Genomic DNA, 66,567 nt, shown 5'->3' with positions numbered 1-66,567 from the left:
GAACTGTCAGAAATAAGTGTTGGTTGTTTAAAAGTCCCTCAGTTTATGATATTTTGCTATAGCAGCACTGATGGCCCTAGACAACCTCACTGATAACTACAGCTGGATTTCTGTACACAGAATGGACCAAGGAGATGAGCCTTACCCCTTCTGTGATGCTAAGTGAGGACCGTGTTTATCTGATAGTGCCACACATTTCATTCTGTCTGGCATTCATTTATAACCCTCAGCAATAACTCCCTCTCCCAGTAACCTTGATGTAAATTGGCTTCATACTCTAACAGAACTTGGGGATGTTGATATGCTCAACTATAGCATCCCAATGTTTCCATAGTAACTAATGCACAACCAGGGGGAAAAGATGGAAAATAAATGAGAAGAGCATTTTAACAAAATAAGTGAGGGGCGAAGAGCCTTTAGACATGTGATTACCTCTTATTTAGGAATATGAAGATATTCATCTCCTTAATAATGGGGTTATAAAAGTTGTTACAATGAAACATGTCAGTAGCCATTTATATTCCATTTTTCTCTATAATCATCACCATTGAAAGCATTTAAATGCCTTTTTTGCCCAATAATGCTGTAGAAAGTGAGTTAGAAGGACATAGTTGCTGTTCGGTGAGTGTGCAATCAGGATGAGACAGGTTAGGCCAATGTTCATAGTCCAGCCTGCCAGACAGAGCTTTGCCCCTGTGAATATTGGGAGGAGTGTGTACTCAAAGCAGTTTATTCAATCCTGTGGAATTTGTTTGCTTTAATGCAAGGCTTTGCTAGCAACTCAACACTCTCCTGGTTAAAGATTCCCAGTATAGTTGCTGCCCCTCCTCCTTTCTTATTCTACCAGTTGACTTTTCCCATTCTTCCCTAACATCCTTATTCTTCCTTTTCCAAATGCATTCTATGCACCATCTTGACCAACTCCAAAACAATCGGTTCACTTTGCCTTTTGGCCAGTTGTAGTGTTCTCAATGTGTGTATATATGTAGGTAAATACTTTGAATATTTAATCCTGAATATTCATTGGAAGAACTGATGCTGAAGCTGAAACTCTAATACTTTGGCCACTTGATGTGAAGAGCCAACTTATTGGAAAAGACCCTGGTGCTGGGAACGATTGAAGGCAGGAGGAAAAGGGGACTACAGAGGATGAGATGGTTGGATGGTATAATTGACTCAATGGACATGAGTTTGAGCAAGCTCCAGGAGATAGTGAAGGACAGGGAAGCCTGGTGTGCTGCAGTTCATAGGATCACAAAGAGTCGGACATGACTGAGCGACTAAACAACAAGGTAGATACATGTTCCCTATATCTCCAATAAACTGATAATTTCCTAAAATATGAAGCAGTCTGTTTTAGTGTTAAACCAGTTGTTAAGATCTGAATTGTGTCCCTCCAACTCAATTCACATATTTTTAAAAATTAATTGTTTATTTATTTTTGGCTGCGCTGGGTCTTCATTCCTGCACAGACTTTCTCTAGTTGTGGTGAGTGGGAGCTACTGTGGTGAATTGCAGTGTTTGGGCTTCTCATTGCTAAGGCCTCTCTTTTCAGCTCCTAGGCTTTACAGCACAGGCTCAGCAGTTGTAGCATGTGGGTTTAGTAGCCCCATGGCATGTGGAATCTTACCAGACCAGGGGTTGAACACATATGCGCTGCACTGGCAGACAAATTTTAAACCACCGAACCACCAGAGAAGTCCCTCAGTTCACATATTGAAGCCCTAACCTTCACTGTGACTATATTTGGAGACAGGGCCTCTAAGGAGGTAATAAAGGTTAAGTGAGGTCATAAGGGTGGGACTCTAGTCTAATAGGACTAGCATCCTTATAAAAAGAGGAAGAAAGACCAGATCTCTCCCTGCCCCTGAACCTCCCTTTCTTTCTCTTTCTGCATGCCAGAGAGGAAAAGACCACGTAAGCACACAGCAAGAAGACAGCTGTCTGCAAGTCAGGAAGAGAGCTCTCACCAGGAACCTAATCAAGCTGGCACCTTGATCTGGGACTTCTAGCCTCTAGAATCCTAAGAAAATAAATTTCTGTGTTTACACAACCCAGTCTATGTATTTTGTTACGGCAGACCGAGCAGACGAACATACCAGAGTGACATATACAACCAATTAAACTGTGATCATGTAAGAACAGACTTTGTAAGATTGAAGAGATACCTTTTTAAATTTTAGAATAGCAGAGATCACATTTCTAGAGATAAATATAATAACTAATGGGATATTATTCAACCCAGAACAGAAACACGGAGTGTAGAAGGGCAGAGGTAGGCTGAATCGCTCTAGGTAGTTAGATAGCCTGGTTTAGCTGATTCGGCTTGGCCTGATTCTGCTGATTCGGCTTGGCCTGATTCCTTCCCCATTTAGAAGATAAGTTAAGAAGCACACTCCAGTATTCTTTTTTTTTAAAACACATTGATATCACCTTTAGAAAATTAGTCTTCAGGTTACCTTCTATGCAAAAGATTTCAAGGGTTAAAAGCAAGACGTGACAGGAGCAGCCAGTGGGGAAGAGGTTCCTCAGTGGGAATGAAAGTCAATTTCCTGGAGTTTCCAGGGGAAGATACATCAGAAGAGTAAAGACTATTTATCTTGGATGGCCAGAGATCTGGTAGACATTCTTAAGTCCAGAAGGATCTTAGAAGTCAGATAAAAAAAGGAGTATATCTTCATTCTAGAGGCTGTTTGGACAAGAGACGTTTCTATTTTGTTTCGTTTTTAACTTGTGACATTTGGTTTTGCAGTCCCCGGGTAATGTGGAAATTTTCAGGAAATGAAGTTCTCAATAAAGCATTCTCTCATCCCAAGGGATTTGGTCTCTATCATTATTATATCCTAATTAAAACAAGGCAGAGACTATTTATTCCTGGATAGAATGGCCTTCTCTTGTCATCTACAACCAACACAGAGTGCTAAAAGCTCCTGGCCAATCAGTTACATATCATTAAAATGTAATTAAAATTTTGTCACTGCATTTTTTCAGACCTCTAAATATCCTTAAAATTAATGCTTTAGTGAGGTAGATGAACATTATAGTTTACTATAGCCAATTTTCTTCTGCCTATTTCAGGGCAATTTAAAGAAAAATCATATCAACAGGGAACATATCTTTGCAGACATTAGTTTCTTTTTAGTTTTTTTCTCGGTGTGGGATTCAGTCTAACAGGTTGTCTGAATATATACATAATACTTCAGTTCTGAATATAAGAGATGGGATAATTTTATATCCATTTGTGGCTGGGTAGAGGTTTGGCTTGAAATCCAAGTACTGTAATTTTGTACAGTATATTGATGTAAAAATTAATTAAAATTTCTGTATAGGTAATATATGCACATGGAGCAAAATTTCAAAGCAGTAAGAGAGTGTATACTGAAAATTCTCTCCCACCTTTATACAAGTTCTCCGGTTTCTACCCCTGAAGGCGAGCACTGTTACCAGTCTCTTGTGTTTGCTTTTATAGATCTTCCACAGTGCATTGATGGTGGAACAGATCTTTCCCCTTCTCTAGCTGGCACTCAGTACCGGCAGCATGAAAATGCTGTGCTTTGAGGTGGAAAGTGATGCTCTAAGTAGTAGCATGGAACAGTGACTGCCCGTGTTCCTTCTCACATTTCTCCTGGAAACCATATACTCAAAGCAGATCACATTTGTCCAAACCACTTCTAACTGGACATAACACTAACACAGATGCATTTATCAGAAATACACAGCAACAGGAACAGCTAACAGATCATACATTAAATATTTACTTAGTTATGTATGTGAACAAGTAGATGCTTTTGCTAGCTGTCAAGCGGCTTCTGTTTTTATGCAGTGTGGACTCAGTCAGAGATTGTTCACTCTTTTCCAAGGAGATGGAGAAGGTGTCATCAGAGAGGTCCTGTGTAAATGACAGAAGGGAGAAACTTGCCTTAAAGGTGCAGAAAAGGCATTCCAGCACGAGTTGTGGTCTGGGGGAAATCTTGAGATGGGAGTCTGGGATAAAAGAAAGAAGGAAATGTTGAATGGTGATTTATGAAGAGCTGAGAAGATGGATTGAACTGGCTGGATGAGACAGTGCAGTGAGAGTGAGGAAATATGGGATGAATGGCCATTTGCCTTTGTTTGTAGTGAAGTTTTATATAAGGATCTATGGGCAGAGGTCAGTCAGTCCCTCTATACTTACTATGCCCTCCATGTTCCTAGCACTGCCATCATTCAGTCCAGAATTTTTCTCTCACAGAGGCATCAAAGAATAGATTGTAGAATAGTATGGTAATTTCTCCCCAGTACGTTCTTCTATTGGTTATTTCTATTAACATCGTAGAGATTAATTCTATTTCCTCAGCAGCCATAACTTTCCTTAATAATTTGTTATGGCTCAATCACCCACACATTTATGTAAAACAGTTTCTCATTGTCAGCACTCTTGGCACTCTGGGTGGAATAATCCTGTTAGGAGGCACTGTCCCTTGTATCGTAAGAAGTTTGGCAGTGTCCCAGGCCTCGGCCCACTTGATGTCAGTAGCACCCCACCCCCACTTGTGACAACCAAAAATGTCTTGACATTGACAAATGTCCCCTGGGGCAAAATCATCACCAGTGGGGACCCAATAATATAAAGCCTCATGGACTTAACATCATTTTTTGTTGTTCTGTAAAAAACCCCTTTTAAAAATTACCATTTATAAATGTTTATCAAAGTGATACATTCATGTGGACAAAAATGAAGTAGTGCCAAAGGACTTCCTTATAATAAAATGCAACTATCTCCTGCCACACTCTTCCCCACCTGTGGTCCCATCCCCTGAGTGTTACCACTTTAAGTCTTTCTGGTTTGAGTTTTTCTAATGCTCCTGTTGTATCCATCGACCTGTTTATTCATTCACTCAAACCACATATTTATTGAACACTGCAATAGTGCTGGTATAACAACACACCACAGACTGGGAGGCTTAATCAGCAGAACTTTGTTCTCTCACAGTTCTGGAGCCTGGAGGTCCAAGATCAAGGTTGCGGAAAGTTTGGTTTCCTCTGAGGGCCATTTGGGAAAGATACGTTCCAGGCCTCTCTGCTTGGCTTAAAAATGGCCACCCTCTTGCTGCTTCTTCATGAGACTGCTCCTCTGTGCATGTGCACCCCTGGTGACTCTTCCTCTTCTTATAGGGATACCAGTCATCTTGGATTAGGACTCTTCCAACAGCCTTGTTTTAATGTGATCACATCTTTAAAGACCTTATTTCCAAATACTGTTGTTGTTCAGTCACTAAGTCATGTCTGACTCTTTGTAAAGACTCCATGGAACTGCCAGGCTTCCCTGTCCATCACCAACTCCTGGAGTTTGCTCAAACTCATGTCCATCGAGTCGGTGATTCCATCCAACCATCTTATCCTCTGTTTCCCCCTCCTCCTGCCTTCAATCTTTCCCAGCACCAGGGTCTTTTCCAATGAGTCAGCTCTTCACATCAGGTGGCCAAAGTATTGGAGCTTCAGAATTTGTCCTTAAATATGGTTATATTCTGAAATAGTGGAGTTTGGCAGTCCAACATGTAAATTTTGGGAGCATACAATTGAGTCCATACCAAGCACCTTCTGTGTGCCAGTCACTATTCTCAGCACCTGGGATAAAGAACTGAACAAAACACAAAAATCCCTGCTCTTATTGACTTTACATTTTGGTGGTAGAGAGCAACAATAAACAAGATAATTAAGATATACAGCATGTTAAACGATAGTAATTGTGGTGGAGAAAAATAAAGCAGGAAAAGGAGCTAGGGAGCTCTTAGAGGCAGAGTCTGCAATTTCAAATAGTGTAGGCAGGGAAAATCTCTCTGAGAAGGGGACATTTGAGTAAGGACCTGAAGGAAGTAATAGATTAGGCCATGCAAGTATCTGAAGAATACCCACTCTAGTATTCTTGCCTGGGAAATCCCATGGACAAGAGGAGCCTGGCAGGCTACAGTCCATGGGGTCACAAAGAGTCAGACACAACTGAGCGACTGAACAAACAACAAATGCAAATATCTAGGGAAAGAGCAGACAGAGGAGCTGGTACAAAAGGGTCCTGCAGGAGGACATGTCCTGTTTGCTCAAGGAATGGCAAAGAGGGCTGACACAGCACCAGCAAGGGAGTGTAGCAGGAGATGCAGGGCTTGGGGAGTGCTGAGACAGATGGCTGGGTGAGGTCTAGCAAGCCTGTGTAATGACTGGCTTTTGTTCCAAGTGAGATGGTGAGTTAGAAAAACCTTTTCCCTCCCTGTGTTTCTCCTTTATTTGTCACATGACTGCCACACTCACAGCATTTCTGACACCAGTTGTGTGCGTGTGGGTTTCCTTGCAACGAGCCGTTGGCTGGGAGTCCTACCCTTGAACTCAAGACCACACTTTCTGCCTGGAGAGAGCATCAGATCCCACAGGTTAGGGGCTCAGTCCCACAAAACTGCTGCCCTCCCCCGCCAAATTCAGATGGCGAGTCCAGGTTGTCACCTCTCCTTCTGTCTGATGGGCTGTAAATCTGAGGTTCCTATGACCCTCTCCTTGGGTTCAATTAATTTGCTAGAGCAGCTCACAGAACTGTTCTAGCAGTTACAACTCATGTTCCTTATGTTTACCAGTTTATTATATAAGTATGTGATAAAGGATACAGATCACATAGGCGTGATTGATTACTAACTCCATTTTCAGCCCTTCTCCTTTCTCAAGAGAATGGGAGGTGATGCTGAAAATCCCAAGTTTCTAATCACGGTGTGGTCTTTCTGGTGACCAGTCTCCCTCCAGGAGGCCCCCAGAGTTGCCTCATTAGAGCAAAAGACATTCCTATCACCCAGGAAATGACAAGGGTTTCAAGAGCTCTGTGTCAGGAACTGGGATCAAAAGCCAAATATTAAAACAAAAGATGTTCCTAGTGCTTTTACCACTTAGGAATTTACAGGCGTTTTAGGAAGTCTTTGCCAGGAACTGGGAGACAAAGACCAATAAAAAATTTTCTGTTATTTCACAGATGGGAAGCCATTGGACAAGCTGCAGCTGGCAAGGTCTGAGTTAACTTTTAAAAGAACCTCTTTAGCTGCTGTGTTAATAATAGACTAAAAGGGGACAAGGGTGGAAGCAGAGAGATAAGTAAGGGGGGGGGTGTAATCCATTTTCTCTAAATGATATGCCTTTCTTTGATTTACCAGCTCTAGATATCATCTATCTAGTGACATCCTGGTCTAATAAATGGGAATTCAGCTCACTTATGGGCTTCCCTGGTGACTCAGATGGTAAAGAATCCGCCTGTAATGCAGGAGACCTGGGTTCAATCCCTGGGTTGGGGAAATCCCCTGGAGGAGGGCATGGCAACCCACTCCAATATTCTTGCCTGGAGAATCCCCATGGACAGAGGAGCCTGGCGGGCTACAGTCCGTGGGGTTGCAAAGAGTCTGACACAACTGAGTGACTAAGCACACACATAACTCATTTAAACTGCAGCAACCACTTTTCTCTTTTCTCCTAATACATCACTCCTTTTAGTTCCTTTATTTAGTTCCCCTCTCAACTGACAACCATTTTAGTGGGTATCTTTTCTGTTCACATATCTTTTTTGGTTATCTTTGTGCCTTCATATAAGACACATAAATATTTCTTGTTCCATCATCTATAGATAGTATCTCTTGATTCTATACTTTCTAAAATTAGAATATTAGTGCCTCTATGCAACCTTCCACCTCCCCTAAATTTGTCTACTTTCCAGTTTCTGTATGCTATGCTTTAAAGTTATTTGTTAACATTTATCTTACACTTTGTGATTATAATTGTTTCCTGTGATTGTCTCTAGATTGGATTCCAAAGGTTGAAAAGCAATAAAGATAGTGTTTGTATTATTATGATTGGATATTTTTCAGTGTAAAGCTAAGAAATGGGCCTTGATTATATTTTCATGTTACAACTTCCATCAATTATTCTATATCACTCCATGTTCTAGTTGGTCATCATTATTGGAAAATGACATTTTTAAACAGTTTTGTATTTGAATTTTTGATTGCCCCCCATTTTTTTTCTTTTTGGCTGTGAGTTGACTAAACATGTGCTGTCTGTACCATATCTCTATTCTCCAGCTTTCTCATTTTGTCTAGTGCTCAGAATAAATTCTATTCATCTATAAGCCCACTTTCTGTGTTAATTCTATCTGATTTTTCACATTTGATCCATGATTTCTTGTACAGATTTTGTTTTTCTTGGATTTCTTCATTGCTTCTTTTTGGATTATTTCTTGCCTTCTATGCTTTTATTGTATCCTAAATTTCCCTAGCTCTTAACTATATTATCTCTTTTTCCAACTCCCCTTTTCCCTGGGTGCCTCTTTTTCTGTTATCTACGGTGTTTTTCTGGACTCGTTGGTTCCAAATCAGCGTGTGTTCAGTCAATATCCTTTCCTCCAATTTCTGTCTTCTAAACATTTGTAAAATACAGTGTTATCTGAGTCCTTCTCTTTGTTATGAGCTTATGCCTTTTCAATCCCTTTATTATAATTCTAATAGTGTCTTAGGAGAGAGTGGATATAAATGCATGTGGTCTTTCTGCCATATTGAATGAGAGATATATAGCCTTGTAATATAAATCTTTCTTTTAAAGTTCTAAAATTAATAACACTTTTTGTAACTAATTCAGACATGAAAGACCTGTATAAAGTAAAACTTAAAAGTCTGTTCACCACTCTCACTTGCCAGAGATAACCACTGTTCAGTATATATCCTTCCAGACTTTAAAAACTATACATATGATATATAAAGTCATACACATACAAAATGAGTTTTTTATTTTACAAAGTTTGTATTTTAGAAAAGTTTAGATACTTGATTTTTAAACTTAGTACATATTGGGCACACTTGCTTGTCAGCTGATGCTTAATTTTTTAATGTAAAAATCTTTATTGAAATATATACACCTACAGAAAGGTGATAGTCTTCTCTTTCCTGTGTATACAGTTAATGAACTTTTGGCTGCTGCTAACTATTTCATTGACAAGCAGTGTTACAGTGAATGTCTTTGTACATTTATCTTTGAACACATGTGCTAGGATTTCTTAGTAGAAGTAGGATCATTGGGTCAATGGTTATACAATATGAAAATATTAAGAGATACTACCGAACAGCCCTACTGAAAGATTTTTCCAATTTACTCTTCTATCAACAGTATTTGAGAGGGTACACCCTTCTGAGGCAAGCTCTCCTTAAAAGGTTGGAAACTGTGGTGCATGCTTGAGAACTGGACTCTGCCCTGTTTCATGTTTATCTTTAATGACTTCACATGAGCTATTCTGTTCTCCCTTAGAATACTTGAAGTTCTTTAGAGCCTGGGATCATGTCGTTTAGTTCTTGGATATTTCTCACCATGCCTGGTATAGGCTGAGCAAACTGTGGGTGCTTGCCACAGTTTAATGATTGACCATAAACCAGTTTATAGTTTGGGGCTAACACAATCCCTTGAAGTCAGCTCGTGGAATGAGAGGGCTGGGCAGAGCGGGAGGCTAGGGCTGTGCTGGGTTTGTATCATATGCTCTCACTTAGACATCAAGTTTAGACCATAATCTAGGGACCTAAACTGTGAATACCTAGCACAATCCTTGGCTCAGAGGAGGTCCTTAATAAATGGTCTCCATTGATGTGATTATGATTCCTGTTTAGTGAAAGGGGGCTCAGCAGTAAAGAATCAGCCTGCCAATGCAGGAGAAGTGGATTTGATCCCTGGGTTGGGAAGATCCCCTAGAGAAGGGAATGGCTACCCACTCGAGTATTTTTGCCTGGGAAATCTGCCAGGCAGAGGAGCCTGGTGGGCTACAGTCCGCAGGGTCACAAAGAGTGGGACACGAGTGAGCAACTAAACAACAACAAGAAGTCTTAGGATTAGTGTTGAGGGCTCCGGCACAGCATCTAAAATCATTCTGGGTAGAGTCAAAGATCCACAGTCTAGAGATGAAATAAAATTTAAAACTGGCAAGAGCAGACTGGCATCAGAGGCAGGGGCAGAGACTGGGTTGGAGCACTTTAGTTGCACTGTCATAGGATCTTCTTGGCACCCAGGCAGTTTTCCCTGGACTTTTTGTATTGTATTTGTTATACAAATATTACTTATTTGTAAAATGTTTGGTTTTCACATGGTGGCATCCTAAAGGTGCTTCTCAGTCTCTGACAGGAGCCAACAGTCCCAACACAGTGATGTGAACACAGAAGGTGTACAATGACAGAGATGCCAGTGGTCTCTTACTTATTGAAACACATAATATTCAGGCAATATTGAGGATTCCCTGGAGATGATGGTGCTACAAAACAGCCACTCTACTAGACCACGATTATAGCCCAAGCTTTTCCCAAGCATAAGTAAGGTTCCCCGGGGACTGGGAAGCCAAGGGGCCAGTCAGATAAGGATTAATTCCAAGTGACAGATTTAGACGCTCTGTAAACACACAGCACACGGATGACCAGGGTTCGACAAAGTGAAGAATGGGTCTGTTTCTTCTTACAGTTCTACCCCCAGTCATCAGTGCAGATAAAGGAGGGAGGTGGGAAACGGCAGTTACCTACAGATATCATTAGAACATACATCATTGATTGTATTTCTCCTATATGCCAGACATTTAGCACACATCATCTCCCATTCCTTTTATAGCTCTATGAAGTAGGCATTAGCTCTGTTTTACAGCTGAGGAAATTGACTCAGAAATGAGAAATTACTTGACATAATTTACACGAGCTCCTGAGTAGCAGAGTCAGGATTTGAACCTAAGTCCATCTGGCTATAAAGCTTCGGTGCTTTCTGCTATGCATACCATCTTGCCTCTTCTGCATCAGGGAAAGCAGCCCAGCCCCCAGGGAAATAGCTATTGCTTAAGAACACTAAGTTGGTCCCTGTGGACAGGATGCCCGTGGTTCTTTCCTTTGTTCATCAGTTCATTCTACAAATATATGTTTATTTATAGCCAGAAAGTAAGAAGAGAGCAGGCCAGGTGGGTGAGCTAGAAAGGGACACTTGTGTGGGTAGGAGGACAAGGCGGCCTGAAAAGGTTGAGGCTAATGTAAACAGACAAAAAAAAAAAAAATGAGGCCAACAAGAGCTTAAATGCAGGATGGGGACTAAGTTTGGGGATCTGTTTTGGATACAGTACTGAAGGGGTCTCTGGGTGTTTACAGGAGAGATGTCTGGAGCAACACAAAGAGGCAAGTTGCAACTCCACAGCAGCACTCAGAATCTGAGGCCGTTGACACCTCCACACCACGAACACACGCAGGAACTGTCAATATGGAGACAAGTATTTTTAAAAAAGCACACCAGAATGTGTGTGACCACACAATGGAGGCCTACGCCTTTATTCCATGCCGTTTGGAGCACTCACCACGTGACTGCAACTCCCCTTCAAAGGAGCCAACACCCCTTTGGATGCATAAAGTCTAGAGGTTTGTGGAAAAGAGTAAAAGAGAAAACAATGTTCATTTATAGTCACAGTGTAGTTAGGGATGTGTATTAAGACCTTGGGGATAATATGAAACGATGCAATGGCATAGAAGGTATCGGTATGGAGGGTTTGTCCATATCCATTTTCCTTATTTTTCTTTCAGAGGTGAGCACAAATGATAACAGATTGTAGTAAAGCAAGCCTGACCTACACAGTCACTTAATAATCCCGGAGGGAATGTGACCCAGAGCAGGGAGGGGCAGAGCTCAGGAATGTGTTGCTGTGACTCATTCCAGGACTCCCAGGGCTTCACCTACACCTGAGACGTTTGGGTGCTGTGGAGGTTTATTTTTGTCCACTCCCCAATTGGGAGGATGACAGCCGGGGAGACTCCTAAGGGCCTCTGGTATACACAGGCTTGGGAACCCAGAGGCCTGCTGGGCTGTCCTTCTCCTTTCCATACCAAATGAATGCAATACCAGCAGCCTCGAGGATTTAAAGGGGAGAATGGAGGTGATGATACTGATCATACAGTTCATAAAAACTACACCGATGATTATAATCAGCATGAGTGCTGGGGAACAATAAAAGCTTTATAAAGATGTACTTTCTCCTACAAATGAATTATAACACATCTCTCATAAGAGAATTACCTAGTAATTTTTTTATCCTTTAAAATTTTTGATTGAAGGGTACCATGAATGTGTCAAATGTAACTATCATTAGATAGAATTTTGCTTCATATCTTGTGGGACCCAAATCCCATAAAAGGAGAAATAGTTCTTGACCAGGCAGTGGTCCTTCAACTAACACACACAAAAAAACTGCCTTGGGAAGAGCTTTGGCAGTCTCTTTTGTATTCATTGCAAATACCTTCACCCCAGAGAAACTTTGTTCAAGCTTAGGAAAATAGCTGACAATCTGGGCACTTTCCCTGATAGTGTGACAGGTAAGGAAAGACCACCTTACACCCTCTCTCATATTTCCCCTTATATTTGGAAGCCAAGAGCCACAGTAGCGGAAACAGACCCAGTATCTTTTAAAGTCTGTTGTAGAATATTGATTTCGCGGTTCTCAACTGTTTTCCCCACTCCAATCTTATGCTAAAGGATGAGACTCACTCAGATCAGTAGCAGTGGCTCATTGTGGTAATAACTGCCCTGTCAGAGAGGTGGCAGAAAGATAGAATCAATGTGGTTGGTGGGTAGAGTTTCTGCTGCTCCCCTCTGAGCCCCACTCAGCGCCTCATTATCACAAGCTCTTCAAATCTAATAGTCATTTATAAGCTTTTGAAGCAATCTTTACTTCATCACCTACCTGAAAGAATTTATGTCCTGTCAGTAGAGTTTCAGCGTCAATTTTTTGTTTACGATACCGCAAAGTGATTCTATCCTCTTGGGGACAGTTATCTCTTTCAAGTTCCTTTTTATATGTTTGTTTTGTCCCTAAAGCCACAGATGCAGGCCAGGGTGACTGGGACAAAGGTGGGATCCCTACCTCGTGAATATGACTTGGGAGGCAGAACTTATTTTTACGCGGGTACAGAGTAAAATCCCAAGTCGCGATTGATTTCATGTAAGTACGGCTGGAGAGGCCCAAGGAGGATCCAGTTTGGGGTGAGCACCGGGATCTGTGAGCCAGGGTTCCTTCAGCGTCTCATGGTACGTGTGTGCGGGGGGAGGCAGGTCCCCCGTTCCTCCTAGTCCCATTGACACTACGCTTCATCCCGGTCCCTGCGGAACTATATTAATAGAAAGCGACACTTCACACATCGGTGCTCAGACCCCAAAGGGAGGCTGGCAAAGGCTTGGCAGGTGGGCACGAAGTCGGGAGATGGGTGGGGGAATGGGGCGGAGGCGTCGTCGAGTGGCGTTCTGCGCAGCCAATGGTAGTTCGGGGCAGGGGTGGCAGGGGCGGAGGCGCCGAGGCGGATCAGCCAATAGAGGGCTAGCAACTACTGGAACGACCTGGTGACGTGAGGAGCGTTCCATTTGGCCAGCGGTGGGCGGTTGCCACAGCTGGTTTAGGGCCCCGACGACTGGGGCCCCTTGTCAGGAGGAGGCAGCCTCCGGGCTGGGGAGAAGCCGCTGCCATCTCTGGCGGCCAACGCGGTCCCCTGGGACAGTGTACTTCCTGGCTTCGGTTCCCGGCCGAGTTCGGTCTCCGGGGTTCAGGTAACAAGGGGGTGGGTGGGGGTGGGGGTCTCCGGGGCTCGGCCGCGTGGTGGGTTGCAGCCCCCTCGGCTGCCCTGGGATGCGCGGAGCCTGCTCTGCCCTTCTCGGCTCGGCGATTGCCGAGCCCCTGGCCGGGGGTGACTACACGTGGCGGGGCGTGTGTGTGTACGAGCGTGCGGAGGTGGCGCGCGTCCCATCCTGCCCGGGGCGGTGGTCGGCGGCGTGGCTGAGGTTGGGCGGGCCTCTCGAGGCCGCGCCCGCCGCCCGTCCGGGACTCGGGCCTCGGGCCCCGAACCGCTGGGCTGGTCGCTGGTTCTCGACGGATTTTGATCTTTGTTCTCCCAGGCCCGGCTCCCCTTCCTGGTCTCTCCTCCCGCTGGGGCGGTTTATCAGGAGAAGATTGTTATCCAGGTTAGTTTTACACAAAGGAAGTGTTCTCTACACCTCCGATGCCCCCTCCCCTTTCCCAAGCCTTCCAGCTTCTCCTTTCCCTGCTCAGCTCCTAGTCTCTCTTTGGACCGTTGCCCTCTTCAGCCCAGTTGGTTATTTCTCATCAGTCAGTCGAGCTGCAGGTTTCCGCCTCCTTCTTGCCAGCGTGAGGCATGTGGTATCGGTAAATAGAGGCCACAGCACCACACCTGAAAGGAGAAGGGTGACAGCGGTGAGAAAGGCTGGGCCTGGGGATTCAGGATGCTAAGTGGAGATGGTACTTCTGAAATGTCCCAGAAAGCACCTTTGTGACTTTTCTTAACTGCTGCCACCCCTCCCCCTCCGTTGGGCCCCTCCTCCTCCCAGCCATATAAGAATCTCTCTGGCTTAAGTCAGCCCTTCACCTACAGGTCTGTGATGTGGTTTCATTAAGATTCCCACAAATGTTAGGCTAGACCGGCAAAGTTGGTTCATTTCCCAGACTCAGGAAGTTAGGAGGGTTTGATTAGGGGAAATCTGTTTGGAGTAAATACAACCTGGGTTTGTGTACAGTGTCCAAAACCTCCTAGCTCTCCCAAAGGATGACTTGTTCCCTGGTGTGATTCAGATTCCAGTGGCTAATTGAAGAAAGAAGGTGAAGAAATGGAGGAGGGAAGGGAATGGCCCTTAAGGATAGAAATTCCATCATTTGTAGAGTCTTTTTCATGATAATTATACAATAATATGGTATAGTGGAGAGCACCCTGGACTGAAAGTCAACAGACCTGTTTTCTTGGCTTAGCTTCGTGGCCTTGTGACCCAGAGAAGTGATTTCCCCACTTCAGTCTTCAGTTTACTTATTTCCAAAACAAAGTAATTGGGGCTGTCACCTATAAAACCTCTTCTAGTTCCTAGTTCTGTGATAGTCAAATCATCAGTATTATACTGAAAGTAAAGGGATGTATGTAAGATATACTAGCCTCTTTCTCTTTTTGAGAACCTTTAACCTTTTCTTCTTTTAGGGGACAAAAACAGATTGGAAATAAACTCTTCCATTTCTTCACTCTCAACCCTTGAGGCAGTACTCATCTTTCTGCCTCTGGGAAAGGAAGATTGAACTGCATTTTCTTGTTCTTGCCTCATTTTTTTTTCTTTTTGTGTTTTTCCTTAGGGCTAGAAATTGGACTTCTGATGATGTTTGACCCAGTGGCAGCAATAGCACACATCGTGATTTCAAAGCTGGGCTCAGCTTCTGTATCTTCCCTCTTATAATCACAAACCCATTTTGGACCAGGAATTCCAATCATGTCTGTGATGGTGGTGAGAAAGAAGGTGACACGGAAATGGGAGAAACTCCCAGGCAGGAACACCTTCTGCTGTGATGGCCGCGTCATGATGGCCCGGCAAAAGGGCATCTTCTATTTGACCCTCTTCCTCATCCTGGGGACATGTACGCTCTTCTTCGCCTTCGAGTGAGTTTCCATTGAGTACTGTTGCCTGATTATGGTTACTTTGGGTCCAGGGAAAGAACCTTCTTTCTGGGGAGTTTATGGCTAGTCCTTGGAAGGTTGTCACTGTCCTCTTGAGCAGTGTCTGTAGATCATGTCAACTGAATTCATTGCTTTGTATGTGCCTCCTTAAAAGACCAAGACGTTTGATAACCAATTTTATAGCACTGATTTGGGGCCGCCCCTGGAACACTTAGGAAATAAAAGAATTCATCTTCATTACTCACCTCCCCTTTACAGTGGTCTCCTTAGGTGGTTAGTGACAGATTGCCTCTTCTCCACCCCTCCTGAGCCTAGGAGCACTCCCTGTGGTCATAACTCCACCCCATGATACTCACCTATTCTGTTATTCTGGGTCCTATTTTCTTAGGGCTCAGCTCTCAGCTAGCTCTTAAATTGAAAAGCCAACTGAATTGGGAACCTGCCGATTGATTCCAGCCTCAGCTGTGCCACAGTCTAGCTGCCTGTGTGGCACATATGTGCTTATTAAATGTGAGTTGCTCTTTCTCTCAGTCAAAATCACTCAACATAAACAACTCTCTATTCTGTGTGTGCCTGATACCAGCCTTGGAGTTATTTTTCCTGTGATGTAACAGCTAGTTTTAGAGGCAGTTTGAAATCTGTGTTGGTCACTACTCTAGGGAGTTGACCAGTTGACTACTGTGGCATGACTCCTGGGTATGCTGAGAATGTACATTCCAGGGATGAGAGCAATGCTAATTGGTTTAGGATTATTATGAGGAAGGCCTTGAAGGAGCCAAGAGATGTGTTTGTAGACCATGAGCTACACCTAATATGAACTGCTACAGTTCATGCCCTCCAGTGACCTGGAAATGGAACTCCCCTCAGGGGGTGTGGCCATGGGATGGAGGAGGGGGCTTCTTGGCTTGCCTTGGTGGATAATTAAAATGAACTCTGATCTTTGGGGGCTCATTTTTGTCTTTCTTCTGTAAGGGCTTCAGGCTTTCCCAGTGCATCAAGAGTGATTTTTTGGGGGCTGGTTTGCCAGACTTTGGGATAAGTGCAAATGGCGTGAATAACAGCAGGGGAAGGAGAGGGATGTAGTTTATAACAAGGCCAGGAAAGTAAGGTCAGAGGACCTTTTTGTCAAAGGCACGTTTTTTGCTGCTGTTGCTACCAAGTTGTAAAATATTTGGCAAAATCAGACAGGTTGATCATGGCTTCTTAGCTGCTTTCCAGTCAGAGTTTCATGGCTGAATGTGTGTGTGTATACTTTGTGTGGTACAAGTGAGCGTGTGCAGGCGGGCAGGCATAAGCATAACATTTAAAAAAATATTTCCCCACTTCTCAGTCTTGTCTCCAAGTTAGCTTTGTTTCTTCCTTGCTTGTTTATGGAAGTGCAGAGCTGAACTCTGCTTTCTGTCATTCTCACTCCTTCCTCTGCTAAATCACTAGCTCTTTTTGCCTCTCTCCCCTCCCCAACTCAGGGTTAAATTTTTGTGGTTGAAACCATTCAAAACAGAGATGAGATTTGTTTCCAGGCCCTGAGCGAGCTGGTAATTCTGGGCCCAGGAACCCTCTGGTTTGACTGGCCAAGGGAACTTGAAATTTGGAGCTACTGGCGTTTGGCCCTTTTTGTATCTGGAAGCCAGACAGAGTATGATTTGGATGTGTTCTGTTCGGCCCTGAAGGCCTCTGAAGAAAACTGCCTGTGAGATGAAGCTTATAACCAACCAAGTTACTGTTTGACAGAGGCAGGTTGGGTTTTCTGGTGAGATGACTTTTTTCCCCCCAAGTTATTTCTTGCGCTTTGCCCTCAGATGTGAAGGGTGAGGTTGTTTGTAAACTGCCCTGGGTTCCAGCTGTGTGTGTGGTAGAGTAAATAGTTTCGAAGGTGGGGCTGGGCGAGGGAGTAGAAAAGGGGAAGGGAGAAGGAAGTAAAAGTGTTAGCTGAGAAGTGGAATGGGGAAGTTTACATCTGACCAAAGGGGAGAGGGCCCCGTCAATGAATCCTTCTTACTGAGAATGGTGGGATCTGTGTTTGTGAGCACGTATGTGTATGCGTATATGTGTGCACATGCACGCATCTGTCTGTCACATGCAGACACGTGGGCACTCTAGGTGGCGGCTGCCTTGAGCCTAGCCACTGACAGGCTGTACAGAGGACACCAGCCTGCCTCTGAGGAATGAAGTCTCTTTCTAGTCAACCTTTTTCTTTGGGGGTCTATAACTCACTATCCACCACATGGTGGAGGATAGGGTTTGGGGGCAGAATATGGGCTCCTTTGCTAGTATGAGAACTTACAGAGACCTCAGGAAATCACCTGGTTTAGTCCCCTGCCTTCAGGCAGTTGAGGGTGTCTGAACCGACCGTCTCTTTTCATGTTTAAATTGTATAGGAGCATAGACTGTACATTCTCTGGCTGCTGCATTTTGGCCTTGAGGAAAAAAGTTCAGATCTTGAGGCACATCTGGACCTGCATTTTCGTAACAGGGTCCTGCTTGCAGCAGGTGTGCAGGAATGAGTGAGAGGTGATTTATAACCCCCTGTGGCACAGCCCTGGGTCGGCCAGATGGCTTGAGAAATCTGGTCAGGCGTGTGGGCGCCCCTTGATGAAAAACATGCAGTGTTAGTAGTGTCAGTGGACATCTTTTTTATTTTTGGATTTCGCTTTTACATGTTTAGATTTCTCAAAGGAGGGTCCTGTGATTTTTCAGTGAACAGACAGTAGGTTAACTACATAAAATGAGAAAAAGTGGTCCATACAGGTGCTCATCATTAGCTTTGTGTTGTTAGAAGCGTTTCCAAAGAAGCTGGGTAGCCATCTCTCAGAGCTGCTGTCACAGAGTGAATTCCTGCCCAGGATGGGAAATAGGGCTAGATTATCACTAAGCCTCTTGCAGCTCTGAGATTCTGAAATTCTATAACTCTTGTGTCTGTCTGGAAGATTCTAATACACACATAGAAAAGGAGAGGATAGAAGATTACCAGTAGATAGCTGTATTTTAAATGTAATTGTATCTATTGTTTCTATAGTAAATGTATTTGAATTTAGAAGCAGAGTGTACAGTGCTTGTACAGTGCTTAAAAAAAAGAATTTCTTTGCAAGTAGAGATTATCATACTAAGCGAAGTAAGTTAGAAAGAGAAAGACAAATACCATATGATATCACTTATGTATGTGGACTCTAAAATGTGACACAAACGAACCTATCCACAAAACAGAAACAGACTCAGAGACACAGAGAAAAGACTGCGGTCGCCATGGGGGATGGGTTAAGGAAGGAATGGAGTGGGAGGCCGGGGTTAGCAGATGTAAGCTATTATATATAGAATGGATAAACAACAAGGTCCTACTGTATAGCACGGGGAACTGTATCCAATGCCCTGGAATTAATCATAATGGAAAAGAATGTATATATAACTGAATCACTTTGCTGTACAGCAGAAATTAACACAACATTGTAAATCAGCTATACTTTAATCAAGAGTATTCTAATTAAAAAAAAAAAGAGGAATTTCCTAATGTATTCTTAGGATGAGGTATTTAGGAAATGTGAGCTTTAAGCACATGAACCATTCTCCATCCTTTCTGCCCAAACTCTGTCCAGCTTGTGTGATGAACACATAGCCAACAGCTTGGCTAGGAATGTCAGGACACTGTAGCAGACTGACACTGACAACCTGTGAACTGTCCAACTACTGAAAGGCTATTGTGGTATTTAGTCAAATTCAACTTTCTGATAAAGCTTGGGGAAAAGACCAAGTGCACTGTGTTCTGAAAGTGGCTTCCTAGCTTTCTCTTTTAACTGTGTGACCAGATCACTACTGGGGTCAAGGTCTCTTGTGGCATGAATGATTGTGTGACTCTTGACCCCTGAAGTAGGAAGGCGTTTACTGCTGTGATCAGTGCTTATGCCTCACTGTGCTGTTTCTAGCGGATATCGTATCAAGGCATTATCAAACCCTGTTGGACTGACCCTCCTGGGTGCTTCTGATGTACAGAGGAGTCATTGAATTGTATGAACTGAAAAAAGCTTTGTAGCACTGCTTAATAATTGTCCCACTTCTAGCCTATTCAGACTCTACCTCTTTTTCAAGTCCCTTCTTGACTCTTCCTTCATGAAATTTTTCTAGTAATTTCTGCATTCATAGGACTAATTGTACATATCAGTCATTTAACACATAATTACATGACATTTTTAATATTTTGTAATTCTGTGGATATTACAGTTTGAGTTCTTTCAGGGTCAGGGACTATCCTCTGCATGTGTGTGGCCCCCACAGTGCCTTCTACTAGGCCTTACTTAGAGTATGTAATCAATAAATGTAGCTGAATTGATACATTCTGGATGCACTTAAGATGTAGCAGTCTTGACTCACAGAATCATAGAATGATAGATCTGAAAGGGGCCTTGGAGACCATCCCCATCCTTTTGCGAGTGACAAAACCAGGTCTACAGAAATAGATTTCATCAAGGTCAATCGGCCAGCCACTGCCTTTATACGACACTACCTTTCATCTCATTGTTGCCTTTTGAATACGGAATCCTGAAGACATGCAGATTACTAAAGCTGTGCATAGTGCCAAATGCTGGACTGGCATATTCTGGAGTCTTGCTAGCTAATGTTTGTGTTGCTTTAGTGGATTCTAGGTTACTTTGGCCTCCTTAACTCATGCTCTTAGTGGCTCAGATGGTAAAGCGTCTGCCTGCAATGCTGGAGACCCAGGTTCGATCCCTGGGTTGGGAAGATCCCCTGGAGAAGGAAATGGCAACCCACTCCAGTATTCTTGCCTGGAGAATCCCACGGGCAGAGGACCCTGGTAGCATACAGTCCATGGGGTTGCAAAGAGTTGGACACAACTGAGCGATTTCACTCACTAGAAAATGAAGGCATGTTTGTGGAAAACTGACTGTATTCTAGCATGGCATTCTGGTAGCCTTGCAGGAACAAGGAACCTCTTCCTTTAAGTGTGAACTTAGAGAGTAAGCTTTTGAGTTACAAGGGATCATCACCCCTGTTGCTGCTCCTAGTCTCTGCTTCCAAGATGAGGACAGCTCTGAGAAAAATTAGGTAATGTGTGCTCATTACAATATTACTCTGTGGGTGATGGCAATGAAAGGGGCACTGTGTCCCCATGGTCAGACAGAAGGGAAGAGGCAGTCTGATAACAAAGTTACCGGGTTTGAGGAGACACAGGGCTAGGTAGACCAAGGCCAAACTCTGACATGGAGGGATATCCCTGTCTATAGTGACAAAGTCCAGGTCTCTGAATTCCTTAGGTGAGATTAAGAAGAAGAAAAAGTGACTTTATCATGATCTCTAATCAAGAGAGTATTCTCTGAAGAATTGCCCTGTGGAGGTTCAGTCTTGTGCTTATCTAGCCCTATTCTGTGACTCTGCCAACTAAAGACAGTTTTAGAAAGGCATAGTTGCCTCTTTGATATCAATCTGTTACAGTACTTAGCTAAACTCAACTTCCTGATAAAGCATGTCCCCTGGAGAAGGATTGGGCTATGTCTCCTGAACAATGTATTTCTCTTTACCAATTTTTTACGCTTCTGTCATTCAGAATTCATCTGTGTATTTTCAGCCTTTACTACCTTTTGTGGTGATGAGGTTCACACTGTCAGTCTCCACTGAACGTATCTCCCATCTTTTGAGAATGTCTTAGTTGAGTATAGTGATCATCTGCTTTGGGAAAAGTGAACACAAAGGACAGGGGTGTCCCTAGCATGCCGACAACAGTTGAGATGCTTATTGAGGGAAAGAAGTCTTAAATCTTCCTCCTCAGAGATGCCAGAGCTGGTATTGTGTTTAACAACAAAAAAAGACACTTTATGCCTCCTCTTGCGGTAGCAAGAGGCTAATGAATTCACGGTAATGAGGAAGATGTGTCTGGAATGGAGCAAGGAAGAGGCAAGAAAGAACCTATGATGATGATTAGATAAGGCCAGTTAAAGGAGGGTCTCAGAATACTGGCCTGAGGAGGTGGGGGCTTAATATAATAGGTAGCAGGGAACTGTTCTAAGTTCTTGATCAGGAAGATATAGTTGAAATTTGTTACTTGTTATTTTTGAAATTGGTTATATTTGTTACAATTGAAATGTGAAATGTATTGTTACAATTGAAATTTGGGAACTACTTAACAGGTTTGCCTCTATAGAGATTTTGGCCTTCGTCAGTGAGAGGATGGCTCATTGCCTCAAAATTGAAAAATGTCCTTGTTTGTTTAATTTTCCCTTTGCTGCTGGAGCAAAACAGGGTTATGCATTTTCAAAACTCTGACCTTCACATAGCAGTAAATCTTGAAGCTGATATTAAATTATGTTTTAGTGTCCAAGGAAACTTTGTCCCTCATGCAAACTCTGAATGTCATCAGCAAGAATGCTGAACTGGTCTTGTGGGTGGTTCTACATGTTTACGTGCTCTAGAGATAGGATGTATGTATAAGGACAGATGGCAGCCCCTGTCAGGGAGGACTTACAGCAAAGGCTTATTTCTGTTATGTGGGCTCAGGGGCCATTGTGGAGCTCTAATCCTTAGCCCTTTCTGCTGTGCCAAGCTTCCTTAAAGACACCCTTAATGACTGCTGTGGGAGCAGTTTCAAGCAGCCCCCAGATTCCCAAGAGAGCTCTTCTCTGACCACTTACAGTCCTTAGAGTCTGACTCACCATCCGTACACTTGATTATTGGTCTTATCTTATTTAGCTGTTTCATATGTTAGTTATGTTTCTCCAACAAAATTAAGTTCCATTTCTCTTGTTCTTCATTTGTTAGACCCATAAATACTTGGCTGATTGTGCTGATAGAAGAACAACAGCAAAAAGCATAGCAAGAAAGCTATTAGGGAGACAGAACCAGAGTACAGAACATCAGTGCACACTGCCAGGCTGTGAGGCAGCCCTGTCGTGGGATCTGTCTGGTTTCTTACCACTTCCACTCATGAATCTCTTTTGAAGTTTTTTGTGTGAGTTGAAGTCTGGGTCATTATGATTGTCCTGCCAATGAACTCTGGTGTGCTAGAGATGGGGGATGGGATATGGCACACCAGCCCAGCCTGGCACTGCTGGTTACTGCTGGTCAGTACCATCATGTGGCCCATGAGACATGTGGGAGTCCTGTCATGTAGTCCAGCTGTGGAAGCCTGAAGCTGATCAAAAGGTTGAAAGAAGATGGCTTAAAGTGATGATGTCTCTGCAGGTGGCAGAAATGGAGATTTGGTGGGGACATGGTTGCATTTATAAAATTCACAAGGGAGAAAAGTCACTTCTAACTGCCTGGTATTCTGAAGACAAAGGAGAGTTCTGTTTCAAGTAGTGTATGGATATCATTATTCATATCAATATAGATAGAAAGTACACAGGGTTTCAAAGAGTTTCTATTTGTGGATGATAGATCCAGTCTTTCTCTAGGACAAATTAGTGATGTTTGAGGATACTCCTGACTTTTGAGGTTGATACTGGGAATTACCACCAAATCTTTGCATAGCTTATTCTTATTTAAGAGAGATCACTAGCTTACTGCAATTATGAGGCTAACCCAGGTGGGTATTAAAGGCAGACAGATGGGTTGTAGTTTGCAGCGGTCTTAGCCTCTGGCTTTCTTATTTCCTCTTATTCTGAGTAGAAAGGCCTGCTGGTCCCACATCTGCCTTCCCAGCCACACCCACTCACTAGTGACAACTGGCTGCCAGTAGCCTTGTCTCCGAAGAACAATACAATGGGCCTGTTGTGTACTTGTTGACACACAGAGTGGATTGTTTTAGCAGGTGCAGAAGATATTCTGTGTGGAGATTACAGAGACCTTTATCCTTGATGGTGAAGCGTAATTCAAATCTAAGTTGTCCTTTGTCCAGTCAACAAGCAGGTGTTGAAATGAGACTTTAGTTAAGCTCGGTCCTTCAGGGTATGGGGGCATCATTAATGTGTGTGTTTGTGTTCTACTGTCTTTGTATCTTTTCCCTCAAATAAAGCAGTTTTAAACTCCCTTTGGTGGCCAATCAGATGGCTCTGATTTTTCTAAGGCTTTTCATTGGCAATGATACACCCAGGGCAGTCTGAATTCTGGAGATATCACTTCTTTGTTTTCAAGAGTGACTTTAGGGATGGGCAGTGATGAGGAAGATGGCTATTTTCTGTCAGTGTGGTAATGTCATTTGGCTTGTCTCAAAGATCAGAACCTTGTGTTTCTCCTGTGTCCTTTTGGGTCCCTGATGAGTGCAGGTGACTTTTCTGAATTCACTTCTTGATTATCTGTACCAGTGAAGGGGAGCAGTAGAAAAGAGGGTAATCCACAAGCTCGTGCTATGCAAGGACCTTCATTACCCTGAACTCAGTTAGCCAGACCCTACCCTGGGATTTTAGGAGAAGGAAGAAAATCGTACAAAAGCAAGCTGAGAGCAAGGATTTTGTTAAAAAAAACAAATGCACAGGCAAGCAAACAAAAAGCCACAGAAATCATTTGCAAATTCACTCCGTATGTTCACCTTCATGGCAAATTGCTCAGCCGAGCAGTACGGTTGGTTCCCACCCGCCATGCAGTTGAGTGTGTGGCAGGGAGGCAGGAGAAGGATCTCATGGGGATTGTTCCAAATGTGCAGCGTAGGTACAGCCTGGGGTTAAAGGTCTACTCCAAGTGGACAGCGGTGTGCTTAATCCCCATGCTGATGAGGTAAGCCTTTTTCCTTAGCTTACTCTCTTCACTCTCCCTCTGGTCCTTATTCATCTACTTATAGTCAGCTTCCGAGACAAGATTTCTGTGTTGAAGGAAGAAATATGCATCAGGAGAAGGAGAATAAAAATAGGTCAGTGATAACTCTCATCACATATTCCAATTTATTTGGTTTGATATTCAGTTCAACTGGACAAGTATTTGTTGATAGCTTCTTTGTTCCCATACTTGTATTGGGCTCAGGGAGATAGAGATCCATGATGATAATGCTAATAGCTGACATTTACTTAGCATTTACTATGTGTCAAGGGCAGTTCTAAGCATTTTATTTGTATTCATGCATTTGAGCCATACAACCACCCTATGAAATACTACTATTATCACCTTCATTTCATAGGTAAGGAGACAGAAGTTAACTCAGTTACCCCAACATGAGCTGGTAGAACCAGAATTCAAACCCAGGCGTTCCCACTCCTAAAAGGCAAAGTTCTTGCTCTTCGGAAGTTTAATTGGGGGAGATGAAGTCAACGTAGTGAAAAACAGTGCAGTTTAGGATAGGCCTTTGGAAGAAGCAAGACCTCACTAAATCCCAGATTCTTCAGCTATCACAGATGTAGTGTGAGAAGTGGATGCTACAATGTGTCTGAAGAGCCAAGTGCATATGGTGTGTGCTCAATAAATTGTGGTTGTAATGGTGACAATGATGGCATTGATGGCTTTAGGTCTGAAAGGCCAGTAGAGCTGGGATATCCAGAGAGGGAGAGGAATGGCCTTCCAGGTGAGTTAAGGGGAAGGAGGGGAAGAAATATGATATTGAGAAGGGGTGCTAAAGAGATACAGTTTTCTTATTCACTTGCTTATGGTCACTGGTCACCTACTGGCTGAGCTAGTTGAGGAAGGAAGAGGAGTGAGTGGATGTTGCAGAGTCGGGCAGCATCTCTGAAGCTTTTCAGTGGCCTTTGAACACACTGGACATACCATCTGTTTGACACTGGGACTCTGCTTCATGGCTGGTCCTTATCTTTTCTTCCCCCTCCTTGGGCTCAGGCCCAATGTCAGATGAGTGAGTACGAAGAACTCTAGACATTCCCAGAGTGAGAGCAACCTGTGGTGCTTACAATCCAGGCTCAGTTACGTCCCGGACCTTAACAGGTATGAGCCTTTGCTGAAGTGCATAGGAAATGTGGCTGCCAGCAAGCTGATGGAAGGGACTGGGCTTGGGGGTATCGGAGGTCCCTTAGACTATCTCCTGTATATTATAGGTAGCATCAATCAGTGATGTATTTGTTGAGCTCCTAGTATGTGCAGAACCATATGTTAGGAGGTTTTGGTAATTTGAGAAAAGTAAAAAATATGTCCCTGCCCTTGAAGTACTGTGATTTTGTTGTGGAGACCAGAGTGACACACTGGTAATAATTCGAGGTCAGTATTGGGTCGGAATAACTAAGTGTTCAATTGTCTGCTTTCTTCAAGATGCCGCTACCTGGCTGTTCAGCTGTCTCCTGCCATCCCTGTGTTCGCTGCCATGCTATTCCTTTTCTCCATGGCTACCCTGCTGAGGACCAGCTTCAGTGATCCTGGAGTGATCCCTCGGGCCCTACCAGATGAAGCAGCTTTCATAGAAATGGAGATAGGTGGGTTTTCTGACCAGCTGGCAAGATGCTGTACAGTGAGTGGCTTTGATTGGTAAGGGAGTGGAATCATAATTATAGTTGCAGATTAATACTCACTTCCAGCTTTTTCCCCTAGAGATCCTGAATCTGAGATTGTTATCACTCAGTAAAGAATGTGAACTTCATTCTTCCCTCTTTGGGGTTGCATTTCAGGAAGGATCTCTTACCAAGGTCCTGCTGCACTGTTTCCAAGAGGATTTTTTTTTAATTAAGAAAATAAAAACTTTTGGGGGGGTCATCAATTCATTTGATTTTTTTGAATGAAAACTATAAACCTTCTCTTCATAAAAATATTCTTAAATGCATCACACACATACAATTATTTATTTATTTATTTATTTGGCTGCACTGGATCTTAGTTGGGGCACATGGGATTTTTGTTGGGGCATGCAAGATCTTTTTAGTTTTCGGCATGTGGGATCTAGTTCCCTGACCAGGAATTGAACCTGGGCCCCCTGAATTGGGAGCTCAGAGTCTTAACCGCTGGACCACCAGGGAAGTCCCTGGATATAATTTCAGGACTTCATAGATCTTTTGAAGCACTCGCATGAGTTTCTAACTAAGAATTCCTGCTTTAGGGAAACACAGAGTGAAAGGGGACACTTATGGTGCCAGGAACCATTGAGAATTCTAGGAATGGTAAAGGAAGTAGTTACAAGCTCATCACAGTGCAGTCTGCAGCTCAGGGTAGGGCTCTTTGGGACAGAGATGAAGTGCTGTACTAACCAGGAGCCAGCCAGAGTGCCTTCATGAATTGAAGCAGAACATTCCAGAACTCGAGGAGGGGATATCCTAGGAGCTCACACTGCAAAAGAAGGCTCTGATGCCAGTACTCAGAGAGACTGGGAGCCCACCAGATCCAATAGCAGTCGGTGCCTGCCTAAGTTGTTCTCAAGTCTGATACTCAGTAGCTAGAGTCAGTATCCAAGTCACGTAGAGTAGAAGAAAGGGACCCAGGACTTGTAAGACTAAAAGCCATGCCAATGGAGCACTGATCCGTGGTTAGCCTTTAGTTCCTTCAGGTGGTTTGTTATTGTTGCTTGTTTGTTGGGATTTTATTAATAATAATATTATTTTATTTAATTAGAAAGATATAAACATGTTAGAGTTCTAATAGGTATTATATTGCATTTATATCTTATTTTTGAGAGAATTTATATTTGTATAAATATTATGTGCCTCTCCAAGAGGATAGTATATTTTTCTGTGTTTTCAGACTGAATTTTGTACCTTTTGATACAATTTTTATCATCTTTAATATAATTTCTGTACTTCTCATCCTGAGTTTTTTCCTAATGTTTATATGCGTGCTATTGTCAAGGAAGTGTTTTCTCCCAGTTCTAGTTGGTTTCTTTTTCCCCCCAGTTTTATTGAGATATAATTGACATGTGACATTGTGTAAGTTTAAGATGTACAATGTTTTGATTTGATATTCTTGCTTTTAAAGCTTCCAGCTTTTGTATTTCTTTTGTTTATTTAACTGTGTTTATCTTGCTTCTTAGTGGATTTCTTTTTGAAAAATTTCAGTCTGTTTTAGTTGTGCTAAGGGGACACGGGTTTGTGCACATCTGAGCTCAGACTACTTAGGGACGCAGTGAGGGTGGGAGTTGTGGGAAGGAAACAGAGGTGGGGCTTGTTGGCACAGCTGGAGTTGGGGAAGACCTGGGCTAGTTAGCAGCAAGATAGGAAGGGACAGTTATGAGTGTAGTCTTTGCTCTCTCGGGGTTATTATTCTGTTATCATCCTCTTTCCATTCACATATGGAGAAGCTGAAGGTCAAGGCAGTGCTTTGCCGTGATCTTGCCTCTCACAGCAGACGGTTAGCAAGGTTAGCTCTGTTTTGTCAGATTGCTGGGCCCAGGACCCAGTCTTGAGCTGTCAGGTTGTTACCTCTGCATTTAGCATGTTTCTGTCAATAGCAGGGTGTATTCTTGAGTTCATACATATGTTTATGTTAACAAGTTTTTGTCAACTTACATTTGGCCCTGTATCAGGTATGCTGTGGGTGGGGGCTGGGTAGGAGAGAGAAGACATGTGGTTCCCTTGCATAGTAGCCTGCCTCATGGGGAGGGTGAGCCATGAACTCTGTCGCCCAGGTGCCTTCATGCAAAGCACATGCAGAAGAATGTTAAGGTGACATGCTGGTACTTAGATCATCCTCTAATGAATAGCTCTCCCCATTCTTTTAAGACTTATGTCACACTGTTATTGTTTGATTTCACAGCATCCGCCCCACTCTGCAAAAAAAGGAAAAAAGTTCCATATGGCAGATATTTTAAAAATCAAAGTGAATTGAAAAAAATCTGTTTTTAGAATTATCCTGCACAGCAAGGGTGCAATGAGACAGGCACTCTCACATGCTACAGATGGGCAGGCATTAAATTGATACAATCTGTCTAGGAGGCAGTTTGGCAATAAGTGACATGGGCTTTAGGGTTCTTACCCTTTGACTCAGTCATTTCACTTCTCTCAGGATTAGCTAAAGGAAATAATCTGGGATGTACACAAATAATCATAGAAGGATTTTTAATGCATCACTTTTTTCTTTTTCCTAGCTATTTTAATGACAGCAACTTAATATATTACTGCTCAGACTTCAACATGTTTTCCTTTTTTTCTTTATGATTTAGCAATAAATTTTAACACATAAACATATTCTTGAGGAAAAGGAGGAGATTGTGATTAGGGTGGAGATCAAAGGGAACAAGCTTTGTCTTTAACGTTTTAAGTTTTTGCATACAACATCATTTAAATAGCAAAATTCCAGAGACAGCTTAAATGCCCAGTAACATGGATTGGTTCAAATAATTGCAGTACATGCATATGATACAATATAGATAATGATGTTTTCAGAAAAAAACAATTAACAACTGTGGGAAAATGCCCATTGTATAATGTTGAGTGAAAAATACAAGGTATACAATTGTATCTATAATATAATCTCAAATTAAAAAAATTATGAATGTTTGTTTATCTGTTGAATAGACGGAAATATGCCAAAATGCATAAATATCCCTGAGTTGAGAGATTGTCAGTGACTTTTCTTATCTCCTATTCGTATTTTCTGTCTTTTCGAATTTTTTTGCAATAAACATGTATCACTTATTTTTAAATAGTTGTTTTTCTGATTCTAAATATTGCCAATTTTTTCATGCATGTATTTACTTTTGCAAGATAAAATCCTTTATACCTGTTTCTTTTCAGCATACATTTTCATTTTTCAGTATGTTGTGAACATTTTCCTGTGTCATTTAAAATGCATACATCATTCAAAATGGCTACATAATATTTATGTGTGTATCATAATTTACTTAACCAATCTCCTGCTCTGATATTGAGGTTATTTTCAGTCTTTCACTATTAAAAGGGACTTCTGTGACAAATATCCTGCGTTAACATCTTTTATACATCTCTTTGTAATTTGGTAAGTTCCTAGAAGTTGAATTGCTGGGTCAAAAGTATACACATTTAAAATTTTGGTAGTCACTGCCATATTGCTTACTAGTACCTCCTCCCCATCCTTGCCAACAATAAGTATTTTTCTTTCTAATATTTGTTAATATAGAAAGTGGAAATGGTAACTTTGTGTTAATTTTTTATTTCTTTGGTTATAGGTAAAATTGGATGTTTTTATTTCATATATTTTTAGCCATTTTTATTTCTTCTTATATGAATGTTTTTCTGTGTTATCAGCCAAAAAGCTTGAAGAAACACTTTTTTACATGTAAACAAAATAATTGCATGGCACTCAGTGGAGTTTTGGGAAGATACTCTTGTGATGTTGAGAGTCTAGTCTGGAGATGACAGTGGGCCTAGGGAACCTTTGATTATTCTCATTGCTCTTGGAGAGGTGGTATTAACTGTCTTTACTGTTCTACAGAAGCTACCAATGGTGCGGTGCCCCAAGGCCAGCGACCACCCCCTCGTATCAAGAATTTCCAGATAAACAACCAGATTGTGAAACTGAAATACTGTTATACATGCAAGATCTTCCGGCCTCCCCGGGCCTCTCATTGCAGCATCTGTGACAACTGTGTGGGTGAGTAAAACCAAAGGGGCTTTGCCTGGGGGAAAGGCTGAGTTGAAGAGGATCAGAGTGATTTTTCAGGGACGGGAAGATAGATTTAGATAGAAAATGAGCTAGATTTAGTTAAGAAACTTTAGATAGGAAACAAGCTTCTGAACAGTTGTAAATCAACTATACTTTTGTAGATCAGATCATAATTTAAATATCCTCTAGTCTAAAAAAAAAAAACCTCTTGTAAATGAAGAGATAAACTTTACCTGTTTTTCAAATCTGAATTTTCCTCTGCTGAATCTGTTTCAAGTGGAACCCACCTTATAAAGGGGGAGGAGAATCCTAGTCCACTGGAGGGCAGCATCGAGGAAGGAAGGGCTAAATAAGAAGTGGTGTTCCCAAGAAGAAAAAAGTTGCTAGCACTTATTGAATTTCTCGTATATATTAGGCACTGTGCTAAGTGCTTTCCCTTTCTCTCATTTAAGACTTATAAAAACACCGTAAGATAGATATTATCCCCATTTTGCAGATGAGGAAATAGGTGAAGCACCTTTGTGTAGGTTTGTATGAAGCTGGAAAGGGTCTAATTCCAAAATCCTCATTTGTTCTTTCTCTGCTTCTGCTTCAAGTGTGGCAGGTGTATGTGTGCATAATACAGGGGTCTGTGCTTCTATTTGCATATATATGTGACTTAGTTGTAATCACTGCCTAGTGTATGCTGAGCCCTGGAAACGATCAAAAACAGACAGTAAATATGTCCGTTGAAAGGCAAATGTGTGCAGTTCCTTATATTATCAATAAGGATTCTTCCAGCATTCTTCGTATATGCCATGGAGTATGCCTGAGTACCTTGCTTTCCTCTTATTAGCCAATTCTTTTTAGTTTAAGGGTGGGAAGATGTATCTTACTTTAAATGGTAAAAGATATTTGTAGATAGGATTTTTATAAATTGAAACATTTTAAGTGAATCAGGAAACTTGATATTTTAAGAAAGTCTGATGTGACGGTTTTCAGAAAGAATTTCCTCTCCTTATTAATATTCTTAAACATAAAGAACTCATGCAAGTTGATTTTTTTAAGAAGAAGCCCTAATATTTTAGTAGAAATATGGACAGCAGATAAAACAGGAAATGCATTTACTTAGTTAACATGAAAAAAAAAATGTTCATCTCTACTCAACATCAAAGAGAAAAATTAAAACAAGATCTTTTTAAATCTAGAAATTCAGCAAGGAAAACTTGATAATGCTTCGTCCTACACTAGCGAGAGTATAAATTGGAAAAAACTTTTTGGAAGGCAACCTAGTAAGATTCATGCCTTTAGAACATGTATACTTTGATGCCACTAACTTGCTTTCTAGGGATCTATCCCAAGAAAGTAATTAGGGATATGGTAAAAGATTTAGGTATGGACATATTTACCTCCAGATTATTATAATAATGAAAAATTGGAAAGAACCGTATTGTTCACCAGTAGATAGACGGTCAAATAAATTGTGGGACATTCATGCAGTAGACTTCTGTCTATGGGAAAAGTGGAATGAAATAAAATAGAAGATAGGCTACATTTATAGTGTGATCTCAGTTACCCATTGAAAAAAATTTAAGTATGTATAAAGAATTATGCATGGAAGTTCTCCAGAATGCTTATTGTCTATTATCTATAGGTTGTGGGGTTATAAGGGATTTTGTTTCCTTCATTAGAAAAAAATTATTTTCAAGTTTTCTACAATGAGCATGTACTAGTTGTATTATTAGAAAAAAGTGTGATTTTAATATAATAAAAATATATCTGTATGAATATATATTTTCCAATGTTTTTTATATGGCAGGTTTGTTTAAAGTAAGGCTATCTTCATTCCTTTTTCTGAAAAGATATTGCAGCCCTTTAACTAGGAGGTGCACCATTCTTAACACTTATTTTTTTGACTGGTACACAGCTCATTGTGCTTTAAAAATGATGTATTTTATTTTTTGTGGGTTTTTTTGATTCATTAAAATAATACACATTCATTGTAGAAAAGATAGAAAGTACAGGTATAAATAAAACTTAATCCCAAACTCATTCTCCATTTTGTTGTATTTCCTTCTAGTCTTTCTCTTGTTTGTAAAACTCTATCTACATGATAGAGTTTTTAGTCCTGCCTTTGTCATTTACTGTTATCTCCTGAGCATTTTTCTACATCTTTAATAAATGTTTTTTGAATATATCATTGTTATTATTTTGGCCTCACTGCATGGCCTGTGGGATCTTAGTTCCCCGACTAGGGACTGAACCCACATCCCTGCATTGGAAGGCAAAGTCTTTACCACTGGACCGCCAGGGAAGTCCCAGAATATGCTATTTTAATGACTGCATAATCCATCATATGGCCATATTCTAGTTTATTTAGGCAATCTGCTATCAGTCTATATTATTCACAATCCTATTTCATTCATTATTATAACACATTAATCAAAATTAATAAGTTTAGGAATGTGGTGGAATTGGAACCTTCATACTTTCCTGGTGGGAATTGTAAAATGGTGCTGCCACTGTGAAGAATACTTTGGCAGTTCTTCAAAAAGTTAAAATTATATGGCTCAGCAATTCCACTCCTGGATATATACCTGTATTAGTGTGCTTGGGCTGCCGTAACAGAATACCACAGACTCAGTAACTTAAATAACAGAAATTAATTCTCTCATAGTGCTGGGTGTTAGTGGTCCAAAATCACAGAGCAGACTGGGTGGATTTCTGGTGAGGATTGCAGGTGGCCACCTTCTGGCTGTGTCCTCACCTGGCCTTTTCTCTGTGCTTGCATACTTCCTTTTCTTATAAGGCTACCAGTTGTATTGGATTAGGGCCCCACCCTTATGATCTCATTTAACTTTAGTTATCTCCTTAGAGGCCATATCTCCAAATACAGTCACATTGGGGCTTAGGGCTTCAACATATGAATTTTAGGGAGGCGGGGGAATGACACAATTCTGTCCATAGCAATACCAAAAGGAACTGAAAAACAGAAACTCAAACATATTTGTACATCAGTGTTCACAATAGCCAAAAGATGGAGGCAATCCAAGTGTCCCTCAACAAACAGATACGCAAAAATGTGGTACAGCCATACAATGGAATATTTTTCAGTCATAAGGAGGAATGAAGTGCTGATACGTGCTACAATATGGTTGAGTCTTGAAAACATGCTGGGTAAGAGAAGTCAGATGCAAAAGGCCATATATTGTATGATTCCACTTAAGTGAAATATCTAGAATAAGCAAATTCATAGAGATAGAAAGAAGATTAGAGGTTACCAGGGACTGGGAGAAGGGGAAAATGGAAAGTTACTACTTAATGAGTACAGAGTTTCTGTTTAGGGGTGATGAAAATTTTTGGAAATAAGTATTTGTGATGGTTGCACAACACTGTGAATGTAATTAATGCCAGTGAATTTTACACTTAAAATTGGTTAAAATGGCAAATTGTATGTTTTATAAATTTTACCACAATAAAAAATTTAATGAAAACGTATTGACCCTAAATTTCTGTGCTCTTCTCTATTTCCTTATGAGAAATTACTGAAAATGGATTTATTCTGCCAAAGGGACGTAAACATTATTAAGGCTCTTGATACATATGTCCAAATTGCTTTCCAGAAAGGTTCTCTCAATTTGTAGTTCCACAAACAGTATATTATACATTTTACCCTGTTCTCACTAGCATTGAATATCATTTTATATATCCTTATTTTGATAGGCAAAAACTTTCTTATTGTTGTCCATGCATTGGAGAATGAAATGGCAACCCACTCCAGTGTTCTTGCCTGGAGAATCCCAGGGACGGGGGAGCCTAGTGGGCTGCCGTTTATGGGGTCGCACAGAGTCAGACACAACTGATGCGGCTTAGCAGCAGCAGCATTGCACTGGCTTATTAATGAATCAGAGGACTAAATATATGTTTATGTGGTATTATTAACTGTTTTGATTTTTGACTATTTTCTTGAAGGAGTATTTGTATTTAATTATTGATTTATAAGGACTTTTAATACACTTAAGTTATAAAATTCAAATATATTCCTGTTGGGTTTTCTTCCTCTTTCATTTTCCTGATAGTATTTTTAACATATTGGAAATATTTTTTGAAGTGTATGAAGTCAAATCATTTCTTTGTCATCTGTGTTTTTTTCCATTACTTTTATGCTTAGAAAGCCCTTCTCCATTCAGGAGACAAATGTTCACCTAGTGTTTTTGGTTATTTTAAGGTTTTACTTTGCTTTTACATTTAACTCTTTAATCCATCTGGAATTACTTTTGATAAATAATGTGAGGAAAAAAGATTGAAGCTTATTTTCAGTCAAGTAACCAATTGTTTATGGAATGATACTGCCTTTCACCACTGGTTTTGTAGCACTGCTTTTCCCAGACAGAAGATTTTTATATATTCTATTTCTGGGTGATTTCCATTCCATTAAGCTATGCCACACCATTTAAGGTGTGTAATTTTTTACTAACTGGAGTTTAAGAAAAACCACACTACTCATTTTTCAAAATTTCCTTGGCTGTTTATACTGATTTATTCTTCCTGCACTTAGTAGACTCACGTACTAAGACTTTTCTTGGGAAAAACAAGCTCTGTGCTGTTAACTGATGGTGAGACAGATCACTTAACCCCTCAGTATGCCAGTTTCCTTATGTATAAAATGGAGAAAAGAATATCTTCTTTTGCCTAACTCCCAGGGTGATTGTGGGGATCGAAGGAGATGGCTGTGAAAACATTGCAAAAAGTGAAAACCAGTGTTTTTTACAGTTGCAGTACACAAGGACCCTAAGGGTCTGGGAATTCCGTATGAAGTGGATGGTGGGGTTGTGCTTCGTCTTGGAGGCTTTGGTGCTGGACTCTCTCTTTCTCCCACAGAGCGCTTCGACCATCACTGCCCCTGGGTGGGGAATTGTGTTGGAAAGAGGAACTACCGCTACTTCTACCTCTTCATCCTGTCTCTCTCCCTCCTCACGATCTATGTCTTCGCCTTCAACATCGTCTATGTGGCTCTCAGTGAGTATACAGGGCAGTGTCTGTTGGTGGAAGGGTGGGTGGAGGGAGGAGGCTTGAGGACAGCTTAGGGGAGTGGTTTCCTATCCTGGGGAGACTTTCCCATTGCAAAGGCACCTTAGGAACAATTAGAAGTGAGCACTACTGTCTGCTCCTGAGCAGAGCTCCAAACCTCAGGATTTACTGAGCATGTTGGCCTTCTCAGTGGCCCTCTGCTAGGGATCGGGGCCATAATTACCAGTTTGTCCCTAGAGTACCTGGCATGTCCCAGGTGATCCCAAAGGTTGAGGATGTATTTTTGGTGTATGTGTCCTCTCTTCTGCCTCATAAGACCTGCTTAGTGTCAGGTGGTAGAAGGGGTTATACCAGAGAAATGTCTTTTAGTGGCTCATGGTCTGCTTCGGAAGATAGAAAACACACACTTGTGCACATCTGCACATGCACACACCCCCACACATCCAACAGCCCAAGAACAGACAGGATGTGGAGTTAAAGGAGTGGTCTTCCTCAGGGTAGCTCCCTGGGAAGAGATGAGTTCTGAGCTGGGTTTTGAACAGTGGAGAGATATAGATTGGTGAAGAGAGAGGATTTTTCTTGGATATTTCTGGTTTCTTTCACCTATGAATGCATTTCCCTGCTGCATGCCCATAGCTGGAGGTTAGGGAGAAGGGAGGGGAGCCAGATGCTGGGCTTGTAGCTGACTCTCTAGTTGTGTTGGGTCCTGCGTTGGAAAGGTGAACCCTTTAGTCAAGAGAGCACCAGTTTGCAGGAGAGTCCCTTACCTGAATGAGGGCTTATCTCTTGCCAGCTTGTAACAAGGATAGGGAGGGAAGAAAGTAGGCACTAGAGTATGTGGATATTTTTTACTGAAGTTACTAATCTTTCTACTCCTCCTCCCAATTTCACAGAATCCTTGAAAATTGGCTTCCTGGAGACATTGAAAGAAACTCCTGGAACATATCCTCCCCTGGCAGTAGGTCCCTGTGCAGCCCTCTTAAACTACTTTTCAGCGTGCTTTCTGTCTGCAGTTCTCCACCATCTCATTTTTCAGACGTCAGAGAGTGCCAATGTCTAAAATTGAAAAATGTAGTCTTAGTGGTAACAACCAAAATGGAAAATGGCTGGGGCTTAAAGGGAGGTTGTTTTTTCACCCTTGTCTCCACTGCTTCCCTCCCAAGTCCTTCTGATCCTAGGCTCAGCTCTGCCTTCTCTAGTGGGCTGTACTTTACTCTCAATAGACCTCTTGTGTCACTAGAAGTCCCACCTTCCTGTTACAGCTAAGGCTTATTTTGTACAGCAGTTACATTTCTGAGAAGGAGATTCAACTGGGATTTCTAGAAATCACATTCTGGTTTCTTTCCCACCAATTTTTTTGTTTATAGAGTTTGTTTTCCGGTGGCAGAGATGACCATCGTTGTTTTGCTTTGGACCCCTCCTAAATGTCCCTTTCAAAGAGCCAATGATGAATAAACAGAAAACGTCTAAATACACTAAATCTGTTAGAGAGCTCCTTGTAGTGTATAAACAGGAGTCTGTTACTTTTCATGAGGGATACAGCCAGTGAGTTTAGAATTCATCCATTGTTATAAATGGATATATATTTGTGATGTATGTTCCAAGGGGTAAAGATGGTGTGATTGGTGCCATGAACATGGGCTGAGGCATTAAGTCCCCTGGTGTGGCCTCTTCAACATTCCTTAACAACACCTCACTGTTCTAGAAGTACTCATTTGCTTCTTCACGCTCTGGTCCGTCGTGGGACTGACTGGATTCCACACTTTCCTTGTGGCTCTCAACCAGACAACCAATGAAGATGTGAGTCAGCTTTTCCTTTCCTTATCACATATTCTTCTACCAAAAGCCTATTCTCTAATTACCTGCTAGAGAACTGTCTCCAGGGTCTGGGAGATTGAGGCAGGTGTGGGAATTGGTTAAACCAGGTGTGTAGAAGAACAAGCAGACTGCTTTGTTTGGAGCTGAATGCCTATAGGGAATGAGGAAAAAGAGATTGAATGGTTGGGTGGGCACAAGGTCTTCAAATGTTCATACGTCCTTAAAAGTTAACTAACTGGGTTTGGAATGGAGAGAGACAGTTGCATTGAATTACATCCTTGCTTTTAAAAAGTTACTGATTAATCCATATTTATTGTAGAAAATCAGAAACTACAGATAAACAAAAAATAGCAAATAAGTCCCTGTAATTTTACCTCCTAGGCCTCACCATTGTTGTGGTGTGATCTATAGTCTTCTAGACTTGTCTAGACTTGTTCCCATGCTTGTTTATTTGAGTATATTATGGGGGTTTTTTGCAGTCTGGATTTCTTTTTTTCTTTTTTTAAAAATAAATTTATTTATTTTAATTGGAGGCTAATTACTTTACAATATTGTGGTGGTTTTGCCATACATTGACATGAATATTACGTATTTTTAAATGGAAATAATATATAACTCTCAGGTATCTACATTTTCAACTCTATTGTGAATATTTTTCCATGGCTGTGCATATATTTCTTTTTTTTTCTATTGTGGTAAAAGACATATAGCATAAAACACACCATCTTAAACCATTTTTAAGTGTACAATTCATTGGCATTAGTACATTGACATTGTTGTGCAACCATTGCCACCATCCATCTCTAGAACTTTTCCATCTTCCCATGCTCTATGTATTTCTTCAACATAATGTTTAATGTAAGCCTTGGCTTTTATCTTGCAGATCAAAGGCTCATGGACAGGGAAGAATCGTGTCCAGAATCCCTATAGCCATGGCAACATTGTGAAAAACTGCTGTGAAGTGCTGTGTGGCCCGTTGCCCCCCAGGTACTCAAAGGACTGGAAGGTTCTGGGACTCTTGGGACAAGCAGTTAGACCCAATCCTGTCACCTGGTCTGATGCGTTCTTCTGAACATGGCCTCTTGGTGTCAAAAGAGGGCTTCCCAGGGATTGTCCCTGGGTGCCATATCTACATGGACCGTAGACCACAAGCTGGTTGTTTTGAAGGGATGACCTTTCATTCTTATTTCATCTGTTTATTCCTTTGTTAATGTGGTATTCCATGATTTGTGGAAGAAAAAAGTGAATGGAAGGCAGGAGGTGCGTGCTTGGATCAGGCTAGACTGCCAAAGGGCAGGCTTGTGTTTTCCAGCACACACAGCAAGCAGATGTGGGTGGATGGACAGGTGGATGCGAGGTGTTGTGTTAACTCTGCTATCTCCTTCAGTGTGCTGGATCGAAGGGGTATTTTGCCACTGGAGGAAAGCGGAAGTCGACCCCCCAGTACTCAAGAGGCGAGTACCAGCCTTTTGCCTCAGGGCCCAGTAAGTGTTCCTGACTTTTTTTTAAAGCTTTTAGACTTTAAGACTGATTCGGTGATAGAGGGTATAGGGTAAATTTATACCTTGGCAATATAATTAGGCAATTTTGTGTCCAATCACTCCAGCTTCCCTGTGTCTGCTTCTGTGCTGACATTTTCTTAAGATCTTTGTGCCCTTGACATAGATTAAGATCTAGTCATTTCTCCAACATTTTGTGTCAGCCAATGTGTTAAGGATACACCAATGAACAAGGCACACAATGTCCCTGATCTTACGAACCTCATTGTGTAGTGGGGATGAGAGACAATAAAACAGGCTGTTCGTTGGTACAGTGACAGTTGTCTTGATGAGGGAAGAATAAAATGCTATAGGAGCAGTGGTAGTGGTCAGGGGAGTGGGTCGGAGTTAGTGGTGTGGTTACCTTGATAGAAGGGGGCTGCTTCTCTGGAATATGCAGGTGTTACGGAAACTCTCCCAGCTATACTACTCAGATATGCTTTAATAAAGTATGTTCCTCAGAAGTTATTAGTTGAACTTTCTTCTTAAATAATAGCTCTATTGAGATATGATTCAGATACCATAAAATCTCAATTAAAAATGTAGGATTCACTGGTTTGTAATATATTCACAGAATTGCACTATCATCACAACAATCAATTTTTAAACATTTTCATTGCCCTTCCCCCCCCCCAAAAAAAAACCCTGTACCCATTAGCAGTCACTGTCCCTTTCCCCCCAGTTCCCTCAGCCCCATCCCTGCTGCTGCTGCTAAGTCACTTCAGTCGTGTCCGACTCTGTGCAACCCCACAGACAGCAGCCCACCAGGCTCCCCAGTCCCTGGGATTCTCCAGGCAAGAACACTGGAGTGGGTTGCCATTTCCTTCTCCAATGCATGAAAGTGAAAAGTGAAAGTGAAGTCGCTCAGTCGTATCCGACTCTTAGCGACCCAATGGACTGCAGCCTACCAGGCTCCTCCATCCATGGGATTTTCTAGGCAAGAGTACTGGAGTGGGGTGCCATTGCCTTCTCCACAGTCCCATCCCTAGGCAACTGTTAAGTTTCTTCAGTACATTTCATATAAATGCAGTCGTATTATATGTGTTCTTTTGTGACTGGCTTCTTTCATTTAGGATTGTATTTTCAAGGTTCATCCATGTTGTAGCTTGTGGTGGTACTTTTTTCCTTTATATCGTTGGATAATATTCCATTATATGGATAGACCATATTTTATTTATACGTTCATCAACTGATAGACATTTAGATTGTTTCCACCTTTTGGTTATTATGAATAATGCTGAAATGAACATGTGTATGCAAGTTTTTACATGGACATATGTTTTCATTTCTCTTGACTATATACATGAAATTACTGGGTCATATAATAATTTTATGTTTAACCTTTTTAAGAACAGCTGTACTGTTTTCCAAAGTGGCTGTACCATGTTTTCACCCCCACCAGTTGCATATGAGGGTTCCAGTTTCTCCATATCTTGGGCAACACTTGTTATTATCATCCACCATTTTGATTCTAGCCATCCTTGAATATGTGCAGCCATATATCATGGTAGCTTTGATTTGCATTTCCCTGATGCATAATGATACTGAACATCTTTTCATTAGTTTATTGGCCAGTTGTGTATCTTCTTCTTTGGAGAAGTGTCTATTCAGATCCTTTGTCCATTTTTAAATTGGATTGTTTGGGATTTTTTTTTAAATTGTTGAGTTGTAAGAGTTTTTTATTCTGTATGTAAGTCCCTTATCAGAGATTTGATTTGCAAAGATTCTCCAGTTTTGTATATTGTCTTTTCACATTCTTGATGGTGTCCTTTCAAGCACAAAAGATTTCAGTTTTGTGTAGTCTAGTTTATCTATTTTGGTTGTTGTTTTTGCTTGCGCTTTCATTGTCAGGGCTTCCCTTGTAGCTCAGCTGGTAAAGAATCTGCCCACAATGCCAGAGACCTGGGTTCGATCCCTATGTTGGGAAGATCCCATGGAGAAGGGAAAGGCTACCCACTCCAGTATTCTGGCCTGGAGAATTCCATGGACTATATAGTCCATGGGGTCGCAGAGAGTCGGACACGACTGAGTGACTTTCACTTCACTTCACTTCATTGTCAGATCTAAGAAACCATTGCCTAATCGAAGATCATGGAGATTTATACTCTGTTTTCTTCTTAGAGTTTTATAGTTTTAGCTCTTATATTTAGGTCTTTAATCCATTTTGAGTTAAATTTTGTATATTGTATGAGGTAGAGGGTTCAAATTCTTTATTTTGCATGTGGATATCCAGTTGTCTTGGCACAGTTTATTGAAGGTTATCCTTACTCTGTTGAATTGTTGTGGTACCCCTGTCAAAAATCAGTTGATCATAAATGTGAGAATCTGTTTCTGGACTTTCAGTCCTATTCCACTGATCAATAAGTTTATTCCTATGCCAGTATCATACTATCTGGGTTACTGTAGCATTGTAGTAAGTTTTGAGATTATGAAGTGTGAGTCCTCCAAAATTTATTCTTTATTTAATTGTTTTGGTTCTGTTCCTTCTAATTTCCATATGACTCCTAGAATCAACTTAATCAATTTCTGCAGATGTACCAGCTGAAATTTTGATGGGGATTGTATTAAATCTGTAGATTAATTTGGAGAATATTATGATTAACATAATTACATGTTAAGACTAACATGATTAAGCCTTCTGAGCCAATAATATGGGCTGTAATCTCATTTATGTAGGTCTTTTAAAATTTCTTTCAACAATGTTTTGTAGTTTTCAGAGTATAAGTTTTATATTTCTTTTGTGACCCTTATTCATAAGTCTTTTATTCTTTTTGATGTTATTATAATATAAATGGGCTTCCCTGGTGGCTCAGGTCATAAAGAATCCACCTGCAGTGTGGGAGACCTGGGTTTGATCCCTGAGTTTGGAAGATCCCCTGGAGAAGGGAATGGCTACCCACTCCAGTATTCTTTCCTGGAGAATTCCATGAGCCTGGCAGGCTACAGTCCATGGAGTCACGAAGAGTTGGACACGACTGAGAGACTTTCACTTTCACATAATATAAATGAAATTATTTTGGAGACTTCCCTGACTATCATTCAGGAGATATTTTCAAAGCAGATGTACCATCTGAAAATTTAGCCACCCTACCCCCTTTGGTTTAGAATCACTGTTCTAGTGAGCCACGTATTAGGGCCCAAAGAAGATTGAGAGCCACTGTGTCAGACCTGGTGAGACATGTATGTTATAATATTCTGTTGTGAAAGAGGGAAGGTGATCTGTGTAATTATTTGTGGTCCCGTTTATTATTAACATGAATAATAATGGAAACATCTGTCCACAACAGGCAGTTAAGAGTAGAACTCAAATTTCAATTGCTTTCTGTTGAGAAGACAATAGTCTAGTTTTGGTTCTGAGTTTCGGGCTGGTGGGAGCATATCTCTAGCCATGAGTGTGGTTAATGGGTTCAGAGGATGAGTTCAGTGTCTATGGATTATCTCCATTTGGATTCTGTATTGACTTTGATATCTTTTCCTTCTCAGGCCCCAATAGACCATCTAAGCAATGAGATGCCGGAGGACACCAGCACTCCTGAAGAGATGCCACCCCCAGAGCCCCCAGAGCCCCCACAGGAGGTGATGGAAGCTGAGAAGTAGCCTATGTATGGAAGAGACTTTCATTGTGTTTGATTAGGGCTGTGAGAGATTTAAGGGGAGAAGGTAAACCTGAGACAGAGAGAGAGTAAGCTGTTCCTCTCACTGTTTTTCTTTGGTCTTTATTCACCCTGTTGTAAACTGACATTTTCTTGCTGCAAGCTTTTTTAATTTCTGGACTCTAAGCAGTCGCAGAAGATGTCAGTCACCTCTGGTAACTGGACAAATGGGTCCCTTGGGCCCTGGCGCTGGTTTTCCATGGCCTCAGCCACGGAGTCTCTTTGGACTCCCCTCTCTTCCCTCCAGATCCCAGCTCTCTTGCTTGGGGTCACTGGCCCAATCCTGGGGTAAAGGTCCTTGAGACTGGCTCAATTCCCCTCAAGTTGCTGCATGTCACGAGTCCAGAGGCAGTCACAGAGACTGCTGGCCAGGGCATTCTACCTGGATTCTCGAGGCCTTCAGAATGGAGGAGGATGGAGAGTAGGTTTGGAGGATTCTCACGGCTCCAAAGTGCCAACATTGCCAGCAAATCCTTTCAGGAATGGGGCAGGTAGCTTCCAGTTGTTGTATTTATTCGTGTAGCTTCTCCTTTGTCCCCTGTCCACTCTCTTAACACCTAAGCCCCACTCTTTTCCTGTGAGATATATGTAAGTAGTTGTAGTATAGATAACGATTTACATTTCTTGTAGACTACCCAGAAACTTTTTACTACCTGTGCCATTCTCAATAAGAACTTATGAGATGCCAATGGCACGGCCCCTCACACTCTCTGTCTCATCTCTCCTCCTCTCTCACTAGCCCCTTTTAATTTGTTTTCCTTTTGACTCTTGTTCCCGTTGGGAGCAGGAACGGCAGTAATAAAAGTCTGCACTTTGGTGGCTCCTTTTCCTCAGAGGAAGCCCGAGTGCTCACTTAAACACTACCCCCTCAGACTCCCTGTGTGAGGCCTGTAGAGGCCCTGTATGCACAAATGGGGAAACCAAGGCACAGAGAGGCTCTCCTCTCCTCTCCTCTCCCCCTGTATCCCCTCAAAACAGAAAAAAAATAATAGAAAAAAGAGGATAACAAGTACTTCCATTAGGCCTCGGCTGAGTGAGGAGGGAAAGCCCCGCACTGCTGCCCTCCCGGGTAACCCACTCCAAGGCCTTGGCCCATCTCGGGCTTGGTAACCACACCAGGGGCTTCCTCCAGGCCCCAATCTTCCAGCACTTCCACCGGCAGAGTCCCAGAGTCACTTCACCCTGGGGGTGGGTTGTGGCCCCCAGTCAGCTCTGCTCAGGACCTGCTCTATTTCAGGGAAGAAAATTTATGTATTATATGTGGCTATATTTCCTAGAGCACCTGTGTTTTTCTCTTTCTAAGCCAGGGTCCTGTCTGGATGACTTCTGGGGAGGGGGGGGAGTGTAAACCAGAACTTTTAATCTATTTGAAGGTGATTAAACTGTGTCTAATGCAAACTGCCTGCCTCCTCCTTCCCCTTCCACTTCAGGAACCGCTGTGGGGTGTAAGTATCTTTGTGTGGCGGGGTGGGGGGTGAGGGTGGGGTTGAAGGGGTTGCTTGTTACTACTACCCATACTTCCCTTTTCCAGGGGACCCTTGGGTTGGAGAGATTGCTCCCAAACTCTCCACTGATCTATTTTACACTCTGGGTTGAAGTTTACCTTATTCTGAACTATGAAAAAAAAAAAAAAAGCCTTTCAAGGCCATGGACAGTGTTGGAAAGCTTGGGAGGGTCGAGGGTTATATTAAAGTAAGAGAACAAGTTCTTTATTAGGATATTGTTTTTATACAGATGGATGGTTTTAATTGCAGATGAGTCTTGGTTATTAAAGCAGACTTATCAGCCCCCTGCCCCCGGAAATATTTTGTTAGTGATCTTTTACGAGTGATGGTAATATTTCTTTTTAAATAGTCTCTAATCAAAATTCCTTACCAATTCCTGTTTCACTCTCCCCAGTTAATCAAAAGTAATGAAACTTGGCTGCTCACAGATTTTTCTCTGTCTTCCTATTTTCCTTGTAGCAGGATTTGAAGTTAGCAGTCCTTGGAGAGACAGAGAGACTAGGACTGGGACTAACTCTGATTCCTGTCCTATCTGCCTCTGCTTTCCCATTCTTTTTCTGGCTCTCTCGGTTTTGTCCTTGTAGTTAGATTTTAGTCAGTTCAAAATAAGGCCAAGCCTGGAAAGTTGGGAAGATACTAGATTTTTTTCAGTTAACTCGCCACTCAGATGAAACTGCTTTTAGTCAGTTCTCTGCCCATCTTGTCTCAGCCCATGTCCTCTCTCCTCCAGTTTACCTCAGCCACTCTTCTGTTGACCCTTGGGTCCATTAGATAAGCTGTCTTTTCCTGAGGTGAAGGGTCAAAATGGAAACCCCTTATCACTAGTGTGAAATGATTTTTTTAAAGCTTCTGGTTTTCCCTACTCCCTGCCCTTGTTCTTTTCCTTTATAAATCTTCTATTTTTAAGACCTTGGCCTGAAGATCTGTCCATTCATACCATGCACCAGCTGGGACTGTTCCTAGTCTGAGTTCTGATCAGAGTGGAGATTGATGAATTGGTCCTTCCCAGGGGAATAGGCTTTAAATTGTTTACTCTTTTCAATGGCTGACATTCTTTCCACCTCTCCCCTTCCTCCCCATTCCTTAAGTTTCCTATGTTCCCCACTTCCCCAGGCCAGGATGGTTGGCATGAATCCAAAACCTCTGGGGGCTGGTGGAATTTGACTCTTTGGGGCCTTTTTATTTTTCATGTCCCTTTGGCCCCGGGGCCCCCTTTGCCCTAGAAGAGAACACCATCTCCCCCTTTGCTTTTTTCACCAGTGGCAGCAGTGGGTTCTCAATCTATAGCAGCTAAACTCCATTCTTCCTGTCCTGACCTTCCTGCCTTTACCCATAAGTCCCTTTTTCCTGCTGAATGAATCTCGTTACCTTGTTGAGGGAAAAATAATTATTTTGTTTTAAAATCTGTTTTCTAACTTAAATGCAATTTAATATGTAAATCTCAGCACTTTTGTGTGAGCCTACAAATGTGTGTGTGTGTGTGTTGTATGTGTATGGTGGGATTTTCACTCTCTGGTGTTTCTTAATAAAGAAATCCTTCTTTCTGGGGGGAAGCCAATTAATGAAGGAGACTTGAATAGTTATAGAAATAGAAGGATGTTTGTTTCTTTGTGCTTCTGCCTCATTTCTTTACTTGTGCCTAGTGTGAATGACCAGACCCCTCCACCACCTTTTGACCCCCTCCCTTTTAGAGGGCCCTCAGCCTAGTGGGGCAGAGAGAGGGACCAGTACTGTGTCTGGTGCCCCTCTGGGACCACTTGGATTGGCTCAAGCAGTAACCTAGCAACCTAGCTCCCCTCCCTCTCCCCAAGGCCTGGCCCTGTTAGTCCTTTTCTTCCAGCTCAGTTCACTTTATACCTCTGAAGCTTGGGGCTGGGCTAGGGAAAATCACCAAGGGATCACAGTAAATTTTTTTTTTTTAATAATTTTCTCTCGTGCCTTGGTGCTACTAAAGAAGACCAGTGCTTCCAATGATTCAAAAAGCATTTGTGTCACTTTTGAGAACACATTCTAGGAATTGCTTGCGGTTCTTTGGAAATATGCTTTAGAAATAGTTTCAAAGGCTACAACTGCAAATATCATTACTTTTAAAGGATGCAAGGCATACTCCCTAAAAAGGGAGTCATTGTGGATTTCATGTTGTGGATAAATATGAAAGGGAAATGGGAACTAGAAATCTTCTGTAAACCATCAGATGCCCTATAGGACATCAGTATAGGTAGAAAAACCTAGTACCACTATCTGGGCCTAATCGTTATACAAGTAAACACAAAACATATTTTTATAGTTTTAATATTATACACTGAATTTCCAGTAATGCAGCAATTATGTAAATTGAGTAAAGATGGTCCTTTATTTTATTCAGAAATTTACCAAGAGTTGTGACTTTTGAAAATCAGGTCACCAACAGGAGTGCCATTCATGGTGTTTTAAGTCTCCAATATTTATTCTTCCTTTGTAGCACTTGCGTTTGCAGTGAATCTGCATGTATAGTGGAAGCATTGGACTAGTAGAGCTTTTAGTATAGTCTTACAAAGGCATTTGCATCTGAAGTTTAGTTATCTGATTCTAAATGACTTCCCTTTTGTTTCTTCTTTATACTATAGTTAGTGTATTAAATTGCTATTCTGGAGATTATGAGTATAAGCAGTTTATATTAACTGTGAAATGCATTTCAGGCCAAGGGTATATTACAAAATATTATATATATGAAGGGAGGGTTGAGAACCCCTGGACTAGATTATCTCAAAGGTCCCTTTCTACCTCTAAATATTTGGAAGACTTAGAAAATCAACAATGCCCCTCATCTCCTTATACCTTTAATGTGCTTTTTAAATTTTAAAAGTAATACATGTTGAAATTTTGAAAATATAGGAATGTAAGAAGATTGAAAAAAATCACTCATAAACTTATCACCAAATATATTAATCACTGTTAATGTTTTGGTTTATTTCTTTCTGGCCTTTTTTCTTGTGCATACATATATACATATATATATATATATATATATATATATACATATTTTTGAACATAACTGGAATTCAACTATCAATATAGTTTTGTAATCCAGCTTTTTTTACTTAGTATTTTTCATACCATTTTAAATTATTTGAAAATGTTTTTTAATGACTCCATGATATATATATAATATTTCCCCTATTGTCAGACATTTTTTAGGCATCTCCAATTTTTCCTTATTATAAATATTGCTATGATGAACTTCCTTATATATGGGCATATCTGTTATTATTTCTTTAGGATAAATTCCTAAAGGTGGAATTACTGAGTTTAATGGCTCTTGATGTGTGCTATGCTAAGTCACTTTAGTCGTGTGACCCCACAGACTATAGCCCGCCAGGCTTCTCTGTCCATGGGATTTTCCAAGCAAGAATACTGGAGTGAGTTGCCACTTCCTCCTCCAATGGCTCTTGATAAATATGGCCAAATTACTTTACAGAAAGGTTGACCCAGTTTGTCCTACCACCTCTGTATCAGAGAGCCTCCTTCAACACACCTTATTTAAACATTTGATCATCTGATAGCTAGTTATTAACTGGTATCTCCATGCCTTCATTTCCTAATTCCGTTAATTATGAGGTAAAACATTTTCTGCACCTCCCTTGTGTTTCTTGCCATTTTTATTCTGTGGATTGGCTAAGTCCTTTGTTTATCTTTCTTCTGGCATTAGGGGTTTTTCTTGTTGTTTAGTCACTAAGTTGTGTCTGACTCTTTTGTGACTCTTTGAACTGTAGCCCACCAGGTTCCTCTGCCCATGGGATTCTCCAGGCAAGAGTACTGGACTGGGTTGTCATTAATAAATGGAAGCTTGGAGCTCATCCTCCACCGTAGGCCAGGAAGTAAGGGAGCCTTGAGTTAGAAGTGTCCTTACAACTCTGGAGCACAGCGTAGATTTACCACCCTAACATTCCATGTCTCTTCACTTTCTTCAAGCTCCCCTCCCACTACCTTTTCTGCAAGCCACTGCCGGTCTTCAGCTATCTGACCATTCCAACTTGCCTGCGTGGGTGGTAGTTTTGTGCCCCAACTAGAGACATGGTTGTCATAAAACCTGGCCTCTGTCCATGACACTCCTGAAAGGAAAACACCAGTCAATCATGTAGTTCATATTGCTTGTGCTCACTTTTGTGCACCCTCTCTGTCTCTCAGCAGAAAGTACCACGACTTATCTAAGGTCACATGGACAGTTACTGGTAAAGCCAAGACCAGAATCCAGATGTCCTCAGTCCGAGTCCAGAGAGTTTTCCAGCATAACCCCCTATCCCTCAGTCGAGCAGGTGTAGACAGAGAAAGTGGTTTGAATAATTCCAAGTGCCACTGAAATGAAATGAACCTTTCCTTTATTTAACATTCAATAAATACTTGTTGAAAACTGACCACATTCTAGGGCTAACTTTAGGCAAAATTGCGTTGTTGACCCCATTCTCTTGAGAGTTGAGAAGCAGCGATGATTTTAGGATTTTTTTTTTTTTTTGGCCATTTTGGGTGAATTTTACCAATGATGTCTCCATTTTAGGCAGGCAGAGGGCTGACTATATATAGTCGAGCTGGTCTGGGGGCAGTTGTTGGGTTTTTGTTTTAAACTTAAATCTCTTAAATCTCTCTTCAGACACCTGCACTTAGGTTGAACTGATGGTGGGGTTTCTTTAGCACAGAAAGTCAGGAAGTTGCCTAGCCGGGTTCCCACAGTCAAATTGCCTGTCCCTTTGTGAGGGCCATTGCCCTGGGCCCTTTCTGACGCTATCCCTGGCAGGTCCCAGAGGCAGTGGTATACAAATGCTATATTAGTAACTGTGAAGTTATAGGAAAAGGTGAAGTCTACATATCAAGTGCTATAGAATTGCGTTTATTTAGGGCCTTCCTGGAGGAGGAGTGTCGGCTGGGTCTACAGGGGAGGCAGTTCCTTCCCACTTGATTGTGTTGTTTGTTGGCCAAGCAACATAGAATGTGGCTGACGTTGTGTGAGAAGTGAAGGTAGCCTTATTGTGAAGGAGGGGTGGGAGAGCCACTTCTTTTCCCCAGCTGGGAAACTTCATACTTCATCCTGAATTTCCTGCCTGGGAGGCTGGGGGGGGAAGGCGGTGAACCTCACTGAGACTACCGTGATTAGGGCCCATTTTTCCCTTTACAGACCTCTGTTAGCTTGGTTTTAATGCCCGTTGTCTCCCATGGCTCCACTGGGAAAGAGAGGTGGCGAGTGACAGGGGAGATGGTTTAGGAGGAAGGTGCTGATACCGCTGACTGCTTCCCCTAACTGCTTCAGCCTCTAATCCTGACTTGATGCTCTTTCTTTTTGAATCTGGCTTTTATCCACTTCTTTCTGGCAGCACATGGACGTCCAAGGGAGTTGCCTAAAATAAGGCTGGTACCCTGGGCTGATCATCCTCCTATGGGCTGGGCACAGCAAGGGCTGTCCCAGGCTTCCCAGATGGACTTTCTCCCATCACCAGCCTCTCCACAAACCAGAGCTGGAACCCCCTACCCTGAATGCTAGCACCCTCTGGAAGCTTCGAGATAGCTTGTCTCTGAGCTACAGCAGTTAGCCTGCAGACAAGCACATGTCAGCATGGCCTTTGTGCCCATTCTTGAGCTTAGTACCTTGAAGGTTACAAAAAATGTAAAACTCCACGATTTATTGTCACTATGTGCCAGGAACTTTATACACTATCTCATTTCTTTCTCTGCTGACCCCAAGAGGTAGGTATTATTAGCTGATTATTCTTTTTTGTTAAATTTAATTTTTATTTATTTTAAATTATTTTAAAATTGAGATTTAATTAACATAGCATTGTGTGAGTTTAAGGTGTATAAAGTGTTCACTTGATATATTTATCACAATATAGATCATTATTCTTATTTTATAGAAAAGAAATGTATGTGTCTGTAATTACCTCAAATTGTGTAACTAACTAGTAAGTGGTGGAGCCAGGATTTGAAGACACTTTAGTTAAACTCCAAAGCCTTTGCTCTGGGTCACTGCACTAACTAAGGGTCCAAGGAGAGATGGGCCTTAAAGGGAGTGAAATGGAGGTCACAGGATGGTGACATGATATCATTCATTGTGCATAAATTTTGTGCTCAACGCTATGCCAAGTATTTTGCATACACTACTTCATTCAGTCTAGGTAACAGCTCCATCATGGGGACTAGTACTATTATCCCCACTGTACTGATGTGGAAAGTTTGGTTCAAGGAGGTTTAACGATTTGTCCAGGATGATCCAGCTAATGAGTAAGAGACCTAATACTTGAAGTCAGGTTGGCCAGAGCTGCTAACTGCTAGTACTCTCCTTTCTGCCCTAGAGGAGCTTCCACTGGCTGGAAGAACCCCATTGCCCTCTTGGCCTAGGCCTCCCCTACCTTCCAAGGGGAGTTAGAGGCTACAGTTCCCTTGGCCTTTGACATCCTGGGCTGGGGGTGTTTGCTCTCCAGCTGTGAAGACTTTGCCTCCTAGACACCAGCCCTCGGTTTGCTGGGCCCGGGGCTCCACTTGACATCTTCTAGATGACCCTGGGGCTGGACAGGAGCTTCCAGCAGCAGACCTGCAGAGGCACACTGCCTTTCTCCCCCTGGCCTGTAGTCTACATTTCCTCATTGCCCTTCTTCACGGCCCACTCCCTAAATCTGATGATCATTGGAGCCCTTGCACAACTACTTACTTTCAGCCTATATTTGGTTTACAGACCAAACTGAAGCCCAGTAGCTGTGAGACACCTTCCCATCCCCCACTCCAGGGCAGGGCAAGATTTCAAAACATGTTCTCAGTCATTCCTCTTTTTCTGAAGTTTTCCTTTCCCCAGCTTGGAGTTAATAGGGGGTTTGAAAATTGTAGGACTCTCCTCTGATAGGCTCCCCTTCGTGTATGTGGATTTTAAGTACTTTGGGTCTTATTCACCCCCACTCCCCATCTTTCCAAAAGCCTGCATAGAAAGGCAGCAGGACGACTTTGCTGCTACCTAAACTGGAGGCTTAGGCCCGTTAGTTCCATTGTTTTCAAAAATTAAAACACGATGTATGGCAAAACCAATACAATAAAGTAGTTAACCTCCAATTAAAATAAATAAATTCATATTAAAAAATTAAAACATTGGTCCTTTTTTATAGATATAAAAATCATTGTTTTGAAATTCAAATGAGACAAGAATATATTATGTGAGTACTCCTCTTGCTCACTCCCCTAATCCCAACCACCCTCCTCACAAGATCACCACTGGTTAACCATTTGATGCAGATTTTTCTGGTCTTTATTCTTGTGTATATTTCCTTTTCATAAATAAAAATGGAATCACTGTATAAATAAGGTTTATTACTCACTTTCCCCCCATGATATTGCTCAGACTTCTTTTACAAGAACGTTTGTACGTTATTTGTATAATTTTAACATTTCAAGTTAAACAATAAAAAATCACAAAGATTTTTCCTGTGTCATTACATATTTTTCTACAACATTGTGTTTAATGATGTATGAATGAACCATAATGTATCTAACTAATTCCCCATTTGCATTGTTTCCAATTTTTTACGTGAAGCTAGCCTGAATATCTTTGTTCATATATCTGTGTGCACTCACGTGGCTCTTTGTACAGATGGAATCCTAGGAAGGGAATGGCTGGGTCAAAGGATGTCAGAGGCACATCACAGAGGGATAGACTGCCCTCTGGAGGGCTGGCGAGGCTTTGAAAGCTTGTTGGGTTTCCCACTCAACCTGTTTCCTCTGTAAATTGGGAAGATGATGGAAGATATCCCCTCAGAGTGGGGGGATAGCATGAGGATGCATGCAAAGCCCGTGTTAGTGCTTTTGAAGTGATTGGAACTATTCAGTACCCCTTGGGCGGTGAGGCCATTTGGGCTGCCCAGCCACTCACAGTAGTGGATGATTGTGGCTGGGAACAAAGCATGGAAGCAGAGTGGCCTCATCCTCACGCTGGTGGGAGCTCACATTCCAGTTTGCCGTCCCTAAAGCAGTTCATGTTGGAGAAACAAAGCCAAGGGTCCTAGTCTCCAGTTCACCTCCCAGGAGACAGTGGAGCTTCAGTGGGTACATGGTGGGACCCGAGAAGAGGTGACCTTGGAGAAAAGGCCATGCTGACTTCAAGTCTCCCCCTCTTGGACCCTGGACAGCCCCCAGGACAGGCTCCTCAGTCACTGGGGGTGGGGAATGAATAGTTCTAAGAAGGAGAGAGCTATTGCTTCCCACCCTCAGACCCGAGCAAGGCTGGTGGCCACAGGAGCCTGGGCTCTGAGGAGGGTTGGTCAGCCATCAGCGGGATCAAGGGCATGAGCATCTTTTGGGTAAGGGACAGATGGCCCTGACAGTGAAGGAAATTCTGCTGAGTCCAGCTTTGAAGGAGACTGATCTGTTCCATCCCCCCACACCCTGCCCCTTACCTCCCCACCTCCTCCATAGGAAAGACAGCAGGAGACAGTAATTTAGTTCTACCAGTTTATTACTACCAACCTGTCACCCTCCACCCTCATGCACACATGCTTAGTCATGTGACCCCATGGACTGCAGCGCGCCAAGCTCCTTTGTCCAAAGGATTCTGCATGCAAGAATACTGGAGTGGGTTGCCATTTCCTTCTCCAGGGGATCTTCCCAACCCGGGGACCAAACCCGTGTCTCCTTCATTGGTAGGCAGATTCTTTACCACTGAGCCACCTTGGAAGCACCCCCCCCACCTCCCTCATATTTACACTGAAACTATCCCCCCCCCAAGATGGCTTCTACCAGAGTTTCTGGTTCTGAGTCCAAGTGTGTCTGCGAAGCAAGCAGTCCAAGACATGGTGGGCACTGTTTGCCCTCAGGCCAGTTGGGCCCTGGGAAAGAGTTACTCTGGGAATTCTGGGCACAAACTTGGTACTGGGGTCAAGGGAGGCCCCCTACCAACACTCTCTCCCTTCTGGAGCTCAAGGTCCATCAAAACCTTAGCAGAGTAAAGATGGAGTAGCAGACTCCACAATGTTAAGCTTTGCACTTTCTTTGCTTTTAAGGACCCACGTGAGAGGCCAGGTCTGGGCCTGGACCTCTGAGGGGCCAGTCTGTCCTTGGAAGCCAGGTCTGGCTCAGCCTTGGGGAAGTGTCATTTGAGGGGCTCAGAAGGTGCTTATTGAGGTGTGGGCATTGACTTAAGCTGGGGCAGTTGCAACTTGGCTTGAGTTATATGAGAAGGTATGGAATGGAGGAGCAGGAGCCATTTCATTTGGGAGCCCAAAGCCCCTCTAGCACCCTCAGTAAACCCCACTGGTGTCCAGGGCCATAGTAACAGGACAACAGACATTTAACCATCACAGAATGTCAGAGTTAGCAAGGCCCTCAGAAACTATACATTCTTATCCTGACCCGTCCTAGACTGAGACTGAAGAAAGCACTCGGTTGAAGGGGCACAATGATTTAGTGGCTAAACCTGTAAGAAAATTACGGTGAAGGAAAGTAGGAAAGATACATGTGGCTTTCTTCAAACCTTTGAGAATCTGGATTCATCTGTGATCAGTTAGAGTCCTTTGCAATGGTCACCTTTCCCAGGGTGTTGAGATTGGACCTGAACCACTGACTTGGCCCCCTTTTCAGGATCATCACGACAAAGGAAGATGGTGTCGAGGCAAGGAGGGTTTGGAGGCCTTGGTGGCCTCTTGGTACCCCCCTTGCCTTGGCCGCAGCTGGAAGAGCTGTGCTGTCAGTAGCTGGTGGAGGGAGGCGACCGGGCTTGTGTGGCCTGTCATGCACTCCAGTTGCATCTGTAAGGCCTGGCCGGCCTCTGCTGCCCTAGGGGCCCTTGGGGTATCAGGGCCAGGATCAGTGCCAGTCCTCCAGCCTAGGGCCACCACCGGAGGCCGGGTCCATCCCCTCTCTGGCCTCAAGGGGCCCCAGACAGGGAGAGGCCATGCAGTTGCTCCTCGGTGCCCGCCAGCTCTGCCTCATCACGCCCGCTCTCAGAGCCCTCGAAGCAGCCAGAGTCGCGTGGGATGTCCACCTTGGGCTCTGCCACTGTGCTCACCGCTGGCTCCTGGCCACTCTCTGTGCCCTCTTCCGCCTCCTCACTGCCAGCTGCCAGAGGCCAGGGAGGAAGAGGAATTGGGGGGGCTCAGGCTTTAGCGGTGAGGGGGCTTCAGAAATCTCAGGGGCTCCTTTTGGGTGGAGGGACCCTGGGAAGCCCACTGGAGGCTGTCTCTCCCTCTGGGGGCCCACCACCACCCTCCCCCTGCCCCAAGTGCTGTCCAGGCCAGCTCTCCTGTCCAGGAGTGCAAACGTCTTCAGCACTGAGCTAGTAGCCAGGAATCCTGCTCTTGCATCCTGGCCTCATCATTACCCAACACTGAGGCCTGGAGTCTGTGCCTCACCTCCTCTGGCCCCCTTTGATCTCACAGGATGTTGTAGAGGTCGAGAAAACTCTCCTAAAACCCCTTCTGCTCACAAGCTCTGCCCAGAGATGGGAATTCAAGCGTAGAAAGCACCTGCCCACTGCGGAGGGGCACCAGGGCAGGACTGGGGCAGGCCTCCCCACCCCACCCTTCCCACCCTCCACTCCTAAGCCCACTCACTGTCATAGTCCAGCAGCAGCTCGGCGGCCGTGAGCAGCTTGGCCCGATGCTGCGGGTCCATGATGTTTAGCTCATTGAGGTGTGTTTCCCGTAGCTCTTTGAAGTCCTCCAGTGTCTGGTAGCCGTTGAGCAGCAGAGTGGATGTGTGCTCCTGTGGGCAGAAGCAGGCCACTTACCAGCCACCCCCACTGAAGATCCATCTCTCCGCCTGGAACTGACTTGCTCTGGCCCCCATCCCTTGCTCCTAGACATACGGGCAGGGCCCCCACTCAAACCTCAAGGCCGATGCGCTCCAGCAGCTCATGCAGAGTCTTGGTCTTGGGCCTCTTGCCCTTGCTCTGTCGGCGGCTGGGGCGCGCAGGCCCCACAGCCTCCTCGGGCAGCACATCCACGTAGATGAACTTGAAAGAGCCCAGCCTGCCGTTGAGCAGGCCCAGCCATGTGCCCACGGGTGGCTTTTCAACGATCTGGATCACGTCTCCTTTCTGTGGGAGGAGAGGAGAGTAGAACGGACGGAGGATGAGAGGGCCCCTTGGCCTCTTGCTGACACCACCTTACCCTGGCTCAGTGCAGCCTCCTGTATGGGTACAACCTGCCAGGCTCAACAGAGGCCTGAATGCTAACCTTACCTGCAGCTTCAGTGAGTCACGGTCATAGGGGCTGGGAGTGAAGTCGGTGTGGACTCGTGCCCGGCCACAGAAGGGGCCCGTGTACTGTGGTGCAGTCGATTCCTCCCCAAGGTTTCCAGAACCTGGGCTGGGGCTGCAGAGTTCACTGCCTGCAGGAAATGGGGTGGGGAGGAAGGTCATCTTTGTCCCCAGGACAGCTGGGGCAGTGCCCAGCTGGTACCTTCCAGGGGGTCTGGCTAGAAATCCCAAGGGAAGAAAACTGAGCTCCAAGAAGTCTCACACTGCAGAAGTGATTCTGAACCAACCTCTCCGCCACCCTGATGAGCACAGCTTCAGGGGCCCCAGGCATGAAAATAGTTGACCATAAGAGGATCAAAGACTAGGCAAATTGGGAGGGTCTCTAGAAAACAACTGGGCCAACACCCCCAATGAGCAGATGAGGAAACTGAGACCAGTCAGGCTAAGTGAACTGCCCAAAGCGTCTCACCTTATAATTGGCAGCCCTGGGTCTGTTAGACTCCAGGCTTCCTGACTCCCACTCCAGGGCTCCTGGAAGTCACCTTCCACCAAGAAGCCACACCGTGAATCAATATTACTTAATGAGACTCGGTGTCTAGCTACATCACATGGAAACTCAGATTCTTTCTGAGAAGGGCAGGATGAAGGGCGGAAGTGACTTTTAGTGGGGGTAAGGAAGTGTCTTTGGAGCAAGAGAAACATCAGAGAACTTGGAACTAATCATAAGGGTGAGAAAGGCAGTGCCTCTGTAGGTCTGCAGCCCACAGCCTGCAGAACCTCATTCAGGCAGGGCTGCTGAAAGCTCCTGTCCAGCCCCAGGGACATCTAGAAGATGCCAAGTGGAGCCCCGGGCCCAGCAAACCAAGGGCTTGTGTCCAGGAGGTGGAGTCTTCACAGCAGGAGAGCCAATACCCTGACCCCCAGCCTTGGATGTCAGAGGCCCAGGGAGCCCATAGCCTCTAGCTCCCCTTGGAAGATGGAGGAGGCCTAGACCAAGAGGGCAATGAGGTTCTTCCAGCCAGTGGAGGCTCCTGGAGGGCAGAATTAAATTCAAGACGGGGTCACCTTGGGCAAGTCACTTAACTTGCCTGAGCCTCAGTTTTCACATCAAAGAAGTGGGGATAATAATATTACCACCCCATGAGATTGTTAGGAAGATTTAATTTCAAGAGACTGGGAAAGGTCCCAGCAGATTAACAGGAAAGATTCATTTCTTTTACCAACCCTCTCAGACAGTCACCTGTATGGTGTTCACCCTGTCCTTTCCTCCAGGGTCAGCAAGTGTGCCCCCACCTCCCACACTCACCTGTGGATGTCTGGCGGCTGAGAGCTGGGAGCTCCTGCTCCTCCTGCTCAGAAAAAGCCAGCGCCATCTTCTCAGGGCCGGGGCTGTCCAGGCTGCAGTCTGGAGACGTTGGGGACGCTGAGCCCTCCTCCAGAGTATCTCCCTGGAGGGGAGGAGAAGCAGGAAGCCCTGAGTAGCCTCGGTTGAGGTGCCCATAGGGCCGCCTCGGGTGCAGAGGAAGTGAGCCGGGGCTCCCGGGAGAGCTGGGGCCTGGCTGCCACCCCAGCCGTGCCTCTTGCAAGGCTGCAGGGCACCCTCTGGGCCCTAGTTTCCTCTTCTGTGAAGTGGGACTGAGAGTGCTTGCCCTGCCCATGGAATGAGGCTCCCTTGGTACCATGTGAACGTGCTGTGTCAGCCTGAAGTGCCCTTGTACACACACAAAAAGTCTTGCTGCTGGAGTCTGAACCCAGAGGTGTTAGTAGCTCATAGCCAGGCAGGTCACAGTGCTGAAGAGACTCACTACTTTTAACTATGTTCCTATGTGCGACACAGAGGATTTTAGTTCATCCTTATTCAAGGACGGGTGCTTGATCCCCCCAAGCTGACAGGTGAGAAGTCACGGAGGAATGTTCCCAAGGCCATGCAGGAACTCACAGCCCCGTCAGCCTGACTCCACAGCTGCTGGGCCTCCCCAGCCCTCAGTGCAGTTGTAACTCTTTCACTAGTTGACTGAATGGGAATAAAAGCCCTGAGTTGTAGGGGCTGCCAGTTTCTGTGTTGTAAATACTTCCCGTAGTGACCAACAGATCTACCACCTAAATGAGCAGTGTGCACGCGTTCACAGTCGTGTGAAACTCTTTGTGACCCCATGGACTGTAGCCCACCAGGCTCCTGTGTCCATGGGATAGCCAAGGCAGGAATACTGGAGTGGGTTGCCATGCCCTTCTCCAGGGGTTCTTCCTGACCCAGGGATCGAACCCGCATCTCCTATGGCTCCTGCATTGGCAGGCAGAATCTTTACCACTGCGCCACCAGGGAAGCCAGCATGAGTGGCAGCATTGGCTATTTGCACCCCCCAGCCACTGGGACAAGGGCACAGAGCACAGTGAAAGGCGGGACAAGAGTTAGGAAGTGAATTTTGAAGACTGACTTTACTCTTTTTCTTCTTAAAATAATTGATTTAATTCTAAGTTGGTATAAATTAATTTTCAATAATGCTTGTATCTCACACCTGGCTCATGAAATTACTGAAGATTTGAGCAACTGCTGTCTTGAGCTGGCAGGAGTCTGCTAGCGGGAGCTAACTCCAGCACACTGCTGCCAGGGTGCCTCCCCTGAGAGCCAGGAGCAAACCAGACGCCCGGTGTGACTTCAGCTACTTGGATGTGCCTGCCCCACAGCTGTCTGTCTTGCCCTCCCTCCCTGGGCCAAGGCCAGCCTTTAAAAAAAAAAAAAAAAAACTTTTTATTTTGTATTGGAATATAGCCAGTTAACAATGTTGTGATCGTTTCAGGTGGACAGCGAAGGGACTCAGCTATACATGTATGTATTCTACCCCAAACCCCGTCCCCACAGCCAGCCTTCTTGATTTTCTTTCTTCGGGCATCTTTGAATCAAGCCTTTCCAATCTCAGTGGCTCTTTTCAAGTAAAACTTCATGGTGAATGAACATGCCCCAGGCTATCTCATCTCCTCGGGTCAGTCTCCCAAGGAAGCTTGTTTCCCAGACCTTCATCCCTCCTCAGACCCCACTCCTGCTCCCTCAGGACCGTGCCTGCCTGCCACGTGCTTGGCTGGGGGAACTCCCTTCCCATGGTGACCTTCGTGCTTGTATGGAGCCAGGCAGTGTGCCCAGGCAGTGGCTCTCCTGATGGCCATGCTCACCCCCCACTAGACCGCTGCTTTTCCTTGTGGCACCCGCCCCAACCCGCGGACTCCCTGGGTCCCAGGCCTCACCATCTCCTCTGACAGGGCCTTCACCATCTTCTTGCCCGTCTTCCTGTTCATGGTTCGGGAAATCACCGCTCTCCACTTCTTCCCCAGCTTCTTGCCGCTCTTCTCGGCATCCTCTGGGGTCGGCACACCTGACTCATCTTCTGGAATCTGTGACAAGAAATTTGGAGATTCGGGAACCTAGGTGGCCATGTCTGGGTCCAGGACTTGGGAGCAGAAGGAGGCCTTGGGGTCCAGGTAAACCCCGGAGGGGTGGAAGGAGAGGTCCCTATCGTCATTTTAGCCCCAGACCTATTCTTGGCCCTATTCATTCATATTTAAATTAGCAATTTGCAAACGAAAAGAATGCAGGTGAAGCTTTAGGGCCTAGAATTTTGGTGGGTGCAGAGGTAGGCCCAAAGTATTTAAAAAGGCTTTGCCTCCACAATCCTAAAATCCTCTTTCCCCTCCCTCCCTCCCTCCCTCCCCTCCACTCCCCAATCCAGGGCCCGCAGCCAGATCCCCCAAGGAGGCTCTGGAACTCACATTATCATCCAGATTAAATTCCTTCTCGCTCACCACAGGGGAGCTGGGTTTGGATTTGGCAAAATCTTTGAAGCTGCTGGAGCGCTGAAGGGAGAGCTGGGAGAAGCAGAAGTGTTACCAGGAGTTAAATTGTGTTGCATTACAATTGTGGTCAGTAAGGAGCACAGAGCTGTTCTTGCTCCCAACACAGCGCGTTTAACCCAGGGCTGGGCCCAGAGCTCAGAGGTGACGCTGCAAGTCCTCATCCTGCTCTTCAGCAGCAAGCGGTCCCCTTAAGCAGGCTCCTCACCTCAGGAGCCTCAACCCAGTCAGGCCACAGGCTGAGCCCACTGTTCCACCAGCACCTTAATTCTGGTCCCCAGAACCCTGTAGTAAAAGATTAAATGTGTCTGAGGAAACGCGTGTCTACTACTGGAGACCTACCTCATGTGCAACAGCGTCACCTCTTCATACAGTAAAGCAAACCCTCCAAAACCCCACAGCCCGGCCTCCAGGCTCTCTCTTCCCCAGGACTGGTTTCCTGTGACTGATCGTGGGAAACACACTGGGGCCCTCAGCCTGACACATCGATATCCCAAGAAGAGAGAGGGCCGTGACACATTGGTGTCCCATCCAAGGGCCAGTAAGACTGGCATTATGCGTTCTGGAAAGCCATGGTACAGACTGAATGAGAAAAGGTTTGGGACATCACTGATTGGTTCTAACATAATAAAAGAACGCTGCCAGTTTCTGGCTTCATCTCTGCTTTTAATCTCAGCTGCTAATGAGCTGGCTACTCTACGCACTTGCCAGTGTTCAGATTTGTTGTTGTTTAGTCACTAAGTCCTGTCCGATTCACTGTGACCCCCATGGGACTCCTATGGACTGTAGCCCACCAGGCTCCTCTGTCCATGGCTCAACCTATTGTTTGTGCTGTGGATGAAAACTGTTGCCCATCTCCGCTGTATCAGCAAACAAAGGATGCCGTGGCCATCCAACCATCAGTCACCCCACGGTGAGCCTGGAGGCACCAGGATGCAGACTGGCTGCCAGCTGCCCGGCTCTTAGCCACTTCAGCCACCACTGATGATGCTCCCTGAGGGGACACAGGATGGGAAAGAACACAATACTGGCCCTTATCTTTGCAAAGCAAAGGAATAACTTCAATAAGCGCAGACTCTTGCATCTTCTCATAACACAGAGAAGGGCTAAATTTATTTACTTGGGTTGTCTAGTTTTCTTTAACTAACAGTAATCTTTTGATATTCTGACTACCTGGTCTTTGTTACAAAACTCCTTTGTATTCTGGCTCCTCCCTTACCTCTCGGGAGCAGTCCCTCGGAGCTATCTGAGAGGCTTCCCCCATCCCCCATCCCCCACCCCCCCAAGTCCTCAGAAAGTCCACTCAATAAACCATAATTCTCAGCTTTTAGGTTATGCATTTTTTTCAGTCGACAGCACTGATAAGCCTGTTTTCAGGAAATGAGCTTTCTTAACTGCACATGCATGCACATGGCGAGATAGTAGGAGAAAGTGGGGCCAGGTAAGGAGAGCTGACTTGAGACACAAGAAGGGGAGGCTGAACCCAAATCAAGTCAAGACCAGAGGTGCACACAGGAACCAGGGTTCACAGATGGCCAGACAGATAGAGTGGGGTCGGCTGCAGACACCAGAGATAAGGCCTTGAGGAACCGAAGCCCCAAACCTGCACAAAGTTGAAAGTTTCACATCCTCTTTCCTACGAAAGGGGGGTCCAATGACAATCCCCCAGGGCAGGGGCAGTATCACACACACCCCCATACACATAATTGGTCCCCCGCTCCCAGGGACTACAGTGGAACACTTCAGTTCCCTTGGTCTTGACCAAGAGCAAGTCAGTAATCAGGGGCAGCGACCACACCTTCCGAGAGGTCACAGCAAGCTAGAGGACCAGAAACCAGGTCAGCGGCCAGGTCAAGCAGATACCACCACCATGAAGGCCTCCTGGGTGAGGCGCCTGCATCCTTAGGAAGAAAGCCCCTTACATGTGATGCAGGGGAGCTGGGAAAGGGACCTGAGTGGTACAGGGCATGGTGGTGGGGTGACTGCTCCTATTCCTATGCATCTCCTCCATCCTCCTTCCCTGGTTTTCCCTACCCACTATTTTTTCCTCTTTTTCTCCCTTGTTCTCCCCTTCTCTCTTCCACCTTCCATTCATTTCCCCCCTCTTGTATAGCTAGGATGCAGCTGCCTGGATAACTTCCTCCTCTTATTGCCTGGAAACGAGGGAACAGAGAGAGGGTGGGCACCAGGCTGGCCCGGGCCCAAGGAGGGTAGGCTGGGCGCCTATATTTAGGCTGATCAGGCCTATTGTGGCTTTCCCTTCATCAGGCCCGAGTCTGGTCTGCAGACCAGGAGGCTGAGAGTCGCCCCTGAAGCCCCAGGGACCAGTGAGCCTGGAAAGCCCGCAGCAGGGAAGGCGTGGGGCCGGAAGTGGGCTTTGTTGAGGAAGAGTAAACTGACCGCTAGGCTGCCCTCTAATTGCAGTTCTTTCCTTTTCCTGTCATTAATCTGCTGTCGTCGGGGTTTGGGGGTGGCTGGGGGGGCGGGGGTTTGGGGGTGGCTGGGGGGGCAGCTTTTTGGCTCCTGGGACCTCTGTCCCAGCTTTAGCTCAAAATGGGAGAAAACAATCTAAAAGGCCCATGGGGACAGCGCTGGAACGTGGGCCTGGCCGGCTGCTCCTCAACCCTGGCCTGGGTACACAGAAAGGACTAGAAAAATTCTTTGGGGGACTAAGGATAAGGGTCTTTTGCCTGGCCCACCTCTAAACTCAGGAGCACCCCAAATATCCTGAATGCCTTTCAGTGAGTTTGAAGTGACTCATATGTCCAGGTATGAGTGGAAATCCTTGAGCCCTTTTGGATTTTCTGCCTGGCCTCCCTTTAGGGTGAGGCCTTCCTGGGGGTCCTGGGCTGGAGGTGGTACCATACACTGTAAGCCCCATTTTCATGTCTAAGGGGAGTATGCGGGCCTCTCGGAAAGAACTACTGTTTGGGCGTCACACGTTGCTGAGTGTGACCTTCGGTAAGTTTCTTTATCTTCCCCAAACCTCAGTCTCTTTATTTGGTGTCAGCTGGCAAGAGTTCACATCTTGCTTCTGCCATGGAGCAGCTGTGTAAAGCTGGGTGAATTTCTCAATTTCTCTGGGCTTCTGTTTCCTCATGGGTGAAATGAAGAGCATAGCACCCATCTCACTGGGTTGTTGTGAGGCAGAGAAGGGTGAGCATGGGACATGGCAACCCCTCACGGCTCCTATCCCTCGCCTTCCCTACAATCAACCATAGCTTCTCCCATCCTTCAGAACCCAGTTTAACTGGAAACAACTCAAACACTCATCAGCTGTAGAGAGGACCTGTGAACTGTGGCAGAGTCACACGAGGGGATAGCACACGGCAATGAACTTCGTGCAACTCTCCCCAGCAATATGGTGCTCACAGCTACACTGTTGGGCAGAAGAGACCTGCCACCAGGGTATACTATATGGTTCCCTGTACAGAAAGTTCAAAACTAATCCATGCAAAAAAAAAAAAAAAAAACTAATCCATGCAGTTGGAAGTCAGGAGAGTGGTTGGTTACCTTTGGGGGAAAGGGGGCATGCAGTGACTGGCAGGGGCATGAGGGAAACTTCTGGAGTGTTGGAAGTGTTCTGTGTGATCCAGGGGCTGCCTACATGGGGATGCTCACTTTACAGAAATCCGTCGAGTGTTACATTTATGATGTACATGCTTCTTTGTATGGATATTATACTTCAATAAAAAGGATTTTCAAATCTAGTTTTAAAGGCACTGCCCCCCTGCAAGAAGCTTCCCCCATCGCCCTCTCAGAGGCTCACCCTGCTGGGCCTGGCATCTTCCCTGCTTTCTAAGCAAGTGTGGCTTTCCAGCGTCTCTCCAGCCCCATCCCAGGTGTCTCTGTTGCTATGCTGTCTGCTCCTTCAGCGTACCGGTCGCATACTGAGCACCCTCTGGGCTCTGGACGCTGGCCTGTGCATGTGTGGGAATCCAGTAATGAGAGGTCGAGTACCTCCCCTGTGCCCCGTGCCTTGCCAAGCACTGTGTGTGTGTCCACTCACTTCAGCCTCCCTGCAGCCCTGTCTTACACCCACTCTTTCCAGCTAGGGACACTGAAACTGGGAGAAATGAAGCATCCTAGATGGAGTGACACAGTAGGTGGAGGCCAGCGTCAAGCCCATGTCTGAGATTCTGGAAGCTTCTGCTTGTTACTGTGCTCAGAGCTCACGAAGTCACCTCCTCATACAGAAGTGGATTAAGGGTAATGGTGACTGCAGGTGGGATTTGGAAGAAGCTACCAGGAGAGCAGGTGGGAGCATGGAGGGAGAAGGGCTCTAGAGGGCTTCGTGGAGGAGGAGGCACCTTTGAGCTAGGCTGTCCTGGGGATCCAGGATTGCTCCAGGTGAAGCTGGGAAGGGTTTGATCAAGAATGATGATGGAATGGTGAGTATACCAGTGTTTGGGGTGAATGGTGGAGCAGAAAAGGCCACGGAAGGCCCTTGCCAGCCATGGTGTTAGCCTGTGAGCAATGAGGAGCCATGGAAAATATGAAGCGCTTGCTAGTGGCAGGGGTAGGGAGTGGCATACCAAGGTGTGCTGTAGGAAGGGAGCCAGCAAAAGTAATGTGCCAAGATTGCAGAAGAGAGGAGCAGGGAGAGACTGGAAGGAGTGGACAAGTGACCCCTCAGATAGGAGCCTTGAGTCCTCTCCATTTTCCCTGGTGGCAGGTCTGGGATGTAGTGAAGAGTAGGTGTGCGATGGGGTAGGACTATCCTTAGGGGAGGCAGGTCCTAGGACAAACTCCTGTCCACTGCCTATATTCCAGCAGATCAGAGAGAGTGCAAAGAGATGCTTTGATGGAGGCAAGAGTCTCCAAAAGGCAGCCCAGGGGTATTGCCTCCCCCAACCTCCCTCCCCCTTCAACCTGGGCATCTCCTCAGTCCTTCATGACACACACATCCTGACCCCACCACCCTGGAAGGCTTGTTCCTGACTCTTCTTGGGGCTCCTTGGAAGGTCACTCAGTCCATAGCCATCTGGGCCTGCCATGCAGAGCCCTTCTGCTGATAGGCTGAGTCTTTTATGCTCATCAGACTTCTCCAGTGTTTTTGAGGTCAGTAGAGAGATGAGAGTAGAGGGAGAAGGGGTTAAGACTCTGGACACTGACAGATCTTGGCTTCACTCCCTGCTTGGCAGCTTCCTAGCTGTGTGTCCTTGAGTAAATCACTTCACCTCTCTGCGCCTTGGCCGTAAAGTAAAAACAACACTGGCCCCCACCTCACAAGGCTGTTGTGAAGAGCCAATGAGCTAAGAGATGAGTGCAGAGCATAGCACCCGACATCTGGTGAGCTACGAGGTCTTATCTTCTCCACTTCAGGGCTGGGGCCGTGGCTTGTTTTTGGCAGTGGGCTCTCTGCCCCCACCCACGGCTTCAGCGTGCACCCCTTCATGTGCACAGGCACACATGTGATAGTGCACTGGCATGTACTGTTGCAAGTGATCCATACAACCTCCTGAGGTGGGCAGGTCAGGACCTATCCCTCTTTGTCAAGGTCCCCAGCACATCCTCCACTCACTCCACACTAGCCTTTGTACTATTCCCTCCACCATGTTGCCTTGGCCTCTGAGGGGCAGGGACGTGCCCAAGTCACAGAGCTGGAGCTGTGCCGCTGCCTCCTGGCCTGGGGAAGCTGCTGTGTCCGCCTTCTGGAAAGCTGGTTTGTCTAAGAGTGCTTCCAGGGGATGCGGCTGGGAGAGTGGCTCTGGGGGCTGGCCCAGGCTCTGATGGGCTGAGACAGGGTTTGCCAGGCCGATGTTGCCCTAGAGGACATGGCCCTCAGAGGGCTGCAACAGCCTGGACTCTCCTGGGAGAGGCCTGTGGGGAATCCCAGGAATCCACCAAACCCAGAATCTGGATGATGGAAGTGGGGAGAGAAAATGGGACTTCTGGCTCCTGTGAGCCTTCAGGCCCCTCCACCTGAGGCGGCACAGGCTGCTTGTGTGAAGTGTCAGCTCTTTCTCAGACTCTTTTCTCCGCTCAGCTCCCCTGTGGCTTGAGGCCCAGCAGTGTCTTGGGCGGTCTCCGTTTCCCACCCCCATCAGCCGAAGAGCAAGGGGAAGTGGACCCACTCGCTGAGGAGGGCCAGCCAATGGCAAGTCTGCCAGGTTAGTCTGCCGGGGCTGGCGCTGTGTGGTGCTTGGACAGGGGTGACAGAGCCTGTGTGAAGAGTGGTGAATCTCTTTCCCACCCGCCCACCTCCACTGCAACCTCAGCGAAGCGGCTGGGGTGGGGGAGAATACAGCCGGAAGTGGCAGCCACCCCAGGACTTGAGGGGGAGCAGGATATACACCCCAGTGCCCTGAGGCTCGGCTTCTCAGCTGGTTTGGTCTCTGCCTGGGAGCCGCTCCTCTGACAAAGGGGCTCCCCCACGGAGCACCTGGGCTAGGCTCCAGGGGAAAGCAGCAGGGCACCATGGAGGCCTGGAGGCCCCGGACCTTGGCCTGTGGCTATGCCTGGCCTCTCTGATCTGCTTCAGGCCTAGTTGGGATGGTCCTAGGATCCTGCTGGGTGTGTGGATGTACCTGCTGATGGTTGGGGAGAATCTGACAATTGAGTCCAAGACTGAAGTGTAGAAATCCTCAAATTCAACTAGAGAAACCTAAATGTGGCAGAGCCTTCAAGGAATCTTCTAGGCTGGTCTCAAAACTCCAGGAAGATGAGCAGATGCTCTTCTTCCTGGCCTTTAAAATATGCCTGCCCCCCACCCACAGAATTTTTCCCCCTCAGCCCTCACTCCCACGCCTCATCTCAGCAGCTTCATTTCTCATTCTTCACAAATAATTTCTCCCCAGCTGGGAAGAACCTGCATGCCCCCTGCAACCCACTGCGGGTTTGGAGGCCCTTTCCCTGAATCTGGAAATCTGGGCTGCATCTTCAGGTGGCCCCCTCTCCTGTGGGCCCCTGGGAGCTACAACAAAGCTGAATGAAGATGGCCAAGCTCAGGCTAGGGCCAAAGGGCAGGGGCTCTGTGAGCATCATGGCTCCTGGCCGGGCAGCCCAGTGGAGCCCTGTGAGTGAGATGGCTCCTGAGAGGCAGGCTCGCGAGGGACCGTTGTAGGGGAGAGACTAAATACAGTCTTAGGTTCAACTTGAGAATTGTATTCTGTAATTCTTAAATTCTAGTCTAGGATTCTAGTCCCCAATTTTAAGTCTCTTACCCTGGTAGTGTTGAATCCTGCAACTCAAGGCTTCCAAGAGTGTATTCTATAACTCTGTTTCTCTACAATTTGGGACGTCTCTCCTGGATTTCTGTTACTAGTCCCATGCCCTTGGGAGAATGGCCCTCACCTACAGACTCAACAGAAGGTCTTTGGCTCTTCCCACTTCTGTGAGTTCTGGAGAGGATGGGCTGAGAGAGCAGAGGGAAGGAAGCAACAAGTTCCCAAAGATGCTCCTCACCTTTTTCTTCTGAGTAGGCTCTTTCTCGCTGGCGTTGGAGGGCTTACGGCGCAACATGGTCCTCTATCCTGGTGATACTCCGTGCCTGCTCTCCTAGGTGTCGAGATGCGGAGGCCTCTTGCTCAGCCTCGCCAGTACCGTCCAGGGGCCACGGCATGGACCGAGCCTGTGGCTGCCACTCTGACTGCTGCACTGGCAGCTTGGGGGTGCGGGCCATGGACACCCGGCGGCAGCGGCATACAGGAAGCCCCGTCACGTGACCTACTCTTACAGCAATCGCAGCCCCTGCTGGCCCCTGGGGAGGAAGGAAGTCCCAGCTTCAGTCTCCAGAGATTCTGATGCAGACAGCTTTTGGGTTGAACAAGCAGAGAAAAGTCCCTACCCTGCCATCTCATGGCAATCCTTGCCAGTCCTTTGGCCAATCAACCTGATGTTATACAGCCTACTCAAGCCTTTTATCTCACTGACCAGAATCCAGATACTGCAGGTGGGACCATCTCTCTGCTGGTGTTGGGCCAATGCTCCCAGTCACCTTGTATCACCAAGATCATCACTGCGATCACTAGCTCTGCCATCACCCTAGAGTCATCATTCCTATCTACAGCCATCACCTTACAGATCAGCCCTGAAGTCATCCCCGCTGCCGTCAGCACATCTACAGCCATTATTGCTAGAACAACCCCAGCCATCACCTCTACAGTCATCATCACTGCCTCTGTG

At 44.7% G+C, this 66,567-nt stretch overlaps 2 protein-coding genes and 1 non-coding gene across 4 annotated transcripts; 1 reads left to right on the top strand and 2 right to left on the bottom strand.

Annotated features, from left to right (window-relative positions):
• Positions 1 to 13,408: 13,408 nt before the first annotated feature.
• On the top strand, positions 13,409 to 43,287 carry ZDHHC9 (zinc finger DHHC-type palmitoyltransferase 9). Of its 2 annotated transcripts, XM_015105056.4 has the most exons (11): positions 13,409 to 13,593; positions 13,939 to 14,004; positions 15,173 to 15,473; positions 25,620 to 25,780; positions 29,700 to 29,858; positions 34,731 to 34,868; positions 35,774 to 35,822; positions 36,578 to 36,680; positions 37,582 to 37,685; positions 38,086 to 38,182; positions 41,720 to 43,287. In XM_015105056.4, the coding sequence occupies exons 3-11, from the start codon at positions 15,307 to 15,309 to the stop codon at positions 41,831 to 41,833; spliced, it is 1,092 nt and encodes a 363-aa protein (XP_014960542.1). In that variant the 5' UTR covers positions 13,409 to 13,593; positions 13,939 to 14,004; positions 15,173 to 15,306; the 3' UTR covers positions 41,834 to 43,287. The 2 variants fall into 2 exon arrangements, with proteins under 2 accessions (XP_014960542.1, XP_014960543.1); XM_015105057.4 differs by lacking the exon at positions 13,939 to 14,004.
• On the bottom strand, positions 26,245 to 26,317 carry TRNAG-CCC (transfer RNA glycine (anticodon CCC)). The gene has a single exon. It is a non-coding gene; the product is annotated as a tRNA-Gly (tRNA).
• An 8,553-nt stretch (positions 43,288 to 51,840) lies between the features above and the next one.
• SASH3 (SAM and SH3 domain containing 3) lies at positions 51,841 to 66,055 on the bottom strand. Its single transcript, XM_027963129.3, has 8 exons — positions 65,848 to 66,055; positions 58,360 to 58,455; positions 57,838 to 57,984; positions 55,904 to 56,045; positions 54,580 to 54,728; positions 54,226 to 54,435; positions 53,951 to 54,101; positions 51,841 to 53,456 (listed from the first exon to the last, which is right to left on the bottom strand). Exons 1-8 carry the CDS (start codon positions 65,902 to 65,904, stop codon positions 53,266 to 53,268), a joined length of 1,143 nt encoding a protein of 380 aa, XP_027818930.1. The 5' UTR covers positions 65,905 to 66,055; the 3' UTR covers positions 51,841 to 53,265.
• Positions 66,056 to 66,567: the final 512 nt, after the last annotated feature.

This window comes from Ovis aries, chromosome X, assembly GCF_016772045.2.
Source record: "Ovis aries strain OAR_USU_Benz2616 breed Rambouillet chromosome X, ARS-UI_Ramb_v3.0, whole genome shotgun sequence".
Classification (NCBI taxonomy): Eukaryota; Metazoa; Chordata; class Mammalia; order Artiodactyla; family Bovidae; genus Ovis; species Ovis aries.
Note: the sequence above shows the minus strand (reverse complement) of the source record. Positions and strands in the feature narration are given on the sequence as shown.

Bases quoted from the DNA above. Each gene is read 5' to 3' on its own strand.
- SASH3 (XM_027963129.3), bottom strand. From the start codon at position 65,904: ATGTTGCGCCGTAAGCCCTCCAACGCCAGCGAGAAAGAGCCTACTCAG. The intron at 54,436-54,579 runs GTAAGGTTAGCA...CTCCTCCCACAG, and splicing joins GTGACTCACTGAAGCTGCAG to AAAGGAGACGTGATCCAGAT. The intron at 53,457-53,950 runs GTGAGTGGGCTT...GGCCTCTGGCAG, and splicing joins GCTGCTGCTGGACTATGACA to CTGGCAGTGAGGAGGCGGAA.
- ZDHHC9 (XM_015105057.4), top strand. From the start codon at position 15,307: ATGTCTGTGATGGTGGTGAGAAAGAAGGTGACACGGAAATGGGAGAAA. The intron at 15,474-25,619 runs GTGAGTTTCCAT...GCTTTCTTCAAG, and splicing joins ACGCTCTTCTTCGCCTTCGA to ATGCCGCTACCTGGCTGTTC. The intron at 38,183-41,719 runs GTAAGTGTTCCT...TTTCCTTCTCAG, and splicing joins GCCTTTTGCCTCAGGGCCCA to GCCCCAATAGACCATCTAAG.